The following is a 72089-nucleotide window of genomic DNA, read 5'->3' as shown; positions in this document are numbered from 1 at the left end:
ATTTGATTATCAGGCGAATTTATAATGTTTAATTTTAAAATATTCTTTAATTTGTTTGCACCACAAATCACTGCCGTCGGTTAAATACCAAGCAGTTGCCAAGCAATTCGCTATTGGAATATTCAATTATTTAGTAGAAAGAGATAAATATCTTAATCTCCAACTAATTGACTGGATAGAAAAATGGATTGCTTTGTTTTGTGGAAGATCCTCTCGAAAATATTTTTAATCTTTTGCTTGCTTCAGATTAATAAACTTCCATTCCGCCGTATTGTAGAAAATCTTGAGGGACCAACCTTTTCAGATAAAGGATGGTGGGGAGCATTTGGTAAGCTATTTTTGAAAGTTGATAATCTTTAAAGAATTACTTAACTTACGCCAATTACCCTCCTGAAGCCTCTAGTTAATATCAATGAGTATTTTGTTAAACATATAAGCAATGACAGTTTAGTCACACGAAAGTATTTTGATAGAATATTGGAAGGAAATTAATCCTGAAATAGTCGACGGCTTACTTGTGGAATGAGGCGCTTGCTTCTCTTAAGATATGAAAATTTTGCTGATGGTTGCAACTTTATTATTGCAACTTTATTAGCAAAGTTTGGCAATTTTAAAAGGATGCTTTATTTAATTTACGGATTACAAAATAAATTACGAAAAAGATAAATTCAGTTTTATCCGCATTCAGTAAAGTTTGATACTAACAAATCACTCATTAAATTTGTCTAATTGTTCATAAACAAATGTTTTTTAATATCATTGCGCAAATATGAAAAGATCGGAGTTATCTTTAAATAGAATAAAATGTAATGATAAATATAGTTTATTTATATATAGTAGGAACAACAATATAGATTATTGTATAAAGTGTGATAATAAATATAGATTATTTATGTATAGTATGAATATAGATGATTTATGTATAGTATGATTCATTTAAATACTTAACTTGTAAAGTCCCCCAGGGGACTTTACAAGTTAAGTATTTAAATGAATCATAACATATGTAAATTGTTTTCTATCAGCTTTTCTAAAATTATCTCGAGATAATGCATATTGAATATATATATATATATATATATATATATATATATATATATATATATATATATATATATATATATATATATATATATATATCTTATAATAGCTATTTCATGAGAATATTATACCTCATAATAGATTATTATATTATAACTTATAGTATAATAATCTATTACGAGATCGCTAAAAATCGATATAAATAAAAATATATAAGAAAAAATTTAAACATTTCGTACAATTTATTACACTAATGAAAAAACAACTATTTTTTAGATCTGCATTATTGGAAATTTTGTTTTAGCGTACATAAGTATAATGCAAAATAGATATATGCTTGCTAAACGAAGCCAAACACGTTAAACGAAACTTTATTGAAATGCATTTAACTTTAATTCATTGTTATCTAAATTATGCGTTGCTTGGAGTAGCACTAACGTAATTATGCGTTGCTTGAAGCAGCACTAACGTAATTATGCGTTGCTTGGAGCTGCACTAGCATAATTAATATAAATAAACTTCTAATTCTACAATATATGTTTAAAATTGAATTAGTGCAAATATAGATTCTTCTCATAGAATAAATTTCTATTTAATTAACTTAAAATACTCAACGTTTTTCAACTTAACTTTTATCACACTTTCGTTTTTATGTTCAAAGTTGATAAAAAAGGTATCCATCTTGTTTAACTTTAATAAAAAAGCTGTTGTAATCCTATTAACAAAAATATATTACCAGAACGAGAAGAAAAAAAAACGCAAAAGGAACATTACCAATTTTAGAAAAATCTATAATTTACATGAGCTGAAAGAACTAATGACGATAAAACAATAATTGATCAAGTATTTGAGGAAACGGCAATCAAAAACCAATTAAAATTGAATTTTTCAAAGCTGTTTACGATTCTTTTCTAAACCAATATATCTTCGAAGCAACGCACATTAAAAAAAAAAAAAAGTTTAACTACAGTATTGTGCAAATTAATTGCACTAAACATTTTTTTCTTTTTCTTTTTTGTTTTACTCTGTGTTTTCTATAATTTAACTGTGATTAAAAGGATAAATAAGTTTAAAAAAAGTAAATAAACAAAGGTGGACATTACACCAAGAAAAATATCTAAAATATTAACTTTACTTCAATATTCTGATAAATCTCAACGGGATATAGCTATATTATGTTCAGTAAACCAATCTACAGTTAGCCGGATTAAGAAGCGTTACATTACAACAGGCAGCGTATCACCATTAAAACAAGGAAAATGTGGTCGAAAACTATTGAATTGAAGAGACTTGATAACAGTTAACTTATTTATTTATTGATTGCAGGTTTTATTTTCGGATGACACAAGTGTTTTAGATGAATCATAAGTGCAAAGTTTTCACATGAATTATACGTGCAAAAATGAATCACAAGTCAAAGTTTTTACATGAATCACAAGTGCAAGGCCAGCAGTCACAGATTGTTCGTCGTTCTGATGGTGAGCCTTTACAACCCGGACACTTTGAACAATATGCCAAGCATCCAGAAAAGAAGATATTTTGGGGTTATTTCTCTGCTTTTGGACCAGGAAGACTCTACCCAGTTACTGGCATGATGAACTCTGACACTTACATTGAGGTTCTGCAAACACATTTAATTCCAGAGATGATAAAAGTGTTTCCAAATGGAAACAGAATATTACACCAGGATTTAGCCACATGCCATACATCCAAAAAAGTCAAGAAATTCATGGTAAAAAATAATGTTAAAACACTTAAATGGCCTGGCAACTCCCCAGATATTAATCCAATCGAGAATCTCTGGGCAATTGTAAAAAAAAGACTGCGAAAACATGACTGCTCAACTGAAACTAAGCTTGACTACTACCCTTTAGATTTGGATTGAAGACACAGAAATCCAAAACATTTGTAAAAATTTAGTGGATTCCATGCCAAATTGTATGCAGAAAGTCATAGCTTACATGTGCAAGTTTACGCTTTGAGTGGTAGCTTGTGCGGTTTTGCGCTTTAAGCGTTCTTCGGTAAAAAGTGTAAGCAAAACAATTTTAAATTCTGTAAGAAGACAGTTTCTCATTAAATTCCACTATTAAAAGCTACCAGAGTCAAAATACCGAACTCAGCAAAAACAAATGAAGACCGGAGGAGAACAGTTTTTATTCTCTGCATGAAAAAAGCAGACCAAGAACTGTCAGAGACTCAAATGAAATGAATTCAAAAAAACATTAACTTCAAAGATAAAGAATTGCTTCGGTAGTTTATGATAACTGTAAACTTTAACTTGAAAAGTTGGAAAAAGAACAAATAAAGACAATGCTTGTAGTACAATGTAGTGCAATACAAACATTACAAATACACTCAGCTTTTCAACTTTCAATCCATTTTGATAAAGCCATCAACAAGATTAACCGCAACTTGTGACTGCCTTATTTGTCAAATTAGCTAATGGCGAATGGAAAGTACCTATGTCTTACTCCAAATTTCTGCCCGTCAAAATTGATGAGTTAGTTAAAAAACGTCGATCATTTTAGGGATAAGCAAGTGTCATTATCAGTTATGGTGGGTAAAGATTTACCTCATAATGTAACCATTCTTTAAGTAAAAGAAAAACCTCTACGACTGAAATGAGCTAACTTTGTAATTTAGGAATGGGTTCTAAGTAACTTGTTTAATATTTGTACCTTCTAATACAAATATTTTTTCAACAATACTTTATAATGTGTTTAATTTTGTACATAAACAAGCATCTCGCGTTATTTATTATTAAAAAAACGCTGCAATTAGTATAGGATTTAAAACACCATTCTTCTGCATTTCAAGCTTGAAAATGCAGATATGATATCTTCTAGGTTGATAGAATCCAATACCCGGTTTTCTGTTTGAACACTAGATCTAAAAGACTTTCCAGACCTATTAAATAATGAATGAATAATAGATTATATGTAACTTTAACAATTGGAAAATATATAAATCTGCTATTAATTAAGATTGTTTTTTTTCAAGACATATTTAATAAAGAGTTCTTTATATTATAAGTATTTTTTATGTTGTATTTACACCTGTAGTTGAGCTGTGAACACTTTTCATCCTTTTTAATGTTGAGAATGAGCGTTCTCCAGAACAATTTGTTGCAGCAGTGGTCAAGAAGAATTGAAGGGCTAATTTATTGTTAAAGAAAGTTAGTTCAAGATTCTTATATCTAATTAGTTTTAAAAGATCCAACATTGCAGGTTTTTGTTTGCGGTTTTCATCACTTATCACAGTCGGAACAAAAGCTCCAAAATGAAGACATTCGTTCAATAAGTGAGAGTTAAGATCAATAGGATATCGGTCAACAAGTTTTTGTGAACTGCAAGTGATCTCCAAGATATCCATACTGCAAAGATTCTCAAGAAAAGCAAACTGCAAAGGCCTCTGCTCTTGTTTTTTGCTTTCTGAGTAGGATCGTTGTTAAGATCAAGAAAAGGCGCTTATATAGAAAATATATGTTATTAAGTATGCACAATCACAAATGAAATTCATTTTTATTTGATTTTCTAAGAAGTTCTTAATCACCTCGTAAATGATTTTCTTAATCACCTCGTAAATAAAATAAACCTTTTCAATGACTAAACAAGCATCAGCGCGAGCTGACTAACTAAATAATTAAAGCTGACTGGGACTCTTTCCGTGGTTTTCTTCGTGATATCTCTTGGGTAGAAATCTTTCGTCTTCCTGCTGAAAAATGTGCTTCTTTCAACTTCGTGGATACAGGCTGCATAGAATCTTTCATTCCCTCTCAAAGATTCCAGGTCAAGCCTTGCTCGTCTCCATGGTTATCCTCACATTGTGCTGCTAAAATTTGAAATCAAAACCGTTACTTAATATCAATCAGCAAAACAATTCTCCAGAAAACAGACGTCTGTTTATTACTGCTAGAAACAGTTGTAAAAAGGTTTTGTCTAACGACAAAGCCCGCTATTCTCAGGCCATGAAATTTCGTATTTCATCTCAAAAGTTAGGCTTTCGTGACTTCTGGAGAATCTTTAAAAGTGTCAATGATAAGGACAAATCTGTTAATCCACCTCTCTTGTATGGTTCAGACTTGGTCATTGCACCTAAAGACAAAGCTTAATTATTTGCTAAAAACTTTTTATCAATATCATCTCCTAAGTCCACTAGTTGCATTCTACCTGATTTAGCCGTCAAACAGGTTGATCAATTACTTGATATTCATATCACAACAGTTTCTGTATCTAAAGCGATTTTCTGCTTAGACTTTTCTACAGCTTGTGATCCGGAAACTATACCTGTTATAGTCTTGCAGAAGTGTTCTCCGGAGCTGTCGTCTATACTTTTAAAACTATTTAATAAGTGCTTATCAGAGTCTTGTTTTCCAGCCTGCTAGAAAGCAGGACATGCTATCCCTATTTTCAAAAATTCTGGAGAGCGATCTGACTCGTCTAACTACCGTCCCATTAGTCTTCTTCCTATTATTAGCAAGGTTTTTAAATCTTTAATTAACAAACGCTTAATCTCTCATTTTGAATCTAATAAATTACTTTCAGATCATTAATATGGATTTCGATCTTCTCGTTCTACAACTGATTTGATAATAGTAATAACCAATAGATTTTATCGTGCATTAGATAAAGGTGGAGAGATTAAGGCTCTTGACGTTTCTAAAGCTTTTTTATAAAGTTTGGCATGTTGGTCTTCTCCATAAACTTTCTTCTTACAGAGTATCTGGCAACATCATTAAGTTTATTGAATTCTTCCTTTCTAAATGTAGTATAAAAGTTTTCCTTGATGGACAACACTCTTCTTCATATTCTATAACTTCAGGGGTTCCTCAAGGTTTTATCCTTTGTCCTATATTCTTTTTAATTTACATTAACAATCTTCCACGTATTTTGACATCCATGGTGGCATTGTTTGCTTATGATACTACCATTTATTCTTGTTATTGCAATAATTTAGATCTTCCTATATTTACGAACGATAATGTATTCAATGAGTCATCCACTCTTCATCTTCTCTGATTAACTCTTACTTCTGATCTTTCTTGGAAGCCAAATATCAAATCTGTTGCAAAATTAGCATCTGCTAAGATTGCATCTCTTTATCGAGCTCGACACTTTCTTATTTCGGATTTTATTCTCTAACTCTATAAATCTCAAATCTTGCCTTGTATGGAATACTGTTGCCATATCTGGGGCGGTTCTTCTAATGATGCCCTTTATCTTTTAGACAAGGTGCAAAAACGTATTGTAAACATAGTTGGACCTGATCTTGCAGCCAACATCCAACCATTATCACATCGTCGTAATATTGCTTCTCTTTCTCTTTTCTACAAATACTTTAATGGGCACTGCCCATTATAGTATTTGTAGAAAAAAAAAAGAGATTTTAGTAGATGGCACAAGAGACGCTAGCTCTAAAGAACTAGCGTCTCTTGTGCCATCTACTAAAATTTATTCTCGTGTTACCCTTCATTCAATTAAGTCTCATCCTTTTTCTGTGACTGTTCTTAAGTGCTCCAAAAACTTTTATTTGTCTAGTTTATTTCCTCAACCATCAGTTCTTTAGAATTCGCTTCCTTTATCTTGCTTTCCTGATTTATACAATTTGCAATCCTTTAAGTTGTCTGTCAATCGCTATCTTGCGCTACAATCTTCTTCTTTTCTCTTCTAGTAACTTCCAACTCTAATAGTGGTTGCTTGCAGCCTTGTTGGAAGCGAAAATGTTAAAACAAAAAAAAGTTTTTGAGAGAGTCTTGGGAACCTTAACACGTATTCCAGCTGGGAACTTTGATTATAAGACATTCCATCACTGCGTTGATGCAAAAAATAAGTTATAAATTTCTTGATGAAAGCTAAAGAAATTAACAGTAATTCCGTTGAATTTTGCGGCACTCCTGCAAGGTTCAATTTTGAATATTGATCTCATACAAATCTGACTCATTAAAAACGATTTCAAGCATGGAAACTGCAAACTGATTATGCATGGGAATAAATGCTAAGAACCGCTTAACTGTTTCTCTGTTTTGTAAAACATAACGCAGAAAGCTGAGTTGATCGATATGTTACACAACAGAAGTAGAATCAATGATGACTTAAAAATATTTCGCAAATTTTATTTCGCTAACTAAGAGACTATGTTTGAAGTAAATAAAAAAGGTATGCTACAACATGTTACTTAAGGACAATCATATTACCTATAAACTCCAAAACCTTGGCGAATATCAAGTGTATGAGTTCACAAATAATTAAATTAATTAAAAATAAAAATAATAATAAAAATTAAATAAAAATATTCTTAAAAAAATAAATGAGGTACTTCCTTTTCTTTTGTTTCCATGAGTTATCAAGTGTTGGGAGAGGATCAAATTTTGCTAATAGCTCAATACATCCAATAAAATTTCCGCTGCGTATCGATTCTAGTTTTTCGTCTGATTCGTGGAATAATAATCCTCTGAGAATGAACAATTAACAAAATATCTAATTATTTTCAATTTATAAAAAAAGAATTTAGGCAGCATTATTACTTGATAAATGATATCACGTGGTAAGTGTGATTCAATTAAAGTATTTATAACTATTAATTTAAATTTATGTATTTAAATTTTCTGTATATTACGCACAAATCTAGAAGAGAGATGCTTGATAACTTTGGTTGTTCGTCGTAGAACTTGGGTTCAATGCTCTTTTTCAGTCTGGCATTGCTTGGTGAACTTTAAACTTATCCTTTCCATGACTACTTCACTTCGAGATAAGAATGCGGCAATGGCATAGCTCGTTCGAAAGGAAAATAAAGAATCAAAAAAAGTATTACGCAATCGGCTTCAGTTTTCAATAGAAAACGGAAGCATGTACTAAGTACCAAGCTACTTTTTGGAAAATTAAAGAGTAGCTTATGTGAAAAAAGAAGATTCCGGAACTGGTAACATGCCAAAATTTCCCCTAGTGAATAAGAATAAGAGCAGACAAAATTGCTCTATCATCTACTCTTGTTCACTAGAGGTGGTTTTAGCATGTCGTCAGTTCCGGAATCCTCTTTTCACATAAGCTGCTCTTAGATTTTCCAAAAAAATAGCAAGGTACACAGTACATGCTTTTTTTTTCTTTTGAAAAGTGAAGCCAATTGCGTAATACTTTTCTTCATTCTTCATTTTCCTTTCGAACGAGCTTGTTCAGACTTAAAGTCCGAATGAGCTCAACGAAGTCTCTGGATTTCTCCAGAATCACGGTACTCTAAGGATGAGAAGACAGTTTTTTCTATATTTATTTTGGGCGGATTTGACAAGATATGGATGATCAACTCCAAGTTGTCACGGTTCCAATCAGCAGGATTGTTGTTGCTTTTATTATTATTTGATCTAGGCTCAGCGTTGTCATCGCGAAAGTCATTTGAACTATGCAGACAATCAACGCGCTCTTGCATCTGCACTTCCTGTGATTCGTGGACCAAAGTGTTGGCATTTTTATCTTGAATTTCATTAAGAACAGGAGAAGGGACTAATTTACATAAAGAAAGAGATTTTTTCTGACCTATTAAAATTTAAAAATTTTATAGATTTATTTGCCTTCTAGTAATTTAAAAATTAAAATTTTAAAATATAGATAATAAAAATTAAAAACTATTTATATCTTTTCATTGAATAGGAGAGAAAAAGCTCATTATTTTTGGTAATTTGAAATGATTTCATCTCCTTTTTTTTTCTTCTGCTTCAATGCGACGAGCTCCTCCAGATCTTCTTTTTCCTGGACATGTATCTAGACTTTCTCGCTTGATGATTTTATTTATTTTATTCTTAATCATTTATAATAATATATTATAAACTATAATATTATAACTTATAATTTATAAATAAATAATTAATTTGTACACTAAATCTCAACATCACATAAGACAAATACCACTTTTAGAAGCGGATACTTATATTGAACGGATATTTATAATGAATGTTTCATTAATAAAAAAAGGGAATTATAATATAATAAACGGGAATTTAAGTTTTGCAATTAAGTAAGTTTAAGTTCATCATGGTTTAAGATGAAGCTGAATTTCACAGCTCACTTCATAATAACTATGGCATAACCGAATCTTGATTCGGAAATAGTAAAAATAAAGAAAATAAGTAATTAAGTATATGACCAAGACAGACGATACATGATTGCAGAATTGTTTATAAAATTACTCAATAAAAATGTAATAATAATGTTGGCAGTTCTGTAATCATGCCACGATTGTCTCCGAATTAAAAACTTTTAAATCGTTGTTAAAACTACTTCTTTAAGCAACTCATTCTTGATACAATATCTTGTTTCAATTAGTGCTGTAAAAAAAATATTATATTTTATAATATTATATTACTACATTTATACTTTAATATATTGTATAATTTTAATGATATTTGCCTAACACTCTTCAAGTAAAAAATTTTTTAACTATGAAGATTTTAACTATGAAACTTCATTTAAACAGTTTCTCAGAAAATTGAATTTAACGTTTAAATTACGAGATTTATTGGTAACATTATTAAATTTAATCAGAATAAATAAATCAATAGCATTTTCTTCCCCATCGTGTTGTGTTTCATTACCCATAAGAGATGCTTCTTTTTCATGGCGTCTTTAGGTAATTACTTTTTATAAAGTCTTTGAGAAAACTCTTAATAGATATCAATCTTTTCTGCAGAGGGCCCTAAAAAGTTAGAGCATGGTTCTGAAACCTATTTTGCTATACACAAACAAAATATATTTATATGATACCAAAATGCAGGTGACGCATATAAATGAACTAATTTTGTGAAAACATTTCATAATACTTTATATTTAGATCTGATAGTGGGTAAACTTTATATTTTTACATAGTCATTTTGCTTGCATAAAATAATTATATAAGAAAATGGCATTATGAAAACTTTTTTAAACAAAGTATGGAATAAAAAAAGTTAAACAAAAAAAAAGAACAACAAAAAAACACATATATTTGATTTATAATGTTAAACACTTGAAATACTTGAACAATGTCTACAGAAGTCTGACTAATCAAGAAATACAAACATTACTACTCTTATTTTTGTAAATATTACTAACATTAAATAAATTTAATTAGGGTAACTCAATAAAAAAATATCTATCATACCGTATGTTAAATTAAATGAACTTTGTTTACCTTGTTTAGTCAACATTTGCTGTATCTTCTGCACTGAATTTGTTTACCTTGTTTAGTCAACATTTGCTGTATCTTTTGCACTGAAAAAATAAAAAAAATGCATTTCTTTTATAAGCACTTTGAAAGATCTGTAGCATTAGGAAGCAGCTGATTAACAAATTCCATCACAGTTTGTTTGTAATTTGGCTTTAGTTTTTATGTGATTTTGAGCGCTATTTATAAATTGATTGGATACTAGTGATGTTTACTTTTTCAGCTGATTTTGCTAATTGAACAATATTTATAAACTTAGCTTTCTTGATTCAGTTAATTGCTCTTCGAGAATTCATCAGATGTTTAATTTTAATTTCCTTTAGAAGATCAATTTTAAACTCTCTTTTTTTGAAGATCAATTTTAAATCTTCTTCTGCACTCTGTTTGTAAAATACACTAACATAATTTATATATATTTGTATATATATGTATATATATATATATATAAATATATATATATATATATATATATATATATATATATATATATACATATATATAAATATATAAATTATGTTAGTGTATTTTACAAACAGAGTGCTCAATGTTCTAAAAGAACAGAGCAATAATAAATTAAAAACACTTATCTAATTTTGTAAATCTAAAAATGTAAAAACACTTATCTAATTTTTGATTACTTCAACACTGTGATTCACCATCAGTAGGTTCATCAGGAAGAATCTCTTCTTCCTGATGAACCTACTGATGGTGAAACACAGTGTTGAAGTAATCAAAAATTAGATAAGTGTTTTTACTAAATTATGTATATATATATACATATATATAGTATAGTATAGTATAGTATAGTATACATATATATACAGTTGAATATTCATATGAACTTACACTGTAATTTACAGTTCATATACATTTGCTTTACTTACAGTTATAACTTTTTATTGTTATAACTTACTTTATAACTGTTTAACTGTAGTTAAACAGTTATAGTATACAGTTATAACTGCTACAACTTATAAAGTAAGTTGTTCATAAATTTATAACTGCTATAGCTTACATTTATAACTTAAAACAGTTACAGTAATAACTTACAGTTCATAAACATATACTTTTAATTATATGAACTAACAGTTTATATAAAATACAATTTATATATATTTATGTAAATTGTATTTTATATGAACTGTAAGTTTATATAAAAATTATTTCCTTTATGAGGCCAAAATGTTATTGAATTACCTTTATAATACTAAAAGCCATTCACATTGCAAAGAATTTATGTTCAAGGGAACAATAAAAACAAGTAAAACAACAATAAAAATCAAGATATCAACTTTTTATTGTGTGGATTTCCTCCTTTCATAAAACTTAATAAGCGTGAATGCTATTGATACAATTCTATGAAAAAATAATAATTCTTAAATATAAAATAAAAACCAAATAAAAGAAAAACTTTTTTAAAGTAAAAAAATTAACTTTTCTTTAATTATAACTATAATTATACTCGTTGTATTGTTTATATTTATACAAGTTTTCCACGAAAAGTTTGAATTTTAAATGGCAACCACTTAACGCATTTTATTGAAGTTTTGTTTTATCCCAAATGGGCCCCAAACGGAAAACCCGTCAAAATCCCAGATTTTGTAGCGCATTTCATTACCAGATGCAAAGTTTAAAGTGATTTTTAAACCGTTCGGGACCCATCTAGAAACCAGAACTCGCGCCTATCTAAATTCCGTTTCAGATAAAAACAATACGGTGCCCGTTTGCTGTTGCTGGCTGGGTATATACTTTTCCTTAAAAAAGTATTCGAAAAAGTAAATTATTAACTCCATTTATTTTGAAAGACAAGAAAAAATTAATTTGGTTCTCGACTATCAGGCTACCTAACTTAATAATAGTAAACTCACCTTTTAGTTTTTGAAGAAAATTTCATTGAAAATAAAATTGTGTTTCTGAGCTTACCTTGACTTTGTAATTATAACACTAGATATTTAAAATTAATGTTATCTTAAAATTTTTTATGGTTCTCTGCTTAGTTTGTCTTAATCACATTCATTGTTTATAACCATTTTTATCGAATTGAAACGTTTATAAATATTTTAATAAAATATTTATAAACGTTTTATAAACAAAATTACAACTTCCAAAAAAAAAAACGCTAAAGCAAATTTACTAAACTTTAATTTTTATATTTAAACATGAAAGTTTGCTAGAAAAGATTACTGGAAGTTCACTGGAAAAGTTAACTGGAAGTTCACTTGGTTCTGGAACATTTTTTCACTGGAAGTTCACTGGATTTTTTTATTAAAGAAAACACTTTGATGTAGAACTTTCTGAAAACGTCTTACTTGCTAAAAAAGCTAACGACCAATTAAAAATTTTACAAAAATAAAATAATAAAAAATTTTATATAAACGTATAATATTATATAATAAAATATTAAATGGTTTTAAATACGGTTTATCATCCATAAAATTGAGTGAGCAATTTTAGTTTTATTACAAACTTTGATTTACCACTGCACCCCCTAAAAAGATAAAACTATATAAGTCGATAACTAAAAGGATTTTAAACGTTAAAAAAAAAATCACTCAAAAGTTTATAAATATTAAATATTATTCGTTACTTAACTGCTAGTTTTATCGCAATGTATAAAATATTTTCATTGCTACAAAAGCCACTGATATATTAAAATAAGATTGAGTGGGGGTAAAATAGTATTAGTAGGTCTCTTGACAAAACATTTTTAACTAGCTGCTAGCAACATAGATTTACTAATAATATGTTTTTTAGAAAGTTCAATCTATACTCTATATTACAGCATTCTATATTGCATCCATATATATAATGACGTCGTTATTAAAAATATGGTTTATATTAAGCGAGATTTAATGTTAAATCAAACTTATATCTTTTTAAACCTCGTTTATATGATTTAAGAAATTTTGGAATTAAATTTTTGCTTTAGCAATGCATATTGGATTAACGAATGTAATTCTTCCATATTGAAAAAAACATCTGCAACAAAATGTATTGCATTCGCTATATTGATCCAGTAGTGGATCTCACAAGGAGAAAGAGTCCAAGCACCAAACTACAAACTAATGTCCGCCTGCGCTGCGCTAAGGAATAAGATAACAACAAACCACCACTGAAAATATTTTAGACAAAACGTACTTTATACGTTTTGTCTAAAATTACATTTACCTCTTCCGAACTTTACGTTCGGAAGAGGTAAGTGTAACTGATGATGTAGAACTATTTGAAATGCATACTGCTGAGGGCAATGTAGATAACAAATGCCAAGCCAAAAATCATTTTCAGGACAGAGACAAGGGTAGAATGCAAGAAGAGATTGTCAGAAATTACTAATATTATTGATGTAAGAGTAAACTATTGTGATATTGGCCAAAGTTAGTTAGTTCTGAGTTGGTCGATTTTTGCCTAAACTTTGTTTTTCCAAAATAAAAAAGATACTGATTCATATGTAGAATCTAATCAAAATTATAAAGAAGTTGTTTTAGTAAATTTACGAAAAACGGCTCTAAGATCCTGGCTTAGTTATTAAATAAAAGTTTTATCTGAAATAGGTTTGCCACTACAAGGTCATCAAAAAAGTGGGCTCTCCACAAAATAGAAATTTCATGGGCCTCATGGAACTGATTTCAGAATCCGATCCTTTCTTAAAAGAACATCTAACAAAGTGTAAAAATGGGGCGATTAAATCTACTCCTTACGTATCCATAACTGTATGTGAAGAGATAGTACAGCTCATGGGAAAAAATAATTTAAAACGAATTATTGAGCAGGTAAACGATATTGATGCAAAATATTATACCCTTATAGTAGATTCCACGCCAAACGCTTATACAGGTCAGCTGGCAATAATATTAATATACTTTTATAAACGAAAATAATTTGAACGATTTACAGCCTTTCTACAGATCGATTACGATAACAGCCTTTCAACAGATCAAAAATCTCTCGAGCGAGACTCTATTTACAGAAGTGTTTAAGTTTTTAAATAACGCAGGTCTTTCTATTGAAAACATTCGTAGGGAATCATGCGGTAACACATCAAACATGTGTGGAAAATATACAGGCTTACAAGCACGAATAAAAAGAATGAATGCATTAGCGGAGTTTGCGTTGTAATAGATATAACATAATATTTCTCAACTTTTCAACACATTTAAACTAATTTCTCTGCATTCCCACACTGTTGGAAAATTTTAAGTAAAGGAGCATCACTGGCATTTTTATTTAAAAATTTAAGCTCCACTAGATGGTCTTCTCATTATGAGTCAGTTCATGTGATTAAACTTAGCCATCAAAAAATACTCGCAACCCTTAAATATATATTTGATGAAAATTCTTAAAAAGTAGATTGTAAATTAGAGGCAAAAAGTTTATATAAAAAGTTACAAAGCGGGAAACAGCAGTTTTAACTGTAATATGAGAAATAATCTTATAGCAACTTAATAAAACTAACAAAATACTACAAACTCCTGGTTTAGATATATGTAGGATAGATATGAAGGATACACTTTGCTTCATTCACTGAAGTTATACATAAAATTTTTACGCGAAGATTCCGAGTCGAAATTAAAAGACTTTGAGAATAAAGCAGCCAAAATGTGTCCAGAAGTCGAAGAAAATTTTAGTGATACGCATAAAAGTGTAAGAACAATAATATATATTCAGATGGAGAAAAAAAAAGAGATATTTTTACTGGAAAGGAAGTTTTGTATAGAGATATTGTGTATAAGGATATTGGAGATAAATTCAAATTTTTAATGAACAGGGCAAAAGAGGTTCAGTTATTGAACTTAAATTAATGAAGTCCGGTATGTCATTATATAAAAATGATACCGGATAAGAACAATACGGTGAATGCACTCAATTTCAGCATAATTTAAATATGATACGCTTTAAACAAAATGATTGTATCACTGCTTCCAAAATGTTGACACTAAATTTTGAAAAAAACCTTATTAATATATTTCCAAATCTTTATACATTTCTAAAAATTACCTAACTATACATATAAAGAGCTGCGAGGCAGAACGGTCTTTTTCAAAATGGCTTTAATAAAAAATAAATATAGAACAATTGTTATTTATAAAGAACAATAAATTTTGTTTATTTAAATAAATTTATAACGAATAATAAATTTTGTTTACTTAGATAAATTTGTAACGAATAATAAATTTTGTTTATTTAGATAAATAAATTTATAACGAATAATAAATTTTGTTTACCTAGATAAGTAAATTTAAAAATAATAATAAACTTTGTTTAGTATAAGTATGATGAATACAAAATTTATGAATAACTTAAAAATTTATTTTAAAATTCCTCTTAATTAATGCAAAAGTATAATTAGTGCAATTACATATGGTAATTAGTAATTAAAACAAGTTTTGCTTTTGTTTCAATATTTTTTACAAATCTTGTACGCAACGTGCAATAGAAGCGTAAATGTTTAAAAAAATATTGGTTGATAAAACGTCAGTTATAAGTCTGTCTTTCGGTGTTATTTATAAAGAACTAACTTTTTTTCTGACGATTGAATAGTTTATTTGAATGTTAATTTACTGTTTATCAAACTATCAGTTATAATACTTTAAACGTTCGATAAAATTCCTTTTGATAAAGTAATTGAGAAGTTATAAACGCATTACAACAATTTAATTGGTTTAAAGAAAACGGGAGATTAATATATAAATAGACAGTAATCTTATTTATAATTTCTTTTTTAAGTATTACTACCTTAAATCTACTATTATAAATCTCGTATGTAAGCTGCATGTTGCAAGAAACAGACAAGCGGAATATGTTTTTTTAAGTCTAGACAGCACAGTTCTACAAACCTATATCTTTATCTAAACAGATAAAGATAGAGATATGAAAAATGATATTAACGAAATAAAAAAAATGATGTCAAATCTCGCCTCTAAAGCTTTACTTTAAATGCCATACTCAAATATCTTATTATAAAATATTTTATACTGTACCTGTCTAGTCATCTTACTAGAGTAATGAGGTTTTTATTGTGATCTCTATTTAAATATCTCCTTTGGTCTCTGACAATGACACTACGAAGTTGTCATTTAACAATATCATCATATTATTGAATTTTAAAACTTTTTATATTGAGAGCTATTTACATGTTAGACCAGAATTTATGTTGAGAAGAAGTGTGGTATGCAAAAAATTAAAACTCGGAAAGTTCAGTTGTTGCCAACCTATTTGGAATTTCAACCATTGAGAATTATCAAGAAAAATGATTTTTCATTATTTCTACGTTTAATGTACTGGCTAAAATTAAACATAAAGGCTTTCGTGAAATTAATTTATATTAAACTAAGATATTAAACTTCTTTTTTTTTGCAGATGACATAATTTTATGAAACTAATATATAGACCGCAATCCGTTCATGAACTATTAGCTTCCTAGCCGGCACTTGGTCCTAAAAAGACTTCTTATGAACGTTTAAAAGACGTTCAGAATGACTTTTGAACGTTCATAAAACGTCTTTTTAGAACCAAATGCCCATTGGGTTATATTATGTAATAACAGTATCGAAAAAGTTTCAAAGTTTTTTTTTGCAGTTTTTAGGAAATAAGTGTTAGAACTCCTTACAAAAATCAATTTACATAACTATCGTTTCGTTTTGTTTAATATTATTAATAAAAAACAGAATATTTTTTTTTGTATAGATTTTTGCAAATAATATGGAAATAAATCTGTGTGGCAAATTACACGTCTTCTTGATAATCAAAGCAGAATAAAATATTACCACGACCGAGTCTTTAAAACACTCGTGTCTAATTCATTTTTTGAATTGGGAAGTTTAACAATTAAGAAATTTCACTAGTATAATATACTTTATCGTGAAATGAATTAATTTTTATAAGTGACGAAAAGGCATTATCTAGTAGGGTATAGCACAAAGCTTTGTAAATTGCTAGGATATTTTGTCGAAAACTCTCATTTGGTATACCTTCATAAATTAGATGTGTGCGTACGTGTGTTTTGCGCTACCAATTTCTTCAATTGGATTCCGTGCCGCGTTTTTGAAACTTCACTTGGTGTTCGTTTTGTAAGGACTTATTTTAAAGTCTTAGTTATTTTTGATAATTTGTTATCAGTATATATGTTTTTTAAAAAGTCAAATGATTTTAATTTATTGTAGTATATTTTTTTTAATTCAATTTTGTAAGTTTTCTTTGAAATTTTTTTTTTGAAAACCTTTGTTAGTTTTTTGACATTTCATTTTTTATCGAAGTTATGGATATTTATTTTTAAACTTATTCTTCTCAATTTTTATATGTATTTTCTAAATACCTACCATATTTCATTTAAAAAAATTTGTATTGCAAACACAATTATAATCGCAAAATAGGTATACAATCATCGACTTTTTTCACCATTTAAAATGTCACGCGCCTCTAACTTTCAAACGCAATTGGTATTATGTGAATGTAATTATTAACTATTACTACCAAAATGCCGTCGACCGAATATGTAATACATACATGCATATATATATATATATTTATAATATATAAAAATAGTCTCCTTCACAAGAATAACTTTCGCCCATTGTAAAACAAGCTGGTATATTCCATTTTTATAAAAGTCTTGAGTTTGGTAGCTAAAAAATTGAATTAACTCATTTTCAAGATCTTCTCTATTTCGAAACTGTCGATTCTTCATATGATTATCCAGGGCCAAAAACAGGCGATAGTCGCTTGGCGCAAGATCTGGTGAATACGGAGGGTGAGGTAGAATCTCCTATTGTAAACGTGCTAGAGTTTCCCGCGTGATTTTTGCGGTGTGCGGTCTGGCGTTGTCCTGCTGGAATACAACACCTTTTCTGTTTGCCAAAGTTGCTTGTTTTTGTTAAAGAGCAACCGAAACTCTGTCCGATTGGGCTGAGTATATCTCAGCAGTAATGGTTTGTCCACTTGGTAGCAACTCATAGTGAACAATACCTGCTGTAGTCCACCATACACACAGTAAAACCTTTTGTTTATGAATGCTTGGTTTAGGAATCATCGGTACTGGATCGTTACTGGCTAGCCAATGATATGTTCGTTTTTTGTTACAGTACATAATCCATTTTTCGTCGCACGTCAACATCCGGTCAAAAAATGGCACTAAACTGTGGCGGGAAAGCAACGAAGAACAAATGGTTAAGTGCTTAGCTTGTTTGTTTCACTCAACTCATAAGGTACCCATTTTCTCAACTTCCAACGTTTTCCAAGTTGGTGCAAATGTAAACGAATAGTTTCATCACTCACATAAAATCTTAAGCAAGGTCCTGACATGTTTGACTGGAGTCCTGCTCGATTGCCAGCTTGATTTGAAACTTATTTTGAACTTTTTATTTTGAAGCTTGATTTGTAACTTAATTTGAAACTTATTTTAAAGACCATAAATATGCTACAAGATTTTCCACTAACAACTTTGTTATACCAAAATCTTATTCTAAACAAGTTTCTTATTCCATTCAGATTCGCGGACCACTTTGGTGGAAAAGATTTCCAAACATTGTTTCCGGAAAAAAAAAATCTCTTCATTTATATTATTATAAGTCTTTCTTTTAAAAATAGATCAGATATATAATTTAAAAACTGAAAAACAAGTTAATTATTCGTATTTTCGTAATTATTCGAAAGAAAAAAAAAAAAAAAAAAGGTTAAAATTTTTTGACAATAATCATTATCAAAAATCACATTTTCTCGCTTTTTATTTTATTTTTTGTGCGTATTTATATATATAAAGTTATTATATATTCACTTTTACTTTTACCTCATCTAGTTATGATATTTTACTTTATCTTTTATATATTTACTTAAAATATATATAAAGTTTTATATATTAACTCTTACTTTTACTCAATCTATTTATGATATTATGTATTAAACGATATTTTACTTTATTTATTATATATCTTTTGTAAACATTCATTTAATTTTTCTTTTATGTTATATATTCTTGAAGCAACTTTGTAAAAATTATAAATTGTAACACGGTGCTTGGCGATAAGGCAAATTATGCCTTCAAATTTGTTAAACGGCAAAATAAAATAAAATAAAATAATAATAATTGATATCCTCGTTGTTTACGATGGATGGTCTTCCAGATCTTTGTTCATCTTCAAAGTTTTCATTTCCAGAAGAAAATTTTTTAACCACTTTTGACCCGTCCGTTCTGCTATAGTACCTTGCCCAAAAGCAGTGCATATCTTACGACAAACTTCTGCAGCTTTGATTCCAAGTTTGAACTCATAAAGTAAACAGGCGCGAATTATCGTATCTGACACAGCAATACTCCACTTAAGACTTTTAAATTTAAAATGCACTAATAAAACTAATGAAACACACTGATTGATTCTCCTTAAAACAAGCTTTAATTTATATGCAAAATCATCCCCCCCCCCCCCACCACCACCACCACCACAACCAGTTTTCTTAATACATTTCTTAGAAATAGGCAATTAGGATTAACCGCAATAACTTTTTTGGTTGCCTGATATATATATATATATATATATATATATATAGTTTTTTCTTTTTAATATTATTTCAATTTACCTTCTTAAGGCCATAAACCCCACTACAGTCAAGGGGGCTACTTTAATTGCGGTTATTCTATCAAACATTTTACTATTAAGGTATTAATTGCTACTGGTAATCAAAACAAAAGACGTAAAATTAAATGAGAAAAGTAGCTGATTATTGGGGCCTTTTGTAACTGCTGTTGTCGGTTTTCATTTATTCACAGGTTTTCACGGGTGAATTGATTAAGTTTATCAGTTTTTTATGCATTTTCTTTTTTAAAAGTTTCTTAACTAAAATAAAAGCATTAAAAACACTGCAAAATTGTATTTATTTTTTTTATACATATTTTAAATAATTAATAAATATATGGCGATGAACCGATGATAAAATAGCTGCCAAATAAAGTGACTCTAGATGCGTATTAAATTCTATTAATTATAAATGTGCAACAAGTTGCAATAAAAAGGATGCTCTTGTCGGGATGCAGAGCTGACGTGTGACAATTTATGATCATACATTGACTGTGGCAATTAGATTAAACTATCCTAAAGAAAGTAATGATACTTACAAAGTATTTATTTCAAGCGGTTCTGATTCTAGTATAGGGGAGAGTGGAGTAATGGCGAACGTGGGGTTCGCCATTACTTTTCTCTCCCCTATAACTCCGAACATGGTCAAAACAACATTTTAGAAAAATAAATTTAACAATTTCTATCTGAGCAGGGATCCTATGCTCAGTTCCAGACGTGCAGTAGTGTAATGAAGCTGCGGATGTTGTTTACTGTAATTTGATTTTAACTTTTTATGATAATTTTATGCAACTTTTTTCTTGAGTAACACTCTGTAGCTTCTATGGAAATAATACCACTTCTTTTTTTTGTTGTTCGTGCATAATATAATTTTTAGACTTAGTTATTACAATTAGCATTTTATTTGTTATTACACAACAGCGTTTGTGATTGCCCCTCCCTCCCCGATGTGTTCGGAATTACCCCACGTAAGTTGGGTAATTCCGAACTCTAATGGTTTTATTTGTGCCAAAAATTTTTATTTTATAAAAAGATTTTTAAAAATTGTTTTTGAGTGTTTGTGACTGAATAGTTAAGCTAATTGATAAGCAATAAATATGATCAATTTTGTATAACTGGTGTCTTTAATTCGCATTCCCGCTTAGGTGTTCGCCAATACCCCACTCTCCCCTAGATAATTGACCATTGTTAATTGTTATGTTTAAAATATAATAAAAATTAGTTCAAAAAATTAAACAAATAAAGCATTATTATCAAATGTTCATATATTTGCATATGCATCTAAAATGATAAAAATCGATTTGCTCGATAGTATAAAATTCCACCATAAATTTCTCGAAAACTGCAGGAGAAAATTTTGGGAACTTTTAATATTCCGAATCAGTCTACCTTAAAACGCAAATTCGGAAAAAATAAAGTAGTTCTAAGAGGTAGATTGCGAAAATTGTTTTCCGAAGACATTTTTAGATCGCAGATCGTGGTCTAATAGTTAAAAACTCTTATCCAATCTCTTTACAAACATATTCAATAAAACTGTTTTTAAAAGGATCTTTTAACTTTTTAAAAGTAATTGTCAATTAATGTCAATTTTCTGTTTATATATTTTTTATATAAACAGGATATAACAAAATGAATATTCAATATTTTAATATTTGCGTAAAAATATTTTAACCTTTGCGTATAATATAATTAACAAAGGTAAACATAATAAAATTCTTAATAAATACACAATGCATTTGTTTTAAAGAAAGAAGATTGATCGTTCACAAACTCCCTTAAAAATTTAAACTAACTCGTAGTGCAACTTTTTGAATATTTATGTAAAACAAGTATGTTTTGCAATTATGGATTTTGGAAACAAACTTCTTTGATAAATTTTAAGTTTTATAAAAAAAATCTTAGATTTAGAAGTTAGAATAAATTGGTTGTTCATTAGCCCCTTGAAAGTTTCATATTAACTCTTGTTATAAAACTATATCTGTGTAAAACTTACATCTTCCTAAAACTTTTGGGGATGCGTATGCGTCAAACCAGGTAAACTAAAGTAGCCATAATTTCAATTATTTACTATGAAAAGCCTTAAAAGTTGTCTTATGGAAAACGGTCTAGTGGGCACGGGACTTAAAAAAACGTCTTTTAAACATTCAAAAGACGTCCAAAACGTTCAAAAGACGTTCAAAAAACGTCTAATTTATGCAAACAACTACAATCATTTACTGTAAAGAAGTCTTAAAGCTTTAAACATCATTTGAATGACCCTTAACTTTAAAAGCAAAAATAAGAATTTTTATATTATGCTTAGCTATACTCTTAGGCAGAATAATATAGCTTTATTTAATGTGGGATATCGCAAATATTCAGTTGCGTCGAAAAAAAAATGTTTTCATTGTAAACAAAATGCATGCGTCGCAGTTTTTGAATTTCAAAGAAAAGTTACATATTTCTTTGGTATAGATGTTTGACAGAACCCAACTTTGCATTTTAAGGGTGGAATATAAGAAGCGAACTTGAGTCAAGTTCGACTTGAACTTTACATTCAACCAATAGCGGCAGAGTGTTTTTTGAGGGGAAAACCCATACTCTGCCATTATTGGTTACAATGTAAAGTTCAAGTCGAACTTGACTCAAGTTCTCTTCTTGAATTCCACCCTAAATTCGCAATTATAAACTCAATTTTTTGAATTGGCCCTGATTTTTGAACTTGCCCTTTACCATTCACTTTTAGAGACTTTTTGAAGCCTAAAATATTACATTAAATTGACTAAAACAATCCATTACTTTTTAGACTTGACTTAGTTTACTATTTTTTTTATTTTTGCTGTTGCTGTTGTTTTTGTTAGAATCACTGTTGTTTTAATTAAACCTTTAAGATTTATTTGCTGCTCATCATTAAAATAAGGCATTGATTGTTTTCTATTGTCTGTTACCTTCATTTGGTGCTTTTTTGCCGTTATCATCTTTCGATTTCTCGAGTATTTCAAGTTTATTGAGACACTCCACTTTGAATTTTGGTAGATCTACTCTTTTTAATTTTGTGCTAACGTGTTGGATGCAAAACTTTTGTTGCAAAGCTGCGGCAAGCAATTGGGTCGATTCCATCCCTGCATCAAATTGGAATTGCAATTGGGTCGATTGCATCCCTGCACCTTCTTCTACTAAAACAGTTTAGTTTCCAAATTAATGAAAATATAATGTTGATATTTAATAACAAGTTTTACATTATCATTTTTAATTGATATTACAATAATTATTTTACTAAAATCCAATCAAATAAGGGAAAAATTATTTTAAGTTCGAAATTATTTTTTTTTAACTCAAAGTCATTCACGTCCATTAAAATTTATTTGAGCATGATTATTCTGAGTAAACTGATTAATTTTTAAAGGTTTATAACAATGAAATAAAATCATTATCATTAAGAACAATTTAAATTTTTTTATTAAAAATAAATTTAAAAAAAAATTTAGTTTAACTATAATTAATTAATTTAAAAATAAAGAATCGCAAATAAAATATGCAAAAAAAATCAATTTTTTGGTAAAAGATTTGGTAGCTGCATTGAAAGTTAGTGATATACTTAAAATCGTTGCTATAATATAAGGTAAAAAATTTGGTAGCTGCATTGAAAGTTAGTGATATTTTTAAAATCGTTGCTATAATATAAGGTAAAAGATTTGGTAGCTGCATTGAAAGTTGATGATATCTTTAAAATCGTTAAAATAATATAAGGTGTTATAAAAACAATAAGAGTGGTTGATGTTAGAGTTATTAGAACTTTTAGGTGTTGAGTGATGCTAGTGAGAATGTTGTTATTTGATGATAGCTCATTCATCGCCGATGACTCACTTATTACTGATGGCTTATTTTATTTGGTTTGTTGTTGGTTGCTTAAAAAAGCAAATTACGTTATTGCTGGTCTTGTATTCAGTATATTTTTAAAAGCTGCTCTTATATTCAGATATTCCCATGTAAAGACTATATTTTCATTCCCGTAAAAATATTATATGTTTATGATCTACAAAATCAGGCCCGTAGCAACCAGGGACAGAAGGGGCGTTTACCCCCCCTCTCCCAATAATATTTCTAAAAAAATAAATTTGAAGAAAGTGACTAAAAGAATGACTAAAAAATAAAAAATGGTCCTTAAAACTATTTCGGGATAGTACTGCCCCCCCCCCAAATATAATTTTCGCTACTACGAGAAACAAGCTTTATTCAATACCAACACTGTTACAGGATTTGGAAGTGTTATTTGTGGGGCCCCACAATAATAGATTTATGGTCTCGTAATTTCTTGTTTATATTAACAATATCTACTCATTTTCAAACATACTTAAAATTGTTCTTCATGCTGATGATACGCGATTATTTTTTTTAGCCACACAAGTATTATCTTTAGCCACAAAAACATCAGACTATTGTTTTAATATGGTTAATCAAGAACATGAGTTCTTAGGCCAGGTGAATAAAAATGAGCAATTGCTTTTACTCAGTAATTGATCAGCTTTACGTGAATAAAAACTAAGGAGTTTTGCTTAAATTTTTGTTACGTAAAACTAAGCAATTTACTCAGTAATTGTTCAGCTTTACGTAAATAAAAAGTTAAGAAAAATTTCACAAGTTTTTATTCACGTAAAGCTGAACAATTACTGAGTAAAAGCAATTGCTCATTTTTATTCACCAAGCCTCTTAAACGAATGATTTAAGCCCAACAAACTACCCCTAAATGTCGAAATAAGCAAATATACTCTTTACACAAAATCTTCCGAATCAGACACGGAGGGTGCCTTAAACTTCCTGATCTACTAATTGATAAAACAAAACTTAAACGAGAATACTCAATCAAGTTTTTCGGCATAACTTTTATTTTTACCTCTTTTTTTTTTTTTCTTTCTCTGTTCACAATATAAATATTTTACAAGTGTTTCAATTATATACGCTTATAATATTTATATTTATATACTAAATATACAAATTTATAAAGTATCATCAATATAATACTGTCAATCATTAAAATATTACCGTTTTTACTGAAAAAAAAAAATGCAGAAATAGGGATGGCGTTATATATATAATATTTATCGTTAAACATAGCTATAAATATTATATATTAAATATATAATTATAAAATATATTAAATATATAAAAATAATATAATAAACTATAACATATGGTTTCTTTAAAATGTAATAAATAAAAATAAATTAAGTTAATTACATATGTTAGATTTAAAATTGCTGTCACTTCGCAAAATAAAGAAAAAAAATGTTTTAAAATTTCTCTTTTTAATAGAAATCTAAATAAATTGTTTGATTTTACTATTACAAAATTGTTATTTTTAAAACTCTTCCATATCATGGTCCTTAATACGTTATACTGTACTCCTTATACTTTGTTAATTTCCGTGGCATTTTATAAGTGAATAATTCATCAGATCTTAAAGAATATATATCTTAATTTAGAAAATTAATAGATAATTAATTTTTTATGTAAATTTTAGCTGAGGTATTCATATCAAAGAAGTAGAAAAAATCTCCTGAACACAAAATGTTTAAAAAATATTTACCTCTGAGGATTGAATTCTTTCAACAACCCCTGCTTTATCTGATTACAATCGTGATCAATCAATTCATTTTAAATGCCCAAAGATGCGTAAGTATCATTACTTTTTGCTGAAAGAAAGTGATTTTTTAAAATTTCATCAGTTCCACTTCTGAATTTTACAAATACCCTAAAAACATCAGATTCATTGTCTTGCAAAGAACCATGACCTCTATAGACACGTGGAGAAAAATTATTTTTTCCGCAGAAGATCAGATATTTTATCAATTAAGTTAGAATAAGTGTGCATATTTTTTTATGTTCTTTGGCCTGTTTATCAAGAATAATTGAAACGCACCTATTTGGATTTTTCATTGCTGTCTGAAAAAGGACTTATTTTTTAAGTGCTTTGACGTGGTATTTAGTTTTTTTATGTGATTCAAGGAGGCTATCTTTTTTTTTATCATGATGTAACAGTTAGGATGGTTGTGTAATCAATGTCTTAGCTATTTTAAAACAGGGGTCACTTAGTCGGATAAATAAAAGTCATGTACGACAGCAACCACCACGAGTAGAAGAACTGTAGTTAAACCATGAATATTCTTGTAACCAATTTTTTTTTAATGTAAGAATTTTGTTGTATCAGAGTTTTTTAGAGTCTTTGTTATTCATTACATCATGAAGCCTCTAACTATTGTAGTAGTTCATTATCAGATAACTCTTTTTCATCTGATGATACTCTTGTCAATTTTACTGTCAAACATTTCAAGCTCTGACGCAACAGACACTTCCTCCACATTCCCACAGTTTGGGTTATAAATAGAAGACGAATAGCAGAAATTTGAAGTAATATTTTCTAAAACTTCAAAGAGCTTACACAGCTAATACACATATTAGTTCATAAAGAAATTTCCAGAGCATTGGATGACCCAACCAAATTAATTAATAAAATAGGAGAGATTGATGTTGAACAAGTCGAATCTTTATGTACTGTCATGACAGGCAAGTCAACTTAATCCAATTATCCAACAACATTTGAGACAAAGCTTTGCAATAACAGAAATTAAAAAACGTATCAAAAAATGAGAAGACAATGAAATAACATTTTGATTAAATAAATCTCTATTGAACTACAATCAATGAAGGGCGGGGGTTTCAAAACTAAATCACTTCTTTTTTTTTTACTTAAATCTAAAAACTTCAAATTTAGATTTTCTTATTATTACAATTCAAAAAGGAATAAAACATACGGAAAGTCGAAGCGGTTAAAAATCGCTTAAAAATCTTAGGTTTTAATGCAAAATGTTCTTTATTCTGTTAAATCTTATGTCACCTGCTATAGTTCCTATTTTATATTTAATATATTATAAATCAAATATAATCAATGCTTCAAAATTGAAAGAATCCTAAACCATTTTAACTTTTCAAAGTGGAAATGTACACAAAGTTTGTAATATAACCGTGTGAAATTGTTGTTTTTCCGGACTGCTGTGCATTGATTTGAAATCGAAATTCAGAAACGCATTTAGACCTTGAGTTTTTTTAAATATATAGGTACATTTAAAAACCATCTTTATAATAACTTATTATTAATGTTATTATTTCCATGATAAATATATTGATAATAATTGGAATATTTATTTTTTTCTAATTGCAAAATTTTTACTAATACAAATGTCTATTTGGTTTGGTTAGGGTGATGTTGGAAAAATTTGAGATGGAAGGGGAAGGGGTATTCATTCCTTCCCTGGTTGCACCACTGCCTTCCAGGAACTATATTAAACATAATCAGTTCCGAACTTTTTTCAGAACTCCCAAGACCTGAATGTTGTAATGATATCTAATATTTTTTCAAAATAAAACCATACGATGTTTAATAAAAGTTAAGAAAAGAGTGACCTCTGAAATGCAGTGATCCATCATTTCAGTACTAACTTGAGATTTCATTTCTTCTGCAGCTGTCATTTTTTTCAGCAATGCGTTTTTGTAATAATATTATAAAAGACAATGTTTCATAAAACTTTAGTTTATCATTTTTATAGTAGTGTTAAAGCGGCGAGACAAACATGGTTAAATATTCTTTTTTTTTAATGAATGAAACTCTCATTTTGAGAGAAAGCTACTAATATTTTAATTTTGAGTTGTGTAAATTCGGAATTAACGTTTAATTGTGATTTTGAAACAACCTATTTATTTTTTTTAATAAAATAAATATGAGAGGGAAGAAAGGGGGGGGGGGGGGGAGGGGAGAAAAAGGAGGTAGATACAGATGATATTTAATATTTTGTTAAATTAATAAAGTTAAACACAATATTAAATTTCCATGGATTTGCGTAATGTCAATGATTGTAAACAATAATATGTGCAAAACTGTCATCATATTGCGTTTATGGGAGGTGGTTATACTATCTTTTTTTTTTTTAACTTTAAAACTTGCTGGTCTACCTAAAAACGCTTCAGTGTATATAATGAGGACCTTCAGTACACAAGATGAGTTATGGTTTTAGGCATGTAGCATTCTTGCCTGAAGGTAATCTACTACGGCAAAAAAAAAAAAAAATATATATATATATATAAAAGACATTTGTCAAAAACATGGCTATTAGAAATGTTACTAAAATTTAACATTAATAATAAAATGTTTATAACATAAATATTTTATAAGTTTTAATTCATTGTATACAATGTTTCATATCGATAGAAAATGTAAAAATATTCTAACCTAATTCAATGTTTTTAAATCAATAGTAAATTGATTTCAAATACAAAATTAAAGCTATAGAAAAATATATAAATAAATAATATTTACAGTATATTAAACATTTGAGAACAAAAAACTGCAAGAATTGCAATTGTCACAGTTTGAGTATGTATAAATATCATTTTTAAACGAATTAAAATAAAAAAAATTAAACCCAATGTATCTCAGGTTTCTCCATCGGTAATGTTTTCACAGTGTTGAGCTTTATATTGGTATCGTTATAAATTGGAATCATACGAACCTTTTCGTAATCTCTTTCTATTTCATTAAAATGTTGTGTTTGGTCGAACTGAAAACTGAAATGATTTGAAAGATTTGATGATACCTAAAATTAGAACGAAAATAAATTTATAAATCGTCTTTGCATAACTTTCTATATCAAATCGAACTAAGCATAATACAATAAACTCAAAAAAGTTAGGAAAAAAAAACCTCTTTTCGTGCTTCGTCTAACAAAACATCGAAATTTTCCCCGTTTTCTACAAGCCATTGAGGCAGTTCATCTCGGCCTTCTAATTTATTTTCTGCTATTAGATTATGGATTTCTTTTAAACGGGTTATTTCTTCATTCAGTTTTTCCTAAATAAAAAAATAATTTTAATTTTGAACACAATAAAACAAACTTTAACTATGGTATTTCAAAAGTTTATATAAAATTTATAAACCTGTTTTAAATAAGCCTCTTGTATTTCTAATTCAAGATCAATAGATGTCATAAAAGGTTTATCGCACAGAACGTTTCGTGAAGAATTTGGCGCGTTAACCTTAAATGATAAACTTTTTTGAGGCAATCTATTATGTCTTACACTGCAACGACCTATACCCATTCGTTCAAAAGGAAGTTTACAACGAGCATCAGTACAATCAGATACGCTACTACGAAAGCTTGGTTCTTGAGCAAGGCGCTCCTGTTCTTCTGAAAGAGAACGCGAATGAATGAGAAGACGAGAAAGAGGCAATCTATTAACTGAATCTTGTGAAGACTTTTTATTAAGTAAACTTTCTTGCCAAGAGTTTGACCTAGTTAAGTAACGATTATAATCAATAAAACTAGTATCGGTCGCTCTACGAGGTAACCCGTTTAAACGATGCTGAACACTTTCCAATGATACAGATGAAACGGAACGATCCAAATTTGTTTCTTCTTTCATAAACGAAGAGCTAAGTAAATTATACCATTTCATTACAATGCATTCGTTAGAATCAAAATCTGCCAAACTAATTTGTACTCCACCCTATATATTAAAGAAAAAAATGAATATATATATATATATATATAAATGTATATATATATATATATATATATATATATATATATATATATATATATATATATATATATATATATATATATATATATATATATATATATATATATATATATATAAATGTATATATATATATATATATATATATATATATAAATGTATATATATATATATATATATATATATATATATATATATATATATATATATATAAATATATACACACACACACACACATATATATATATATATATATATATATACACATGGGAAAAAAAACTATATACAAAGCATTCTTCGGTGGCAATGTCGTCTAAATTTCCGCATAAGTCCAACTGCAATGTCTTATTTGATAACTTTGTTCGATCAATTTTAAAAGAGAATTGTTCGTGAAAATTCTGTTCGTCGGAGACATTTGATCTGATCGTACGAAATTGTAACAGATTATTACTTGGTAGTAAACGACCTCGAACAAAAATATATTTATAGTTTTTAAAATAAAGTGCTCGAAAATTTCTTCCTTTTTCGACAGAAATAATCAGTTTATTGTTTTCGTACTCTAATCCAACGCAAACTTGTGCTGTTTCCATATGCTCATCGCTACAAAAAACCCCACTAGAATGGTCACTATTTTGACGCGAAACTGTATTGCGTTCAATTGGTAGGTCAAACACGCCGCTATCAGCTGCAACAGATTCGTCGGAAACAGCATTTGACACGATCGCTGTTCCCATTGTGTATTGGTAACTATTTATTGGTAAATTTGAATAACTCATGTATGACGTACTATTTGAAACTCTAATATCATCCTGCTAAAACAAAGCAAAATATTTATAAATAATTTTTTATATACTTTTACACACGGCTGAGTGTAAAAACATATAAAAAGTTTTAATTTTCATTAAAATTTTTAACATTTAAAATATAAAAAGTATTTCAAATAAAACTATTTTAGTTAAAGAGACATACACTGTTATGAATTTCATTAAAGTGAGGATATGGTAAAGCAGATGAATGAAAAATCCTTGAGCTACTGCAAGGAGAGCAGCACGTATTATTTAAACCCTCGCTAGTCTCAGCCTGACTAGCTAACACACGAGATTCATAAATCGGCGGACATGAGGTCGAAGTCAAGTGATATAAATTAGCAGAATTATCACTAGCTAACTCAACTTGGTGACCCAATGAGTTTAATGAGCCTCGAGAACTTCTAGTTTCTGTTGACGCAGATCCTCGACTTGATGTAGATGAAACGGATAAAGTACTGGCTGAGAGACTAAATTAAGAATGATATTACTTCGAATATTTTGAAAAAAAGTGTAAAAAAAACAAAACTGTATTGAATATGCATAAAATAGTTTACACAATTCGTTCACAAGAATAAAAATAAAATAACAAACACTATTGCATTTTGATGAAATTCCTAACCTTTTGAGCTTTAGTTCCAAAAGATTTGTTTGTCTGGTTTTTTCAGCTAATTGCCTCTTCAGTAATTTCCGCTCTTTTTCCAACTGCATTCTATCATCAATGACTTTAGAAGAGAACTCCCTGGCAGAGATCAGATCGCGCATTAGTAACTCCTTCTCCTCTTCTAATTGAATCTTAAAAAATGAAAGAAAAAAACATTCTGAAAAAATAGGTTACAATTAATTGAGAAAATCGAAAGTAGGATCAATTGAGTTTCAAAGTTAATTAAATATTTTTAAAAGTTGTAAATTTTATGTAATTATAAAGTTTTAACATTTAAATTTGAATTATTGCAAATAATTAATATAATAATTAAATAAGACAGCCGGCAAAAACAAATTCATAGATCACGTGATTTGACGTTGTTTAAATATTTTAAACAATTGTTTAGTTTTTTTAAATTAAATCTTTTTTATTTTTTCTTATTTGACGTCACCGGTAATTCCTACAATCTGATTCGACAAAAGACGTTGACGCTACTATTAACTTTAGTATTCGTATGTTTAGACAAAAGTTATTAAATAAACTGTTAGCTGTTCAGTAAAAATTCGAAGCATTAATTAGCAAAGCAAAAACAAAAAAAACAAAAAAAAAATCCTCACTCTATCTTCCTCAGTGCGAATATAAATTTCAAAGCGTTTGATCTCTAAAAGTAGCGCCTCTTTCTCAGCACATAGCATAAATCTCCTTTGTTGTGGTCCATTTTCAGACAGCTGCAGACTGTAATCGATGATTTCCAGTTGAGCATAAAGTTCACTCATCCGTTGTAATGCTCGCTGATAGTCTTTTCTAAGGCGTTGTTTATTGGTAGAAATGTTTTCGTCCATTCCAGAATACAAAGGAAGGTTCCCACTACCAACGCTGTTTAAGCTTGTGGCAGATCCAAACTTTTTCTATTAAGTAAAAAAGTGCAAATATAAATATTTAATTAATTGATAGGCTACAAAAAACTATGTTTTAGAAAACATTCTTTATAGTCGTCTAATGCTATATGCCAAATAAAAAAAACATCGCGCATATAATATAATATATTGCGCATATAAAACAAGATATTCCACTAAAGATATATTGATTTACGTAAATGAAAAGTTGAAACAACGAAGAGAAGTATTTTAATCAGAATAAATATTTGTGAACACAATTGCAAAAAACAGAGAATTAGAACTTAAAATATACCTGACCACTAGAATTTGAGTGTTCGCTCATCTGATACTCGTCCCTTTGTTGAAGCAATTCCTGCAGAATTTTAATTTTTTCTTGCTGCCCAATCAAAAGTTTTTCGCGCATATCTTTCATTTCGTTTAATTTCTCTTTAATAGCATGTATTTGAAGCGGGCTGTTTGAAGGCATTTTTTTGTGAATCTCTTCAAAATTATTTAGGTCATTTTGTCCAGCGGTTTCGTGTAATTCCTTTTTAAGATCATTGACCTGCGTAAATAAACAAAGCAAAATTAAAAACAACAACTAGCCAATATACGACATTACGGTTGAAATAACCCTTGTTACTTACTCTTTCTCTTGCTGTTTGTATATCTTCTTTAAGCTGTGTCGAATTATACTTCAAAAATGGCTCCATTCCGTCAACGTTTTTAAACGTTTCAAACTTTCTTAAATATTTGATCTAATGTTAAAAATGAGCAAATAAAAAAACATGTTTATCTCAAAAATATCATAGAACATAATAAAACGTCTAAAATTTAGATATAAATAGAGCATATAAATTCCTGCATATTAAATATTCTTTTTTTCACATAAAAGTATACAGAAAAAATAAATAGATTTTTCATCGAATAGAAAGAGCAAAAAAAAAAAAATTTAACTCATTAAAATTATTTACACGCAAAATAGGTAGTAATTAGTAATTGCCTTAGGATTTCTAAGAAATTTTATTTACTTCTTTCTGCAACACAAATAACTTTAAAAAATTGCAAAAACTATAATGTTGATTTTATTTTACAAACTAATTTTACATAAAACAACGCTATCATTTCCATCTTAAGTTGACAAATTCTATTCCTACCACATTAACATTCCTAACATATTTAGGAGTATTTTAAAATATCGCGTTAATAACAATAAAAATGAAAGAATTTTAGAAAACGGGGGTTCAAAAAAAGGTTATTTTATAAAGCTCGCTTATGTTGTAAGGCTTTATAAAATATAAAAAAAAACTTCCTGAATTATATCAATAAAAAAAAAAGCTCCCAAATGTTAGAATAAAAAAAATTCAAGAAGATAGATCTTAAGATCAAATAAGGAAAATATAAATAACCTAGTATGCAAATAAACAAAAAAAAATTAATCGTGTAAAGCTTAAAATTACTAATAAAAATTGACTAAAAATACATTTTCACGGATAGTTTAACGGAACTATTCGGAAAAGAAAAAAATGTTAGTGTAGATAAATAGCGGCAAGATAACAAAATCATATATAATTAGTCAAGTGTAACTAAAAAACTTAAGATCAACAATTTCTACGACAGCAGCTGCGCCATCAACATTTTTGAAATACACTAGACTTTAAGAACTCGCAAAACATAGCTAAAAGACAATTATAGGCCAATCTCCAACCAATCAAAAGTTGTATTGAAGCGTATAGCTATAAATATAATGCTTAATAAAACGCGTCGAAACTTTTTTTAATTGGTTAATTATTTCGAAATAGTTGGGTTTTTTAAAAGTTAACGCATAAAGCATTCCAAAATGGTACCCTACATTCATCAGGCGCTGTACTTTCAGCTGGGGGTCTTCTTAAATAAAGAGTGAAATATAATCTTTATAAAAAAATAACTAGGTGAACACGTAAATAGAACCAAAAACTTATATAACTCCATCGTAGAAGAAAAAGAAAAACTCATTACAAGTTTTATGACTTAGTCCAATATATATATATATATATATTTGAAGTAATGCAGAGAAGACTAGCTTTATCGTACAAATACCGTATTTTTGCAATATACTTCTTGCCTAGTCAAGAACTTTGTTGGAAGATTGAGATTTATAAAACGAAATTGTTAAAATTAGCGATTACTTAGAGTTCATAAATTAAAAAAAAAAAAATTACAATTATTAGAATACCTAATTTTAAAATGAGACAAAATATTATTTTAAAGTTTATATTGCTTATTTGGAAGTAAAAAAAGTTAGAAAATGAGAAGAATTTTTAGAACAGGATATACTGTCATTCATTTTAAATGTTTTATTCTTAAGCGATTACTTAAGGAAATATTGTCATAATTAAAGATGTCATAATTAAACTTGTTAAAGCAGCACTTTAACTGTAACTGGGTGGCAATATAGTTATAATTAATAATAAATATATATAATTTAATTTAAATATGATATTAATATTTAAGTTACTATGATAAAAATTACCATATTCTTTTAAACCCCTAAAAATTCTTTAAAAATCTAAACTTTTGTTTATTAAAAAATTTACTTCCTTTAAATAAATACACTAAAAGTTATCTGCTATGTGTTTTCTATTATAGCTACCTCATCTTCGGGCGTAATCAAGTGTTAAAAAAATGCTTGTGATGCTTTCGTATTTAAATAACGTAGTTATTTAAATATCAAACACAGCCTGATAAACGTCAATTTCAAAGTAAACATAAACGTACAATTTTATATATTTTAAGAAAGTCGGTCTAAAATACATCATGCAAACTAAATAAAACTAAAAATAATTATTTTTTGTAGTAATTAAATGTTTATTCAGCAACTTGTTTTGCTCTTAAAATAATTATCGATGCTCTTAAAATTATTATCGATGTAACGAACGTCAGTTTTGCCGAATAATATCTACCGAACACCGAATATAAAAGAATCAACAAATAAAGCTTTCAAAAATTTTAACCCTTTGGATATCAAAGGCAAATCCTAAAAAATTTATGATACTATTATAAACATAGTAGCGAAACAATTCTTTCGGATACAATAAAAAAATAAATAAAGCTTTTATTTTCATTTTATTTTTCAAAAACCTATGAATTACGGTAACAAATAAACTTTGTGCAGCATCGCTGCTCACTTTTTGTGGGTTGAGCTTCAAGTTTTGTACTTCGCTTAATTTTAAAGTCTTTATTGTTTAATGTTCTTATTTCAGTCATTTTAATGAAACAACGAATTTCTTTGTCTGCATTTTTCCAACAAACATTTCAAAAGATTCTTAAGCGTCTTGTCTCCATTGATTTATTTTTATTTCTATTTTCTTTTGTTTCTCCTCGTAGTCAAAAATAAAAATGTGCGGGGAGAACGAAGGAATGATAAGTTAAAACACTCAGAAGGAGGTTTGAGTCTATTCTCTACATAGAGGTCTAATTTAATTCAGCAATTATTTAGTGTTCAAAAAATATTGAACATAAAAATAATTTTATTTTTTTAGCAAGTGCTACTTTTTTATTAACAGTCTTGTAGTTCCTTGAAGTTACAATTTATTTTAGCTTTGTTTTCGTCGTATTAATCTTAAACACAAAATCAAATTTACAGATGAAACGCGCGCGTGCAATTATTATTTTGTAAAAATTCATTTTATTTAAATACGACAAAAAAATTAAACAATTATTTACTCACCAGATAATAAAACCACAAAAAAATTGTGTTATCAAAATATTCAAATTTATAAACTTAAGTTGCCAAGAGATTTTAAATAGGCCGATAAACTATTTTTCCTATAAATTCAGGCATTGCATAATATAGCTACTTACGGAATTACGGCAAAATTATGAAAAGAATTTCTATTGTAAGACTTCAATAAACATTCTTTATAGTGGTATTGAAACAATGCATAAGTATTGACATAACTGGCTGCCTTTTAAAAGTGCCTATTGACATAACTGGTTGCTTAAAAAACCTCAATCGAGATATGCTTGATATTTTTTGTTGTTTTTTATTTGAAATTTTTAAAAAATGATACGGCTTTTAAAAAGCATATTATAGATCCATATAACGAAAAAATTTTTAATAGGACAAACATGGTAATACAAAAATGATAGTACTAATGAGGCACACAATATTTCATACACAAAGTCTTCAAAGGAATTTTAGGAAGAAAAAGATTAAAATAATAGAAAATAAAGAATTTTTTTTTTATTATTCTATAATTAAAATTTTTCATTGTTAGATCAACGTCTATATTCTAGACTATAAGAATTATCTATATAAAAAATTCGAATGGAAATTAAAGGTCTTCATATGACGATTACTGAGACCAGTAACTCATTTTCAGTGTATCAACAATGATATAATAATTAAATTCGCGTAATATTTATACAAGTAGCAGTAGCCTCATAGTGAGACTCTGATTTGAGTTTTATTCCAAGTAGAAAATCTTAAATCGAGGCTCACCTTTTGATCATTTCTGAAAAGGTCTGTTCTTCATCAAAACATTGCATAAGTTAAGCCTGATTGATTCCACAATTAATATACACGAACTTCAAGCTAATTCTACAGTCTAAGGATAAAAACGGGGAAATTTTGATATCCAGGTAAAGGAAATGCACTTTTATTCCAGAATACTTCTACCTAGATTACAAACTTTCTAATTAACAACTAAGAAGACTACTTCTATTATACTGTTTGTGTTAGCTTTTTTTTGTCTGTGATTTAGTTCTCGTATTCATTTTTTTTCTTTTCAATCTTTGATTTTTTAAAATCACTTTATAAACTATTTTTAGTTTAATAAAGTTTTTAATTTTTATTTTTATTTCTGTTCTCTTATTCTTCTCTTATTCTACTCTGCTCTCTTATCAAAGGATAATCCTCATTATCTCTTATCAAAGGATAATCCTCATTATCTCTTATCAAAGGATAAGAGATAATGAGGACTGGTTTTACTCTCATCGGGACTGGTTTTACTCATATGTGCGCACCAGTCAATACCTGAAGCAAATTTAAAATGTGAGAACCCTGGATGTTGATCTTTGATAAGGAGCTCTTATTTCCATGTTATTTCTGGCCAATATTTGCACCCATTCCAATCTGCCATTCAGAAAATGGCTTGAAAAGTGAAGCTTTTTTATGTCGCCATCAAGAATCGTTTCCCTTCTGTATTTTTCTTTATCATCTTTAATATTAAGAGCACCATTCTTTGATCAATGAAATCATTCAAACTTCCTCCTAATGATCTGTTTTATCCTCTGTGCAATTGATTTTTGTTTCAGAGAACCTGTTAGCATTGTAACTTGTACTTTGCCTCTCAATCCCTGCTCAAAAAGCATGTTAGCTCTACTTATTCCATTGTTATTAACAAATAGCATTTATTCTTTAGTGTGTCAGACCTGTTCACATTGCTGCCAAGCGTGAAAGAGAGATTAAATTTAATATACAGAATAAGACTAAAATAATATTATTTTTATTTCAGTCCTAAAAGAACAAACTACATGATTCAAAAGTGGAAGTTCACACAAAACACAGAAAACTGTAATTTACATGTGAAAAACGCCAACAAACATGCTTAAATTAAGAACGGATTTTAATTAAAAAAAAAAAAATAAAGTGAGGGGAAGGGGGGGGGGATGAGGGAGGGGGGAGAGAACTAAACTTTATGACGTTCTTTTTAAGAAAAGCAAAATATATGTAAAATATATAGACAAAAAGGACAACCGGTAACAAAGGGGGTCAAAATTTGCCTTAAAAATCATGATGACCTTTATGGACAGCTTGAAAAAAATCATGGCTTTGAAAAAAAGTTAAATAGCATTTAATAGTCTTTGAAAAAAAGTTAAATAAGTTTTGAAAAAAAGTTCATTTATTTTATGATGAAGTGCATTTAATTAAAAATGTAAGATATTACTTATGATAATATAATATACTTAATTAAAAAAGATTTTGTTTCCCCCATTTAAGAGTATTAGAGTTAAAGATGATATTACAGCAGTGGATTTTTACACTATAAGTACACTGGATTTTTAGATGTTTGAGTTTTGATACTTACAGGCATTGTGCAAACTCCAAACTTTTGTATGTTTTTGCTTATATCAAAAAAAAAAAAATGTTTTGCAAAGAATTGGGGTGATTGGAGCTTGGGAACAAAAAAACCCTAATTTTTGGGCCCACCCAGCCCTTAACATGGGAGCAACAAGTTTATAAAATATTTTCTTTACTATTTTTATCTAAATTTATGTTCATCAACAAATTTCAAATTTTATGCAATAACCTCTTATTTTTCAAAAACTATGAACATATAAAGTTTTAACCCCTCTCAATTTGAGGGGACTGTAATTAATGCAAGGTCATAAATAACTGAACACTAAGAGATTATTGCATGAAACTTGATATTTGTTGATGAATATGAATTTAGATAAAAATAAAGAAAATATTTTATAAACTCGTTGCTCCCATGTTAAGGGCTGGGTGGGCCCAAAATTAGGATTTTTTGTTCTCAAGCTCCAATCACCCCAATTCTTTGCAAAACATTCTTTTCTGATATAAGCATAAACATACAAAAGTTTAGAGTTTGCACAATGCCTGTAAGTGTCAAAACTCAAACATCTAAAAATCCAGTGTACACCACTGTAAGGTAAAGAAATAAAGTGCAACACCCAGTAAAATTTAAACAAAATATTTAAGCTGTTTTTGACTTGTTTAAAATTGTTCATTTCTGTAAGCTGAATTGCTTTTTTAAACTTGTTTAACAAATGTCATATAGTAAAGATCAGTTTTGCAACAATAAAATAAATCGTTTTAATTTTTTTTGCTTCATTTTCACAAGCAATGATATTATAGATCAATAATTAAAAAAAACAAAACTTAAAACTATGAGAAATTCATTATGCTTGTTTAAACTTTATTTGAACATATACTTAATTGTCATATGACTTTAATTAGAGGTCTTTAAATGTCATCTGAATTTAGTTAGAGGTCTATCAACAAATAAGTCTTAGTTCATAAAGACATTGATATCAGCAATAGCGATGCCAAAACTAAGAATCGAAAAAACATCATAAACAAAGTATTAGACAAACTCCAATGCTCTACTTTAGATTAATGTCATAAGTATATTGCATAAAAAATAATAAATAATAATAATAAAAAAAATCACAAGCCATTCCAATTAACTTATTATGCCTAAGAGTTATTGATTTATATACTAAAAATTAAAAAATGTTACTAATACTGACATTTCTATTGTAGGGTTTACTTTAAAACATAGTTCAAATTATTAAATTTTTTTTTTATAAAAAATTTAATAAATTCAATCTTTTTATTAAATTTTTATTTAAATTTTATTAAATATAAAAATTTTTTAGGTTAGTTCATGTTGAACAAATTGAGTGGTTTCAAATTTTCAAATTTAAATAAAACTTTAAAATAAATTTTAATTTTGGCAAAACGCTGTCAAATGCTTAAGGTTTAAAAATGAAATTAAAAAACAAAGTGAATAAATGAAACTATTTAAATTATAAAAATAAGAAATACTCTGAAGAGCAAAAATTAAACTTAAACTGAAATAAATCTCAAATCAATCCTAAATAATAAGAAAATAATTTATTTAATTAGTTATTTGACATGTGGCATTTTCAAAATAAAAATTAAACAAAATAAATATTTCTTAAAACAAACTAACAAAAAAACATATTTGTTAACTTTAAAGTATTTTTAAAAATAAAAGTGTTTTTATTTGTTTATTTTTCTTACTTTTATAGTCTATTTGCATACAAATTTTACTCAAAACCTAATAGTTAACCTGAAGATCTTTTTTAATGTACTTCAGATACTTTTTTAGCATTTTTTCTTGCTTTTTCTGCCATTGATGGCGAGGATCTTCATATTGATTTATTTCTATAAAAAAAAGATTTTCAGAAGTTAAAAATTTTATTTTTAGTCTTAGCGATTAAAGTACAATTATTATTTTTTGCTTAAATTAGTGATATTTTTTCAACCAATTATCTAACACTATTTTAACCCTTTTACATAATTTTCAATTTGAACGGCTCATTTCAGAAAAACCATAAGCCATGTTTAGACAAAAATGAGTCAAGCACGTTATCATGTTATTTGAGTATAGAAACATGTTTCTTTAAGAAATCACATTAGTCAGACCTTTCAGTCACTATTGACTGAAAGGTCTGACAAGTATACAACATGTATATACACACTAAAAATTAAAGGTAGAAATTTTTAGTTAAGGTAGGATATGTGATATACCCTTAGTAAGGTATAATTTTCTACCTTATAAGGTAGAAAATTATACCTTTAAGTTAGAAAAATGTATGAGAAAAAATTGTTTTTAATATAATTTTCTACCTTTTAGGATAGAAAATTATAAATTATATACCTTAGGGTAGGATATGCGATATACCCTTACTAAGGGTATATCACATATCCTACCCTAAGGTAGGCATTTCTACCTTCTTTTTTTTAGTGTGTACCCTCATATAACATAATTCCATGCCTCATCATTTTTTCCAATAAAGACTTAACGTGTTTCTGAAATGACCTGTTAATTTAACTTAATATTCAGAACTTTTCAAAGTTTAATTGTTTTAAAATGCAATTAAATTGGTTGTCATTTGCAACTTTAGACAACTTTTTATTAAAAAGTATCAAACATTAAAAAGATAAAAGTTACAAATGCACCATAACATGAAACTAACAAATTAATTAAAATCTTAGAAAACTATGTATTTTTATTTAATCAAAAACTTTTATTATGGAAGCACAAAATATAGACATTCAAAAGTTTGATTAGATGTAATTGATAAACACAGTTTAAGGAAGAAAAATTTTTTTTTACTTTAAAATCTTTTTTAAAAAAAACCCATGTAGAAAAGACTTCCTAAATATAGAATATTCCAACAATTCTTAAGAAAATTGTGCACAATCCAGTATGGAGAGCAATATTAGAACATTAAACAAATCTTTTGTTCTGCTTTTTTTTTTCCATATTTAAATTCTTATTACTAGTAGAAACTTTTTGTTATGATTCTCTTGACATCTTTCTTTTTTACTTTCAACTTTTACTATTCCTAAAATATAGGCTAAAATCTTACTTGCTTTAATACATTAGTAGGCTAATAGCTACGGTGATTTGGTTTAATTGCTAAATTGGTTAAAGGTTATGTATTACTTGATTATTAATAAAATGAATGAAAATAGTTATGCGGAACATGTTTTGAAACGCATATTTGAAACACCTAGATGAATTTGTTTCAATGCATTTATCATTGCTATTATTATTTTGTTAAAATTATAATTATTATTTAAAATATTAATTATTATAAAATTTTTAATACGATAAGGTGATTTTAATACTTGTGCATTTTGATTGTTGCCTTTAGTCTTTTTTTTCTTTTTTAGCCTTCATAGATATTGTTTATATTCTTAGATACCTCACTGTAACAGACTTCTTGTTAACTCAATTCAAATCCAACTGCTGAATTTTGCTAATAAAAAGGTTTTTCAAAAAAATTGTGAGTTCAATATATCTAATAAACTAGTTTTTTATTTTATTTTACTTACAGTATTAATTATTATAATTTGTATGATTGTGGTTCACCTATATATTTGTATGTATGTGGTCCACCTGTTTGTTTGTATGATTATAGTCCACCTCTAATTTACATGGGCATATAGGCACATATTGGCATATTTTGCCAGTGAGTACAAAAAAATTGAGTAAAAAAATAATTATTTATATATCTTATTTTAATATATTTTTCATCATATAAATCTGAAATAAGTATCAGCTTAAAGGATAATGTATTATTTTAATTTTAAAAAACTTAATTTTTTTGTAATAAACATTTTAACAGTGCAGATATTTTTGAGCGCATATTCAATATCTTAATTTTGCAAATGATCTTACATGATTTTATCACCGTCTTAGATGCAGTACTAAATTATTTGACATAAGTTAAATAAGGCAAAACTTGAATTCAAGCTTTTATAACATAACTAACATAACACTTTAATTTAAGTTAAAGTTTATAAAAATTCAATTCAACTTTTAAATCCAGGAACAAAAGCCTTTTTTTTTTTAAATTAAGATTTGGTTCAAAAAAACAATTCACATATAAAATTTTTATTTAAAACTCAAAAGATTCAAATGATTGTAATATCAATTTTTAAAAACCTGAACAATGGTTAACATAGTAAGTTCCAATGATTTCATCTTTGTATTCTTCCCATCCCAATGGTAACTCTAAATTTAATTTAGTTGAAATTAATTCATTGCCATTTTGACTCCAAATAACCAAAAAATAAACTGCAAATATAATATTCTTATAACTTATTAAACTAACATGTTATGGCAAAAAAATATTTAATAGAAAGTAAATAAAGCATTATGCTCACCAGAACCAATGCAATCAGCAAAGGTGATTGGTTTGGTTAGCCTAAAAATAATTATCAGAACCATTGCAGAAAAGATAAAAAACAAATTGAGACATTTTAACTAATATTTCAATGAAAGAAAATAGCACAGAATAATTTTTACTTGAAACATAAAAATAGGCACAAAAAAAAAAAACAACACAAGATTTTATATTTTAATTTTAATTAATAATTTAAATTTTATAATGACAATGTAAAGAAAATTTTTATTTTTTATTTTATCCTAACAAAGTTTTGTGACTGCTTTTCAAACTCCAATGTTGACATAGATTATTACAGCTCTTCAGACATTCAGCTGGATGAAAACAATGTAAAAAAGTAAAAACATTTACTTTTAGGCATTGCAATATTTTATGATTTTTTTTATCATTTTTATCATTGCAAAAATTTTATGATTTAAATATATTTTCATATTATAATCATAAATTTTTTATAAATGCTCAAGTTATTAAAAGCTATTTACTTTGCCACAAACAATTAAAACAAAAAATTGAACAAAAAAGATAAAAAACAAACAAAATATTTATTTAATAAATTGGTTTCTAAATTGTTATTATAGATGTTTTATTATTAATAATCTATAAGAATATATTTTTACGTAATAAATAAAGTTCTTAAACATTTAATCGTACTTGTCTCGTGGATCAATCCAAGTTGTGCATTTGTTTAGATGATCTATATAATATGGTTTTCCATCATGTGTGTATGCTTCTTCCCAATGAATTGGTAATGGCATAACTCTTTGTAATATAGCATTTGTATTTAATTTTTCTTTTGTATTTTTTCCACTTTCTGTTACAAAAAGCAATGTTTATTAAATGCTTTTAAAAATTATAAAGTACATATTTGTATTAAGGATTTAGCCATTAGCAAAAATATTTTACATTTCAGAAAAAAATTTATAAAAATATATTTTACAACAAATCATCATTTATTGGAATCACTACTTTAAAGATTTTATAAATCATCAACTACATCATTTACTGAAGCTAATAAAATATTTTCAAACTTACTATTGTCTTATGAATATAAATAAAACAAATTTTTAAAAAATTTATGAAACCAACTTTATCATATTATGAAAAACTGATATACACATAGATGATAGTTAAACTATTGGCATAATCAGTAAGACGTGTGAAAAACCTTTAAATATTCAACACAGACATGACAATCAAGTATTTAGATTAAAGCTTTTTTAACTTTAATATTTAAAGGCACCCTCTTTAAGTAAATTTGTTAAAAACCAGTCAGGCTTTACACATTTATTGAAATCTACACTCTTACCCTAAACCCAACAATAAAGTTTATTTTATCGAAAGCCATACCCTAACTAAACCCTGAGCCTAACCCTAAGGGTCAGGGTTAGGGTTTGGTTAGCATATGGTTTTCGACAATATTCATTTTGTAAAAAACTTTTTTATGGACTTACTAAAGGGGATGCCATAAACTTTTTATTCATCATGAATGACTAACTTCTGAAGCTTAATTTTAATATAAAAAAATTATTTCTTTTTAATTATGGCACACAGAAATTTCTTAAACTAAATTATTTTAATGCATGTTCAAAATAAATTAATAAATATTACTAAACATACATTTTTGAACTTAAGTAAATTTTTAATATTTTTGTCTACTTTAATATGATTTTCAACTTTATATTATAACTTTTATTTGATATTTGGATTTCATAATAACAGTTAACTACTATGTACATAGTTGTTGGAATATTTTCATAGAAGGCAATAAATTTAATTTATTATCAAATTGCGCTGAGGTAAACTATATACACATTTCACACAAATAGACTTATTCTTTCTCTTTCTCTTTTTCTTACATATATACATACAACCAATACAAACCGTATATACAACCAATACAAACCGTATAACAATCAAAATAATATATGATATTTAATATAGTTAACATTCCTTATCAAACTTAATCATAATATTTTGTCGGAGGATCAAATGATAAAGACAATCAATATTTACCTCGAAACGATGTTTCCATTATAAATCATTAGCTATTTGACAAAAGTCTCATTAGTTTTAGGTCTTCAAGGTATTAATATGTTTTGTAAAACCTTTGTTGATGAACTCATTAAAAGGAAATTCAAGTTATGCATAAATTAGTTTTATATACGTATAATTAAAGAGTAGCGTCTACAAAATTACCCCCTCGTTACGATACGGACCTTTATGTAGTTTTAAATGTAGTTATAATTAGTAACCAGACTAGTCTATGGATAGACTTACAACACAGACATAGACAATTCTGTATGTTGTAATGGACACAACAAATGTTTAATTTTTTGTCCTTGTTGTGTCTATCAAATTTTTGATGGTGTCCTAAGATTGCTCAGTTAAAAAATAATTTTCACTTCATAAGTCTACAAAGCATAATTTTTTGTCTATTTGGTGTCTATGATTTTGTCTAAATTTACTTGATTTCATAAAACCAGAAATCTTTCATTACCGTATTATTTGAAGATTGTTATGTAGTAAATTTATAATATTAAAAAAATATTGAAATGACATCAAAACTCCAAATGACGATCATTGCCCATGATTAATTATTCTTTAAAACTTGCGTACATATTCATCAATAAAATGAAAGTAAAAAACATTTTTCTTTTTCACTATTGTTTTATTCACAAACCTAAATAAATTTTAACACCTATTGGAATCTTCTACTTACTAATCCACATTTTATAAAGGACAACTCCTTGATCACATATTTTTAAAATAATTTTATTGAAGGTGATAAAGATTTTAGTGACTAAGGAAAATTTTTTAAATGATAAACTTACCTTCAACTTTTTGAAGTAATCCCAAACTGGAGAGGGCATTTTAAAAATAAATTTTTACGCACATTCACTGAGAATTGAAAAGCCTACGGAACAATCTATTCCCAGACCACAATGATTTATGAACCGCCTTAAATACTTGCTATATATCAAATAGTCAGTACAATCATATTTACAATATGATTGTATAGATTATTGAAATTTAGATTTTAGAGCTTCACAACTTAATTTTGCCCCTGGGCCCTGAGACAGCTTGGAGCAGCACTGTATGAAAGTATTTATGAAAATCACAAGTATTGAGTAAACAAAAGAAAGGAAAAAAAATGAAATACACAATCGAAAGTTTAATGAGGTATAAATAATGCTGACATGCTACAAATTAGATAAAACTTTAGGAGATTAAACAAAAAACTCGGCAAAAGTTATAATAGTACATACTATCGTTATTAAATGAACAAACAAAAATTAAAAATTGAAAAGTTAATTTGAATGAAAAGATATAAAAGTTATAATAATTTTACTGGATTAATTCGATTTTTAGTCGGAAGTAGGAACTCCATTGTTGATTAAATCGACTATTCGATTTTTCTAAGTCGATTTGCCTAACCCTAACCTTGTTCACTCACTTTGATAATAAAAATTTATATTCCAATTTTTATTATTGCTAAAAATAATAATAGTTGTATTGATAATAGTAATAGTTGTGGTGTTCTGACGCGATTGCTTTTTAAACAAGAAAATCCTAGATACCCAAAACGTCCCTTAAAGTACCGTGCTTAAAGTACCGTTGTTTGTCAGGGTTGGTGTTTGAGTGTTCAATTAAAAGCTAAAAGTGGAATAAAGGTATTATTTAGCGAGAATAGAAGAAAAGGAAAAGATAAATTTACAAGCACTCCTTATTATAAATGCGTAAAAGATGAACATTGAATGCGAGTATGTAGCTATCGCATGTTATATAAGACTGGAATATTTTTTGTTAACAGTAAATAGCAGAATGTGAAACAGTAGTACATTGCTAATTTTCTCCTATTCATTATTTACAAATATATTTGAGGTCATTTTTTATGTTAGTTTAGTTTTTTTTATGTATGACTTTCCAAAACAAATAACAAGTATTTTAATACAAATTTTTATTGTGAAATGATTTTTTTTTCCACAAGGCCTAAATTTAATTTACACGTATTTGGGAATTCAACAAGTGTGGCGTTAGAATAATAAAATTATTCTAAGATTTTGTTAATTGATAAGACTATATATATATATATATATCTTTAAGTTTGTTGAGTTTTTGGAAATCAAATTCAAAAGCAAAGCTTCTGTACATTGCTTTTGAATTTAATTTTTTTTTTTTTTTTAAAACATGCGCAACGATTGACAGACAATTTTGTGATAAATATTTTTTCTTTAGATAATATTTTTCGTGGCAAAATTGGATTTAAAATAAAGTAAAATCGAGTGTGCAATTGACGACGTATTAACGCGAGCCAAAAAATAATGTTTTCGCGAGATTGTATTTATATATTAATATCGTCAAAATGTTATTCTTTTTATTTTTTTGTAATGATTTGTTTGAATTCTGGGATTTAATTTTTTAACTTATAAGATAATATTGTGTAATAATATTATTATTCTTACACCACACGTGTTGAATTGCCAAATACGTGTAAATTAAATTTAGGCCTTGTGGGAAAAAAATCATTTCTTAAATCAAGACTCAATTTCTTATAGATGTTAGAAATGGAGTTGGTATGAGAATAAGCTGAATAAAATTAAACGTTAAATAAACGAAAAAATTTTAGATATCCGTTGGATAGCGGAGATCCACAATAGACGTCAAATAGCGTCTATTGTGGACCTCCGAACGAACTGTTTTGGACGTCCTTGGACGTACTTTAGAGGTTCGAATTAGACGGACGAAATTTGTTTCATTTGGTACGTCCAATGTACCTCTGTTGACGTCCATTTTGGACGTCCGAACGGACCATTTTGGACGTACTATGGACGTATTATGGATATTTTTTTTTACTTTAGATAATTCTTTATTGAAAATTTAAAGAATAATTTCTAAATCATTGTGTGAATAAAACAGATTGATATCGTCTGCAAACAATATAAGGTTTAATATTTTAGATGGAAATAATTTATTTACACTAGAAATAATAATAATTGTTTTCTGTTAGTCAAGTAGCCTTTAAACCAAAGTAATTTTAGGTTGTTTATTCTATAGAGTTCTAGTTTTTTATAAGGACCTAATGATTAACGGTGTCAAATGCTTTAGACAAATCAATGAAAACTCCTGATGTCTAATAATCTTTAATCAATTAGAAATTCAAGAACCTGGTCTTATCTTATTTTTAAACGGTTACTAAACGAACAGTTCCCTCGGGACAAATTTAGGAATTAATATAATTCTTTTTAGATGTATCAATGTTTGGAATTCAAATAAGTATTTTTGGTTATTAACATTGCACAAAGGAACTTGTATGAAAAAGCCCGTAAAATCCGTTACGCTAAACGTAAAAGCAGATAATAGAAACAACAAATAGTATAGAAGCCATTTGTACACTGAGGCATATTCGTTTAGACGCATCAATTTTTTTCTCTTTATCTTAATTTTTTTCTATGTATTGTCAACTGATATGCATGCAAGTTATTATCAAAATAATTATTGTGTTGTGGGCTAATAAAAACCACAAAAAAATTTTTTTTATGTGTCTTTATTAACATGAGAGTATGTTTGATATACAAAAGCACATTTTTTAATTGGAATATATCTATAGACGCAATCAGGTTAATAACGGTAATTATTGATTTTTAATTACTTTTACACAAATAAATTGATAAATTTTAGTGTAATTTGATCTTTTGCTCTGCCAGTATCATTTTTATTGCATTTTACGAATTGCCTAAAGGAAAGTATTTAACAAATGCTGAAAAAATACAAATTAATTTATATCGTGGCTCAGAAATCTCACCAGCACTTTCTATACAAGAAATAGGAAGAAAAATTGGAAGATCTGACCATGTTGTACGAAACTACATTGCAAAAGGTGACAATTACGGTGTAAAAAAAGCAACCAACTGCAACAAAGTATTAATAAATCGGCAAATTAATCGAATTCGCTTCGAAGCAACCAAAAATAAATTGAATGCAACACAAATAAAGGATAAATTGTTATTGTCTGTCACCAATAAACATGTTGCACATATTCTACGTACAACACCAAACGTAAAATGGAAGAAACCACACCAAAAACCAATGTTAAAAAAACACCATAAAATTGCTAGATTACAGTTTGCTAAAAACCATATGCATTGGATTCATGAGTGGCAAAACGTAATATTTTCAGATGAAAAAAAGTTCAATTTAGATGGTCCGGACTCTTACAATTGTTATTGGCATTATCTCAGGGCCGTATTTAAGGGGTGGTTCGGAGGGGCAATAGCCCCCCCTGGAGTATGTCAAGGGGGCGTCAAAATTTTTACAGAGACTATAAAAAGTTTTCGGAAAAATTATTAATTATAATAATATTAAAATATAATATTATAATACAAAATACTAAATATTAGGTAATTGACAATTGTAAAATATTGTAAATTGTTATTTGTTTTCCAATCTGCGGAATATTATTTCGGCCTCCGTCATAGATGAGTACAGCGGCGAGCGCGGTCACGGTAAAATATATTATACTTATATAGTTATAATTAATATATTTATTATTGATATGTAATGAATCAAAAAAAAAACTTAGCGGAGCTGCAAACAAAAAAAGAAAATTGCATATTGAAAATAATATTTCAAAACTTCCAAAAATATTTGATTTTTTTTAAAACAAGAAATAAAAGGTAAGTGTTTTTAGCAACTGTCGGTTATTAGTTTTATGTTTTACAATCTAGCTCTCTAGTTACATTTAATACATTTTAAAAATAATTAATATTAATTTAGCTAAAATTACATTAATACAATAACTTCATTATACACTTTGTTGGTTTAAAAAAAAATTAAGAAAATGAAGGATCACCAAGTGAAATTGAGTCTGTTGTATTGTCTAAGAAAACAAGTAGTCAAGTATCACACAACAACACTAGAAATATTAATGATTTACATAAAGCAGGCTCCAGTGATGTTCCATTGTAAGTAATTTCCTATGTTTTAAAATATTCCTTTATAATAATAAGTTACATATTTATAAATAATGTTGGCATTTTATAATTGCTGACTGGAACCAACCTTGTATGAAAAATAAATTAAAATTCCAGTATTTTTAATTGTGCCTAATTGTTTTAAAAACTAGCCTGAGGTCTATTAAAAGAATATGTTTTAGTATTTTATTAATTTAAATTTTTATTGTCGTTTTAGAAGTAACAATGAAGAAAATGAAGAGGCACTTAGTGAAATTGAGTCCAAGAAAACAAGTAGTCAAGTATCATTCAATAAGACTGGAAATATTAATCTGGATATCGATGTTTTACATAAACCAGATTCCAGTGATATTCCAGGGTGAGTAATTTCACAATATTTTAAAATATTTCTTTATAATATATACAATTTGTATAAAAATGTTAGTCATTTATCTTTTATGACTTGTGTAAATCTCCTATGTAAAATTAGTAAAATTTAAAATTAAACCTAACCAAAAAAGAGTATCTCATTGTACATATATCCGGAGGTCATCGGATTTTTAATAGGTATTTAAATAAAGATTGGTTTAAAACTGTATTAGTCAATGGAGAGACATGCCAACGAGATTATTTATCCTACTCAGAAACAAATGGATCAGTGTATTGTATCCTTTGTTATTTGTTTGAAAACCAGACTGTTTTTTCTAAAAAAGGATTCTCAAATTGGAAATACCCAGAAAAATTGATAAAACATGAAAACTCAGAAGGACATAAAATTTGTGTATACATAATGAAACAACGGGCAACTGATTTAGGCCGAACAGACACTATAATTACTCGTCAATTAAAAATAGAGACAAATTATTGGATTAATGTGCTAACTCGAGTATGTTCTGTAGTGAAGTCATTAGCTAGTCATGGATTACCATTTAGAGGAACTGAAGAAAAGTATGGATCTTCTGTTGCTAATAGTGGTAATTTTATTATGGCAATGGAATTAGTTGCAGAATATGATCCTATTTTGTCTCAGCATATAAGTAAATATGGGAATCCTGGTAAAGGAAATACATCATATTTATCTTTTTATACTTATGAGCAGTTCATAAGTATAATGTCAGAAAAAGTCCTAGAAACAATAATTAAAGAAGTCAAAGCGGCAACATACTTTTCAATTAGTATTGATTCAACCCCAGATATAACTCACATTGACCAACTTTCTTTTATTATAAGGTATGTATTACCAAACGGAGAACCAGCGGAACGTTTTATTGGGTTCATTGACGATGCTGGGCATAAGGCTGAGTCGTTAACTGACGCTATATTTTCGATATTGAAGAAATATGACTTAAATGTTTGTTTTCTTAGGGGCCAGTCTTATGATAACGCCAAAAATATGTCTGGCATATATTCCGGTGTCCAAGCAAGAATTAAAGATGTTATTTCCTTAGCTGATTTTGTTCCCATTTCCGCTTATTCGCTAAATCTCATTGGAATGTGTGCTGCTGATTGTTGCGAAGAAGGAAACAATTTTTTTTCCTTTATCCAAAACCTATATGTTTATTTCTCATCTTCAACTTATCGCTGGAGCTTATTTAAAAAATACAATAATTCCACTCTTAAGAGTTTATCAGATACTCGTTGGTCTGCTCGAGATGATGCTTGCCATAGTTTGAAAACAAATTGGGCTGGCGTGAAAAAAGCATTATTAGATTTAAAACATGATAAACTACAAAAACCACTTACAAGGTCAGAAGCTGAGGGACTACTTCGACAACTTAATAGACTAGAAACATCATTTATGACCGAGTTTTGGAATGATGTACTTCATACATTTAATAAAACTAGTAAACTATTACAGTCTGTTCAAATAGATTTGAGTACTGTAGTAGAGTTATATAATTCATTAGTTGCTTATGTTAAATCTGTACGAGAAATGTTTAAATCCTATGAAGACGCAGCAAAAGAAAAATTTATAGATTGTAATAAAATTCCGGAATTTGAAAATAAACAAAGAAAACGAAAAAAACATTTTGATGAATCCAATGATCCTGGTCATGCATTTGATAGCCAAAACAATTTTAAAATTAATACATTTTATGTCATATGTGACAATTTAACAGTCGAACTCAACAAAAAAAAAATCTGCTTATGACAGTATAATATCTAAATACAGCTTTATTTTAAAAATATATGAACTAGACCCTTCAAAAACACGCGAAGATGTAAAAAAATTAAAAACTTTCTACAAACAAGATCTAGATAAATCCTTTGAAAATGAATGTGTTCATTTTCAAAGTGTATTAAAATTAACCACCAACCCTCCTAAAACCCTATTAGACATGAGTAAATTTATAAAAGAAAAACAATTAGTTACAATTTTTCCTGATCTAGCTTTAAGAATGTTCCTTTGTAATTTGGCCTCCAACTGTTCAACCGAAAGGTCTTTTTCTACACTCCGTAGAATAAAAAATTATTTAAGATGTCTATGTCTTCAAAAAGACTTAATAGTCTTGCAGTTCTTAACATAGAAGCTACTCTTACAAAGAGCTTAAATTACTCAGATGTGATAAAAACATTTGGGGCAAAACAAGGAAGAAAAAAAAAACTGAAGTAATGATTTTTTATATTATAATGTATTTGATAGGATGTTATATATTTTATGTTTATTTTATATTTTATTAGTATATTACCTATATTATTATGTTATTTTTTACATTTTTAAATATATTAATAATATTTACCAGGCCACTGCATTAGCTTTTTCTTTATTTTTTATTTTATTTACATACTAAATACAGACACCACAAATCCCTATAATTAGTATTAGTAGTATTACTTACCAAATAGTTTTAAATTTAATTATAAGCAAAGTGGTGGAGGGGCGCTAAAATTTTGTTGCCACGGGCGCCAAAATCTTAAATACGGCCCTGCATGATCTAAGAGGAATAAATGACCCACAAACAAAACGAAATTATGGAGGAGGAAGTTTAATGGTTTGGGTTGGATTTTCTTATTCAGGAAAATTGACTCTGTGTTGTGGTTTACCTAAAATGAACTCGATAAAGTATACAGAAATGTTGGATGATGTTCTCATAACTTATATGGATGAAAACATGGACGATAATGCCAAATTTCAGCAAGATAATGCTGCAATTCACACATCTAGGCATTCTATGAAATGGTTTAAAGACCACAACATCCCGGTTCTCGAATGGCCAGCTTGTAGCCTGGACTTAAATCCAATTGAAAACGTGTGGGGAATGCTATCAAGAGTTTATGACGCTAAAGCAGCCGGACACCAATTTAAAACTGTTACTGAGTTAAAGTGTAAAATCCTTGAAGCATGGTCCGAGTTGGATCAAACTACACTTCAACGACTAGTGGAGTCAATCAAAGGCAGAATTTTTGAGGTGATCCAGTGTAGTGGAGGACATACGCATTACTAATTTCCATCTTTTAATGTCAAGAATATGACTGCGTCTATAGATATATTCCAATTAAAAAATGTACTTTTGTATATCAAACATACTCTCATGTTAATAAAGACACATAGAAAATTTTTTTTTGTGATTTTTATTAGCCCACAACACAACAATTTTTTTGATAATAACTTGCATGCATATCAGTTGACAATACATAGAAAAAAATTAAGATAAAGAGAAAAAAATTGATGCGTCTAAACGAATATGCCTCAGTGTATTAGTTTTTTTCAACAAATAGTATATAGGTGATATGTATTAGTTTTTTTTTTGTTGTTTTTATACTATTCTATTATTTATAAAAATTTGGTGTCCCTCCTTTGCTCGTAATTTTGTTTAAATGACATATTAATCACTTGCTTATAATTATGATTATAACTATTTTTATTTACTTTTTATTTTTAAATATTACTTTTTATTATTATTATTACTATTTACAATTTACGCTGTTATTATTGGGTTTTCTTGATTGTTTTTTAGCATTGTTTTTTAATAACTTGTTACACCTTATTATAGGTAATAAAATAATGGTGAAACACCCCTCAAGTGATAGTCTGTTTTTTTACGAATTTAGTCGGCTAGTCGGGTATTTGACACTATTCAGAAAAATTCGTTACGGCAAAAGAGGTACCAAATGATTTTAAACATAAAAATTCATAGAACTATGCAACTGTGAATGTTTTATATTTTACATATTGAATAAATGTTTATTTAAATATAAATGGGTTGTTTTCACAGAATCAGATTAGAAAATGTATGTTGATGAGGTTTTTGAACTTAAATATTATTGATGAGTTTATCAGGTGTCATTTTTTATGTTTTCAAACTAGACCTTTAATTCCGTGTGTTCTTGAATATTGATAATTTTCATAGTGGCTTATTTCATTTCCTGTGATTTCAAATGAATTGATAAACAAAACTATGTTCATTTTTTCAACGTAAAAACTATGAAAGCCATAATTAAAGGACTCTTCAGAAAGAGAGGACCGAAATCCATATTGATGATCTGAAAGTAAATAATTAAATTCAAAATAAGAGATTAATTGTTTGTTAATTAAAGATTCAAATAAGTTGCTTATGGTAAAAAGAAGACTAATGAGACGGTAGTTGAACGAGTCATACCGCTCCCCAGAATTTTTGAAAATGGGGATAACAGATGCAGCTTTTCAGCAGGCTGGAAAACACGACTCTGATAAGCACTTGTTAAATAGTTTTGAAAGTATAGACGACAGCTCCAGAGGGCACTCCTACAAGACTATAAAGGTATGTTATCCGGATCACAAGCTGTAGAATAGTGTAAGCAGTAAATCACTTTAGATACAGAAGCTAGAGTGATACGAATGTCAAACAATAGATCAACCTGTTTGTCGGCTATATCAGAAAGGGCGTGATTAGTGAATCAAAGATGAGATTGATGAAAAGTTCTTTGTAAACAGTTCAGCTTTGTCTTTAGGTAAGGTGACCATTTAGTGAGGATATAGATAAATATATAGATAAACAGTTCATATAATTTATGTAGGTATAATTCAAGTATATATGAATCGATGAATGTTAAAAGGGCGGAAGTCCAACTATGTAAACTTTCGAAAAACTAAAAAAAACTGCATTTTCCTCCGTAGTAAGTTTTTGTTAATGGTTTTATATTTTTCACCTTCAAAAAAAAAAATTATTGAACTATTAACAAAAGTTTACCACGGGGGAAAATGCAGTTTTTTTTAGTTTTCCAAAATAAGGCCTTGAAAATGTACATTATAAAAACAAACAGGGACACTATCCATGCGCATCATGTATACTTTACAACTGCTGATGAAATCAGCCTCTTAGAAAGCTACCACAGAGTTCGGGAAACCTGACTTCTAGCCAGCCTCAGAACCATAAAACTGAGTTTTAAAGCTCAAGCAAAACACAGGCATTGAGTTTAAAAAGTTCAGCATTAATCATTCTAAACCAGAAAAAATGTATTTTAAATACATTTACGCTAGCCTAATAGATGAAGAAGGAGTGCGAGATTGGTCAACAGATAGAATCTGTTTACTCCTTAAGTCTTTTTGTCCAGGCCTTTGGCAAGACACTAGGCAAATGCGTTTAACGTCTGCCTAATATAAGTATTTTTATCGAGACACCATCTCTAGCTTTTAATCAACCAAAAGCTCCAAGACAGGGGGTGTTTTAAGTTGGAGTTGGCATCTCTTAGCCTTTGCCTAGAAAAGTGTATCCTAAAAGGCAGCAGGACATGAAGCACGTTTTACTGGGTTTCGTGTAACCACTAACAGGATAACCTGACCTGACGTTATGACATTGACGGCTGTGCTCCATGTGTCTCGGCAATATTATTTCATAAATGCCCAATTTATTCCTTCAAATACATATTTTGATCTTTTTGTTACGAATTTATCTACGCTCATGCTTACAAAGATTAGATGCTTGAAAATTACTATGCTTAAAAATTACATACTTGTAGCTGAAAACCCTGTGGCTTGTCTTTGCGGAAGCAAACACTTTTACCCCACTCCAGAGTTTAATTCAAGCTTTAAATATGAGCCATTGATTCACTCCTAAACATATCTCTAACGATAGACGATTTTAAACAAATAATAACCCATCTATAGCCACAAATGGTATATTACGTTGTCCGATAACAATTATAGACTTGGAAACTCCAATAATAAGTGAATCGGTGAATGTTAAAAGGACGGAAGTCTAATAATGTAAATTTTCGTGAAACTAAAAAAAACTGCATTTTCCCTCGTAGTACATTTTTGTAAATGATTCACTAATTTTTTTTTTAAAGATGAAAAACATTATCCTCTTCAAAAAAAAATTATTAAACTTTTTTTAGTTTTCCGAAAGTTTACATTGTTGGACTTTATATGTTAATGCAATTTTTTTATTTCGCACTAGGTACATAAACATTTTTCTTACTTATTTATATCTAGAAGTAATGCATCCATCCAGGGCCGGTTTAACCACTAGGAGAACAAGGCGGCAAGTTTTCTAGGGCGGCACTAAAACTAGCTACATTAAAAAATAAATATATTAAAAACATTGCTAAAATCTTTTTCAAATCTCTTTGAATTAAATTTAGGAGATTTGAAAAGGTACTCTTTTAAATCGCGTCAAATAAAACAAAAGAACCAACTTTGATACTTTTGTTTCATTTGACGCGATTTCCTTTTTCTTTTTATACTTTTTACGCTTAATGAATTTTGAAGCAATTAATACAATCCAAAGTTTTCATTACTCATTTATAGAAAATTTAAGCGTGTTTAACTTTATTGAGAAAATTGTTTTTGCTGGCGTGTTAATTCAGAAATAGTAAGAAACTAATTTTAATTTAATATTCTATGATAGCAAGTTGTGATAGCAAATTCTATGATAGCAAATTCTATGATAGCAAGTCTATGATAAAAAGTTACGAAGTAGTATAGTAGCAAATTAACTGATATATATTGTGTCTTTATATTAATAGGGTGTTATTATATATATTTATGGAGCTTTAAAAATTTTAATATGTATTTTTAAAACTTTTATAAAGAAGTAAAAATAATATTTTAATTTAGAGATATTAAAGATGCACAAGGTGATCATTTTTTATCATTTTTAGGAGTTTGCTTTGTTATTTCAATCCACAATGGCAGAAAAAAAATGTTTAGTGCGCAATATCGTAAACGATGGGCTACAAATGAAGAGTTTATAACAAAACAGGCTGGTTCTTTGTTAAAGTATCTATGTTCACCGCAGAGAAATTAAAATGGCACAGGTGAGTTAAAAAATCAAGTTAAAGCAGACAGGAAGCCGATGAGATGACAGTATCAGAAGATTTTGAATTACATAATGTAATACACGTAGCACACAAAATGTACTACGTATATGTACTATGTATTACATCTGAAGTGCATAAAATTGATAAATTCTCTTCTATATGCTAACTATAGCGATCCGGCTGCTTGGGTCGTATTTGATGATGAAATGCGACAACTTTTAATGAAAAGAACATGGACCAAAACAAGTCGATCAGTTTGACTTTCCTAAAGACAGTATGCAAAGAACATTTTCAAAAAACCATTGCAACCGCCGGCTTGTCAATGGAGATGAAGTTCGCAGACATTGGCGGCAGTATTCTGTAAGTAATGACTCTGTGTAGTGCTTCTGCTGCAAACTGTTTACCAGTAGCACAACAGCTGCGTCATCTCTTTCTTCCAATGGTTCACATGATTGGAAAAACATGTCCGCAATTCTGTCAGGGTATGAGAAAAGCAGTGAGCATCTAGCGAATTCTCAGTCATGGAAAGAGTTTGAGCCACAACTGTGAAACAATAAAACAATTGATGCCAAACATTTGCGTCTTGTTAAAAAAGAAGAACAGTATTAGCAGCAAATCTTGAAACGGCTGATAGGTTTAATTAGAGTTCTCGGTATGGAAAATCTTGCTTTTCGTGGAACACATGATAACCTGAACACTGCTGATAACGGAAAATTTCTGAAATTTGTGGAGTTTTTAGCTTTGTTTGACCCACTTATGGATGAGCATCTTCGAAAGATTAAAGACAATGAAGCACATGTACATTACCTAGGCAAAGACATACAAAATGAATTGATTCATCTTTTATCTAATGCAATCAAACAAAAAATTCTAACATTTGCTTGTGATGCTAAGTACTTTTCAATAATTATAAATTGCACACCTGATGCCGGTCATATTGAACTATAATTATTCGCTTTTTGGATGTGATTTCAAATCCAGAAAATATCAATGCAGCAACAGCATCTATAAATGAACATTTCTTAGATATTGTGCCTCCAAAGGAAAAAACTGGTGCTGGTATGGCTGAAACTTTCATTAAGCAGTTAGGCAAGATGTCTTTATCTATTGAAAACTTATGCGGTCAAGGATATGACAATGGCATAAATATGAGGGGAAAAAATAACGGTGTCCAACGAAGAATTTTAGATGTCAATCCCCGAGCATTGTTTATTCCTTGCTGTGCACATTCATTGAATTTGGCTGTTAATGATGCTGTTAAATGTTGCTTAGAAGCAACAGCCTTCTTTGATCTGGTGCGACGTGTATGTGTATTCTTTTCTGCATCAACTCGTAGCTGGGAAGTTTTAACACGACATGTTTCTAATTTCACTGTTAAACCACTGAGTGAAACAAGGTGGGAAAGCTGAATTGGTGATTTAAAACCTCTTTGTTATCAACTTGGTGATATCTACGATGCTCTGGCAGAGATTTCGAACGACACAAATTTAACAGGAGCATCTAGTAATTCAACACGGGTAGATGCAGGGTTAATTGCAAACGCTATTTCTAGTTTTAAGTTTGTTGTTTCTCTGGTTGTGTGGTACGACGTGTTGTTTGAGATTAATATAACTAGTAATTAACTTCAGGCAAAAGAATTAGATATGCACGGCGCCATAAACTTAAAAAAATTAAAAAGTTTCTTGTAAACCGCAGTAATGAAATGGATTTTAAGAAAATACTAGTAGACGCAGTTGAAATCGCAGTCAGTTTAGAGATACCTTAAAGTATTTAAAGTTTAAAGTATCTTTACGTACTTTTTTAACAAAAGTTAATAAAAAACAAAAGCATGTTTACTTAATCGGTGACCTGAATATTAATCTTTTGAATCATGCGTCAAATAATAGTGTTAAAAATTTTGTAAATACTCTTCTACAAAATAACCTCATTCCAACAATAACTAAGTCAACAAGAATTACAAAAAGATCCTCTACCCTACTAGATAACATAATTACTAATAATTTTTCTAATAGCTGCTTTAGCACCGGTATAATAATGACTGAGTTGACAGACCATTTTCCCACATTTCTTATAACAAAAAACATAACCCATGATAATATTTCCACAAAACACATTATTTACAAGCGACAGATCAATGAAAACTCCCTACAACAATTTCGCAACCTTCTAATTAATTTCGTTGATTGGAAGCTTGTTCTCCAAACACGTGATGCTAACAATGCTTATGAACTTTTTCTAGCGCAATTTTGTAAACAATACGATAAAGCGTTTCCTGTAAAAAAGTTTTATGCGAATTCAAAATCACTTCTATCGCCTTGGATGACAAAAGGCTTACTAAAATCGTCAAGAAAAAAACAAAAACTTTATGAAAAATTTCTTAAAAAAAAAACATATTCAAACGAAGCAAAATATAAAAACTATAAAAATATATTTGAAAAAATCAAAAAATACTCTAAAAAAGTATATTATTCGAAATTACTAGAAAATGCAAATGGAAATACTAAACAAACTTGGAATGCTATTAAAGAAATAATTGGACAAAACAAATATAAAAATAATGTTCTGCCAAAAAAACTTTTAATTGACGGTGAAACAATATACGATAAAGCACTCATAGCTGAAGAACTAAACAGTTTCTTCATAAATGTTGGTTCTAATTTAGTGCAAAGTATTCCTTTAATTTCTTCAACATTTGATTCTTATCTAACAAATTCTAATAAAAAAATGAATGAGTCAAAGCTAGATATACGCGAGTTGCGGACTGCATTACTAAGCTTAAAAAGTAACAAAAGTGCAGGATCGGATAAAGTTAGCGTTAATATATTAAAATTAGTCTATGATATAGTTGAGCGATCTTTGTTTCATTTATTCAATCAGTCCCTTAAATCAGGTGAAGTTCCGGATAAATTAAAAATTGCTAGAGTAACTCCAGTATTTAAGTCTGGAGATAAGTCAGAACCCTCTAATTACAGGCCTATATCTGTTTTATCTTGTTTATCGAAATTGCTTGAACGTATAGTGTACAATAGGCTGTATAATCATTTAACTGAAAACAACATGTTATACAGTAAGCAATTTGGTTTCAAAAAGCAACACTCAACAGATCATGCAATAGTAGAGTTAGTTAATCACTTATCTAATGCTTTTAAAGAAGACTATTATACGTTAGGAGTTTTTATTGATCTGTCGAAAGCTTTTGATACGGTGAATCAAAGGAAATACCATTTATTCTTCCCAATCTTTTGATGAATAAAACTAACATCAAAAGGCAATTATCTGTAAATTTTTTAGGTGTGAACTTTGATGAAAAGCTATTTTGGAAAGTGCATATAAATTCTATAGAAAAATAAAATTTCAAAAAGCATTGGCATGATCTATAGATTTAAGCCACTTTTAAATTTTAAGTCCCTGAAAAGTTTATATTTTTCCTTTATACATAGTTACTTAACTTACGGCAACATCATGTGGGCAAGTACTAATTACACTAAGCTAAAAAAACTTTATAGCAAGCAAAAACATGCTGTTAGAATCATATTTGGATCTGGTAGAGCGGTTCCTTGTGAACCTCTTTTACGTGTAATTGGTGCTCTGAATATTTTCAAACTTAATATCTATCTTGTTCTACTGTTCGTGTATAAAACAAAATATGGATTGTCCCCCAAAATATTTGAAACTTATTTTAAAGTAATACACCATAAATATGCTACAAGATTTTCCACTAACAACTTTGTTATACCAAAATCTTATTCTAAACAAGTTTCTTATTCAATTCAGAATCGCGGACCACTTTTGTGGAAAAGATTTCCAAACATTGTTTCCGGAAAAAAAAAATCTCTTCATCAGTTTAAAACTGATTCAAAACAGTTTTTTTTAAACGCAGATTTTGATTTATATTATTATAAGTATTTATTTTAAAAATATATCATATATATAATTTAAAAACTGAAAAACAAGTTAATTATTCGTATTTTCGTAATTATTCGAAAGAAAAAAAAAAAAAAAAAGGGTAAAATTTTTTGACAATAATCATTATCAAAAATCACACTTTCTCGCTTTTTATTTACCAGAAAAAAGAATAAACAATTTACGTATGAAGGAGATGACGAATCTATTCAAGATCCAAAAGAAAAATTCAAAATAAACTTTTACTTTGCTATTCTTGACACAACAATACAATCGGTTGAAGAAAGATTTACTCTTACACAAACAAAAAGTTCGTTTGGTTTTCTCTATGATTTTCAGAGTTTACAGAGTGTAACTAGCAAAGAAGTTATGGAACATTGCTTGAATCTTTGAAAGCTTTGCAACATGGAGACGCAAAGATATTGATGCAGTTGATCAATGTAGTGAATTGAAATCAATTTCAAGACGAGTTGCAAGGTGTACATTGCCACTAGATTTACTTAATTTTATATTAAAAAATAATCTAACAGATTGTCCCCAACACTGTTATAGCTTAAAGAATCCTCTTGACACTTCCAGTTTCCGTGACTAGCGGTGAGCCAAGCTTCTCAAAACTCAAACTGATAAAAACATTTTTGAGAACGTCTATGCAGCAAGAAAGACTTGCTGGATTAGCTACTCTGTTAAGTGAACATGATATTACTAGAAACATTGACCTGACATGATATTGCTAGAAACATTGAACTCGTTTTTAAGCGCAAATAGTGAAGTTTTGAAATTATTTATTGATATATAATAAAGTTACACGAATATACGCTTCTCTATGCACGTATGTATTCTTCCGAATGTAAGTACAAAATGTAATAACATGTAATAAGCATTCCTTTGTGAAAGTAAGTTGGGTAAGGGGTAGGGGCGCAATATGTCAGATTCGCCTAAGGTGCCAAATCCTCTGGCGCCGGCCCTGCATCCATCTTTTAAATTTTGCTGTATCACTAGCAACTGCGTGTTGCGGAGTATCAAAAAAATGTTTTATTGTGCTGACCCATATATGCGTATTTATAGATTTCACGTTTATTATACCGAATTTTTTGGCGTTTAGGTGTTAATTTACCATCTCAAAAAAATTTTGATTCATAGAAAACTGATATCAACAAAAGTCAACTTGAGGAGATAAAAATGAATTTAACATTTTTGAAATGAGACTACAACTATGGGTATATCATTTTAATGACAGATGTTTTGTTCACGATGGAAAAATAGGAGCTAATCAAATAAAAAATTTATCTTCAGAACAAATACTAGAAACTTCGGATGGATTCACCCCTACAGGGTTTGCAGCTTTATCAGATAGTATACGAGCTTACACTATTTGCGCTTTTATCAACTCAGCAAGCTGTTAGATCGTCTATAACTGGTACAAGTTCAGCAGCTATAGAAGCGCAGAAAGAGTTTTCCAATGCTCTTGAAAATTATATTAAACGCCTAAAAAACATTAACAATGATATTAACAGGTATTAAAATATTCTTTCTAACGCAAACTTAACACTTAATTTTAGTTTTGCTCCAAATTTATACCTTTCCCCATCGTATTTTTCATTAAAGATACAGTAGAATATAATAATAGGCTTTTGCAGGCTCTAGTGTCAGCTTTTGGTCTTAAACGGTCTTTTTCAAACTTAAACGGTGTAAAAATATTAAAACCAGCGGAAACAGGATCAAAACAACTGGCACTCGCGGATCAAAGACGGGCACAAGAACAAATCTAACTGAGACAAACCAACGGACAAAGGCACAAATCCATTTGTGACAAAATCAACGGACAAAAAAAAAAGGTACTAACAGCGATGAATCTTACACTGTCTAAGGTAAATCAAGATATAAAACTCCAAAAATGAATGAAGAGAAAATTTAAAATCAAGAAATTTTTATTGAGAAAGGATGTAGTATTGATGCAATTTTTAACTTTTGGTAATGTTTGTAGGGTAGGGTGAGGTAATCTGAGCCTATTTTTTACCTATTTCTGACTTTAGTGCAAAAAATATATATAGCAAAACAACTTTTTTTTTTGGAAATAAAATCATGATTAGACATCATTTTTAGTAAACTACATCAAAAAAAGTTTATATATAATTTTTAAAGATCTAAGGAGCACCAATTTGAGTTGTATTTTATAGACCCACATTACCCCGTTTAGTGGGGTAATGTGGGTCTCAGTTACATTTTAAGTTGGTAGCCCTATAAGAAAGGTGATTTTGATAAATAAAAAGAAATCTACCATATTTAAGTGTTTATAAAGTTTCTTGAAGAGAATTAGGTTGATTAAAAAAAAAAAAAAAAAAATTATATTTGGTTGATCCATAATGGGGGGAAAAGTGTCATAAAGTCAGCGAAATTGATTACATTTCAAAATGCTCCAAGTCAGTTTGACTTTATTTGTTTTCAAATAAATTTTAGAAAGTTCTACAGTGCACCTAGATACTCCATTTACCCGTCAGATTTTTCCTAAATCGAAATATTAAAAATGTTATTAACTTTTTTAGATGAACCTATAGATTTTCAATAGTTTTGTAGTATGTTTTGAAACGTTTAAATCTAAAAATCAATATTTAGAGTGATTCATAAAAATTCTGACGGTTAAATAGAGTGCATATATGTTGTGAACTTATCCTGAAAATTTGAAAGCAAATGCTTTATCCAATAATAAGTGATCATCTTTTGAGTTTTCAAAAAACATTCAAAACGCGAAGCTGAGAAAAATACAAAAGAAAGGATAAAGGTGTTTTAGTATTTTTATATGATTTCACAAGATTGCGCAAACAAGTTCGCTTCTGTATGTAACCAATACACTCGTGCTTGATTGGGGTTACATTATGATCTTTATATGGATTAGATTTTAGAACATCATTTAACAAACTGGTGTCTTTGTTTTTCCACATTTTGTAACCAAAGGAATGTCTTGACTTTATTTCCACATCTAGACACTTGTCACCTGAAATGGCTGTTACTACTCCATGTAGTGAAGAATGGCCGCTTTTCTGCTACGTCCCATCAAAAGAAATACGAGTGCATGGTATATCACTAACAGTGTCAATATCGACAACCTCTCCATTTTTGTAACAATCTTTAACAACTTTATTAAGTTGAATGAATGGGCCTTTAGTTAAACATTTTAAGTTCATTAAACAAAAGTTAGTTGTTGTTCCAGATCATATATATTATCTTAAACAATGTTAGTTTCTAAAAATGAAATAACAGTAGATATAAACAACAACAATATAAGAACGATTATAACAAGAAATGATTAGTGTCATATTTCTACATTCCCTTCCGTGTTTTTAATTGTCAATTGATATAAACATAGTTTTCAGGTTCATTTCTTGAAGTTGTTTAACGTCAAAGATTTACCGGATTCTGGTTGGTAAAATTTTCTCGGGATGCGTATCCTTGTTGAACGCTTTAATTGTTGATCTCCAACCTTGGTATTCAATAGGGGTGGTATTGCTAGTTGCGATGTGTTTGTCAATGGAGACGTTGACGTAGATGACAGCTGGGGTACTGATGCTATTGGTAGAGGTAATGGAGTTACTGTTAGTGCGGATGCCGGAGGCGGTGACAGTAATGCAGATGGTGCTGGTTTCGGTTCAGATGGTATAACTTTGTTAGATTCTGAGATATATTCTGTGATTTGTGGCGAATCGGCAGAATTTACTTGATTAAAGCTGGTTTTTAATGGAAAATTTTCGCAAAAACTTTCTGTTTCTTACAGTTGGTGTACCTGTTCCTTCAACTTTAATGACATATTGGTCATTTTCTTTACACTCGACAACTTTCCCACTGCAATCCCATTTTTTAGGGTGGTTCCCTACTTGATTTTGTATAAAAACACTATCTCCATCATGTAGTGGTGCAAGGAAATGTTCTTGAAGTGATTCAAGGGTCTTTGTTCTTGAAGTGATTCAAGGGTCTATGTTCTTGAAGTGATTCAATGGTCTTTGCATATCTTGTTCGTAATTCTTTTTCTTTTGCTGACCATGCGTGTCTCCATGTTTTCAGGAATTGATCAAACATAAGATTTTGTTTTTTATCCTGGGCATTACGTTGCAAATGGGATGGTTAAATAATAATTGAGCAGGGGACAACTGACATATAGGGTCTGGCGTGTTTCTAATTGTGAGCATTACCCTTACAAAAACGTTATTATTGAAATCACCATTCGGTCCCACATTGTTTTCCAGGAGACGTTTTGTTGACCTAACTGCAAGTTCCGCTCTTTCATTAGGTTGTGGGTGATGGGCTGATGAAATGCGATGAGTTATACCCCATTGTTGCTAAGACTCTTTTGTTTCACCAGAAGTAAATTGAAGACCGTCATCGGTAGATATTTCTTCTGGGACTCCAAATCTTGTAAATAGTTTATGAAGGCACATGATTAGACCTTTTGCGCTTATTTCTGATGTTCCTGATTTCATTCTGTAGGCTTCGGTCCACCCAGAGAGTCTATTTCCAATAACCAGATAATTCCAGCCACAAAATTCAAATTAGTCAGCAAATATGCATTCAAATGGCGTCGCGGGAATGTGAGGTTGGATAGATGGTAGTCGTGCATTAGACGGTGCATTTCAATTACAGCTGCAACAACCATTGCGCTTACTTTGTATGCTCTAAGTGATACCCGGCCAGAAAACGGTAGCTTGAGCTCCATGTATCATTCCTGACACTTCTTGGTGGGCTGAGTGCAGTACATCCAAAATATCATTTCGTAAAGCTGGTGGGATTACAATTCTTTCGTTGTATATTATAAATTGATTTGACACCATTAAGTCTTTGCGGTATTCCTAGAATGGTAAAGGGCTTGTTTCGAAATTCTTTTTATCATTTGGGAAACCATTTTCTATTGCTAATACTAATGCTTTAAAGTCAGTTTTCTTTTCTATCTCAATTCTGACGCTTTCCCAAGACACTGCAATCATTTTATCTATGTCGTTTCGTATTGAGGCTACTATTAGAGATTCCATGTTGTTAAAATTGGTATTTTGATTGCAGGTGGCTGAATAATTAAGTTCTTTTATGCTCTCTGTTGGGTAACGAGAAGTAGCATCCGTCATCAGATTTGTTTTTCCTGGTTGGTGCTGAATGATAAATTTCCACGGCAACGTTTTCTTTTTTAGTCGAAAGAGTCGTGTGTTAGCAATATCATCTAGGGTCCTGTTTCCTAATAATATGACAAGCGGTTTATGGTCAGTTACTACGATGAGGTTATCACATCCTTGTGTGAAATATTTAGTTTGCTCTAGACTCCAAGCCACGCCTAGCATTTCGCCTTCAACTGGTGCGTATCGTTTTTCCGTAAGTGACAAGAATCTGGACCCGGCATTAGTGATTTTCCATCCGTCTATACAGCAATCTGGGAAATCTGATTCACATTTACAATGTTTTTAGCTCAGGTAATACCCTATGCCCTATTTTGACCAGTCGCTTCTCAAGCAGGTCTTCTTGGTGATGTCAAATATTTGGACCCCATTTTTAATTGTGCTGATGATCTTTTCCTTTGATATACTGAATGAAGTGTTAAGATCATCCGACCAATAAAATTTTGATTTAGGGCTGAGCAGAGCTTTGAATATGGCCATAAATTCTCGAAGTTGGGCGTAATGTGATACTTGCTTAACTAAACCGAACCAAGATTGGATGTCAGTTATTAAGAATGGTGTTGGGAATGATCTGATTGCGTCAATAAATTTAGGCAGTGGTTCAACTCCATATTCAGATATTTTAAAACCTTCAAAGTCCACTACTCTTTGAGCAAATTTGGGGGTTTAAAATAATTCCAGCTTTACCTACAAGCTCAAGAAATTCAATTGTTTGCCACCAATGTTTAACTAGTTGATCGTCGTAGTGGAGGGTGTGATCTACACATATTTGTTTGCAACTAAATTCTGCTACAATTTCATCAAAATGCCTGTTGTAGCCGTTCCCACTGGAGACAAAACCTTGATGAGCTCAAATTTATCTATAGTGTCCAAAAGGTGTAAAGAAGGTGGGAAGATGTCTATCTTCAATACTTATCGAGACGCTATGATAACCATTATATGCATCGGTAACAATTTTCCGTAAATTTCTTGGTGAATGAGCTAGTTGGAATGGTGATTTCATTGCATGGGTTTCTCTGTGGGAATATTTATTTAATGGGGATAGATTAACAGTGCGACGAGGCCTGCCGATATGTTTTTTTAGCGTAATGACCATTCTGTGGCACCATGTTGGAGGTTCTTCTAGGGGTACCTTTTCAATGACACCAAGAGATTCATCACGAAGTGAATCTTTCTCAATTTGGTCTTCCCAATGAATTGGTATGGCGGCTGGAGTGAATTCTGCAACTAGTTTGACATTTTCCTGAATTAAAATACTAATTGGAGGCCCCTCCATGTCAGGTAAAATCTGGTGTGGACATGTGTTGAATGTTGAGGCAGATTATCTATGAAGAAGCCAAGTTTTCATCCGTTCGTTGTTTCCAGAAGAGCAAATAAAAGGAAGTTTAGTGAGTGCACTTGGTGTAAGACTTCTTTTGGGGTAATCACATACATGGATTATGTTGTTTTCGCTCAATGTTTTAGTCACTTTAGTCTGAGAGTCTGAGTAAATAGCTCCATGGAGGACATTGCCAATCTCTGGAAAGTCTTTAGAGATGATACCCAGTTGGGTCATTGCCTCTTTAGATAAGCAGAATCCATTTGCATCTGGACTGATGTAAGCCATTATAGCACATTCAACTTTGTTGCCATTAGATTTTTGTCCTTGAAGACGTACGAAAATTGCACCTTCAATACGAAATTGAGTTTTGTTAGCATCAGGCATGCTATATTTCACAGATATTAAATTTTATGCTTTAAAACCTGTACTCTCAAACCCTTTCCTGGACCATAAGCAAGACTGTGCACCGGCATCTGTGATGGCTTGTAGATATTTCGGTGTAATGGGAGGGAATGGGATCCCAAATGCATTATAGCCTGATTTGTTGGTAGTCATACGCAGCTGAATTGTAGGGCGAACCAGTGATTGAGCTGTGGATTCTGTTAATCATTTTAGAATTGTGAGATCTAAACTTCTTCCAGCAGTCTAGACAAAACTTGTGAGGTTTTGTGTTCTATCCTCTAGATAATTCGGTAAATATACTATAAGATTTTGAGCAATCTGGGTATTTAGCTGTAACATTGGTATCTTTAATACTATGTGTATTACTCTTTTTTTGTTTCCTGAAAGTTGATACACTTGCTGTTGTTGAACTATAGCCTAGTGCATTTCGTGCCATTTCCTTACCTTTGATAAAAGCAATGATATCCGCAATTGAGGCTGTGTCAAGTGAGACCCATCCAAGCACATCTTTATGGTTGTCAATATCTGATAGTCCAGCAACAATAATATCTCGTATGAAAGCATCGGTAAAATCAACGATTGTTTGTGGGTGGCAGTGGCATTGTATATTGTAGTTGAAAGTAGCAGCCTTGCCCTTTATTTTTGCGTAGAATGTGTCTCTGTCTCATTTGGAGGAGTTCTGCCCTTCTGACGCTAATGGCCACTGGGATAACCGCCAGTTTTTTCATTGCTTTCAGAAATGCCTCATCGTTTTTGTTGATTCTCTTAGGGTTTTCTTTCAAGAGTTGATTTCCGAGGTCGTCTTCACAGCACTCAAACAGCTGTGCTGTCATCTCCTCTTGTCTAATGTCTGTACATCTCTTGAACAATGTCCAGCGACTAATAAAATTTGCCCACTCTTGTTCAGATATATCCTGGTCAATGTGAGGACGATCCATTTTTGGTGCCTTGTGCTTTGAATGAATGTCAATTGAGTTTGGAGGATGGTGAAGTTGGTGGCTGATTAATAGTACTATAGCAATTGCTTCACTAGGGTCTTCGATGATGACTTTGCATCCTGGGGTCTGGCAAGGTAAGCTTATTTTGGACATATTGTGGAAGAGAAAAAGGTTAGCAAAATCCTACCTTTTTGTTCATACATTACCAATTCCAAACAAAATAATGTAAATGAATTACAATTTTGAACTTTTACAATAATACCAGTGTTTTGTAGTACCAGTGTTTCTTTGAAATTCCATTGGATACATGAAGTAACTAACATAAACAAAGGTTAGTTGTTGTTCCAGATCATAAATATTATCTTAAACAATGTTAGTTTCTAAAGATGAAATAACAGTAAATTTAAACAACAACAATAAAACAACGATTATTACAAGAAACGATTAATGTCATATTTCTACATTCATTATCGAAGGAAAGGTATACATAGCACTAAAACCACATCCAATTTCACGAAATGCAACAACAGCTCGTACATTTATGTCAAAGGCTCTGCGACCCTGAATCATTTTATTTTCCTTTGGTTATGTTTTAGGAGAAGTATACATGGCTTTAATCCAGTCACAATTGGAACATTTGACACTAATAAAGTGTGAATACCCTCGTGTTTTAAGTTTTCGTCATATATTATGATGTTACTACCACAATTCGGACACATCAATTCACAAAATATATTTTGAAGCATTGCAAAATGTACCATCATAAAAAAGTCATTATCAAGAGGATTTTTTACTACAAATGCAGACATTTCATTATTCATATTTAATTTACTTTGACTTAAACAAGTACCAAGAACAGATAAATCCCCAATGTTTTTTTTATATGCAATTGCACCATTCCACTTTCTCTTTTTTTTTAACTAAGGAATTTTGTTTATTTGGCATTCTATTATTATTTAAAATCTAAAAAATATTATATATATGTATAAAGACACACATGCATGTACTAATAAATACATAAAGGATGCACTAAATAAAATAGTAAACATATATGTGAAGCACGGCTTTCTTTATAGAAGGCCTCGACACCGTGCGCGATTTTTTTTGACTGAAGGCTGGTTTTTAAAAGCTTCTTATAAACGCAAATTTTGTTTGGATAAAGGTGTAAAATATTGATTACTATTTTTCAGAAATATTTAAAGTTATTCTTCAAGTGAATTTAAATTAAATAATTTAGAATGCCTTTAAAATGCTGTGTTCCAAAATGTTCATCAAATTAAAGTCTTCAGGTTGTAATGTATCTGTATATAAATTCCCTCGTGAAGAATCTGAAAAAAATAAATGGTTTATGAATATCCCTCGTTTAAATTGGACCGTTACAAAATTCACTGCTGTTTGTAAATTGCATTGGCCAGATGAAGCGGAGTTTACATTATGTCGTGGTAAAATGAGACCGATTCATGCTGCATCAGTGTTTCCAAATATCTCTAAAAGTTGTCTCTCCTCTCCACTACCAAAAATGAGAAAGACTTTATCTTCTTCTTCAAAAAGAGGTATCAAAAAAGATGAATTAGAAGAATATAAAATAATTGATAATTTAAACTTTGGAGAAATCGAAAAATACTTATCTAATGATAATGATTTGATTACATACAAGCAAAACAATTCAATTTTCATCCAAGTAGGTACGTGAGTAAAAAATTTCAAATTCTTTAAATACTTTAATGTTATATATCATTAGAAAGAGGATTATTACATTATTTTAAAGGTGAATTATCAAAATCGAACAATTGGTTCAAAAGTTATGACGGTTTAAGTAGCGATTTTTCTATATATGGATTTGTTGAAGAAACTGTGGTCAAAATAATGTTTTTTTTCACTTAAATTGTCATAACTTTGCCAATTCTTATCAAAATACAAATATCTTGGTGTCAAAAGATAGGTGTAAGAGTGGGTTACAACTCTATGTTAAACTCTAACCACCGGTTGTATCGGATGGACAGAGGGACACCAAACCACCACCTCGCCCGTATAAAACGGAACACTTTTTTTAGAAAAATTTTATTTTTTAAAGACATAAGCAATATAAATACACAAAAAAGTTGTTTTAAATTTGTAGTAAACCACCAAAATATACGAGAGGTGAATATTAGCAATAGAGGTGGGTGTGGTGACGATTGGTGTATCACACCCTACCCAGTGAAAAAGCGCACATGGGATACGCGTGGATTTTTTCCACATGTAACCCATGTGGGGATTATTATTTTGTCCCATGTGGGTTTCATATGGTAAATCCCACATGGATTCCATATGGTAAATCCCATATGGGATACGCGTGGGTTTTTACCATATGTAACCCATATGGGGATTATTATTTTGTCCCATGTGGGTTTCATATGGTAAATCCCACATGGGTTTTATGTGGTAAATCCTACATGGGATATAGGTGGAAAATACTACATGTTATAGATCTTAAATGCCACATATTTTAATCCAAATGATATAAAAGTAGCCAATACTAGACAAATGAAAGTCCGAATGCTTCTATGATAATTTTTAAAATTCTTTTAATTTAAAAATTACTTAAATAGTAATTTAAAATTAATCATCGAAGCTTTCAGAGAGGCTTAACTTAATCTGGTATTTGCTACTTTATCCCATTTGGTATTCAAAACGTGTAGCATTTTTGATCTTTTACATGTGATGTTTTCCACCTATAACCTAGGTGGGATTTACCTTAAACTATTATGACGAAATTTTATAAAATTAAAAAACGTGTTGCAAAATGAATTTATTTTAAAATAAATGCTATTAATCAATACATCCAAAACGAATATTAAAAATATTATTTTTTCTTTTGCGATTTACACGCCGTTTTTTGTCAATTGAATTAATTAAATCGCTTCGGCTTGTATAATACCAAGGTTTTTAGTATCTTCTAACTTTCTTCAAACATTTTCTAAAAAAAATAATATATAAATACAAATATATATATATATATAAAGAGAGAGAGAGAGAGAGAGAGAGAGAGAGAGAGAGAGAGAGAGAGAGAGAAAGAGAGAGAGAGCAATTTTAATTATTAGCCAGTTTGAAGTCATTAATGACTACAATATTTCACAAATAATTATTTCCTAATTTATTACTTACAATGACTAACGTATTATGCGTAATTAAACACATATTATGCGTAATGAGCTTGAACCCCTGAGGAGAATCCTGAAAAAAAGTGATCAATAAGGATAAGTAGTTAAACAAAAAAACAAAAACAAAAATGTAAAAACCTACTTTTTCAATGATGTAGACTTCTATAATCACAGGCCTTGACATCGCGCAAAATGCCGTAAAAACTGAAGGCCGATTAAACTTTCACTTTTACTTATATTGATATATTTTTATATTAGGTAGGGTGTAATGGCAGTCTATGTTTTCTAATAATAATCTCTAGAAAAGACGGAAATATAAAAAGGAAACCAAAAAATTGTTAAAAGATAATCATATTTTTCGTATTTCAAATTTCATTAAGAATATTTATGTAATATTAAATAGTATCAATAACAAGCAGAACCATAACAAAGTATATATCTATATATTAAAAAGGTAACTGTATTTTTAATTTTTTTTGCTAAAAATGGTAACAATAAAAATCACCAACAATAAAAAACACCAACAAAAGTTGATTCAAGCAAAAAAAAAGTTTTATCAATATATCTCAACAGGGTTAAAGTCCTTATACTTGGCAACTTGTAGTCAATACACAAACAATCATATAAACTTCGTCGCATAGCAAAATACTCATATGCTCTACATATAATATCTGAAGTATATAAAACTTTACCAACATTAACTTTTCTCATAGCATTAAGGTGTTCGAATAGAATATTTGACTGAAGCGAACTTTCTTTATTTTTCAAAAATCTAACTGCTTCTAATAAAGCTGATTTTGTTTTAATTAACTTTAATTTGTTTACAGCTAAATATGAAATATTACAAATTGTGCCATTATGGTTAGCTACAAATGAATAATCATTGAAAATT

The 72089-nt window shown here is 29.2% G+C and overlaps 2 protein-coding genes and 1 long non-coding RNA gene across 6 annotated transcripts in view; 1 reads left to right on the top strand and 2 right to left on the bottom strand.

Annotated features, from left to right (window-relative positions):
* Positions 1 to 27917: 27917 nt before the first annotated feature.
* Positions 27918 to 44339, bottom strand: LOC100215850 (protein KIBRA). 4 transcript variants are annotated; one of them, XM_065814543.1, is made up of 14 exons: positions 44159 to 44339; positions 42797 to 42956; positions 42126 to 42166; positions 41905 to 41973; positions 39517 to 39611; positions 32341 to 32451; positions 32007 to 32258; positions 31433 to 31723; positions 30792 to 30964; positions 30333 to 30639; positions 29651 to 30175; positions 28761 to 29330; positions 28528 to 28674; positions 27918 to 28420 (listed from the first exon to the last, which is right to left on the bottom strand). In XM_065814543.1, the coding sequence occupies exons 1-14, from the start codon at positions 44175 to 44177 to the stop codon at positions 28244 to 28246; spliced, it is 2937 nt and encodes a 978-aa protein (XP_065670615.1). In that variant the 5' UTR covers positions 44178 to 44339; the 3' UTR covers positions 27918 to 28243. The 4 variants fall into 4 exon arrangements, with proteins under 4 accessions (XP_065670615.1, XP_065670616.1, XP_065670618.1 ...); XM_065814544.1 differs by having other exon boundaries at positions 29651 to 30172; positions 44159 to 44335; XM_065814546.1 differs by lacking the exons at positions 39517 to 39611; positions 41905 to 41973; positions 42126 to 42166; positions 42797 to 42956; positions 44159 to 44339 and adding an exon at positions 35403 to 35557 and having other exon boundaries at positions 29651 to 30172.
* A 3359-nt stretch (positions 44340 to 47698) lies between these two features.
* LOC136088378 (zinc finger MYM-type protein 1-like) lies at positions 47699 to 51247 on the top strand. The gene is made up of 5 exons (XM_065812083.1): positions 47699 to 47704; positions 47825 to 48023; positions 48981 to 49107; positions 49334 to 49474; positions 49663 to 51247. Exons 1-5 carry the CDS (start codon positions 47699 to 47701, stop codon positions 51245 to 51247), a joined length of 2058 nt encoding a protein of 685 aa, XP_065668155.1.
* A 19583-nt stretch (positions 51248 to 70830) lies between these two features.
* Positions 70831 to 72089, bottom strand: part of LOC136089031 (uncharacterized) — a 4175-nt gene continuing 2916 nt past the window's right edge. Inside the window, exons 1-2 of the long non-coding RNA XR_010642726.1 lie at positions 71202 to 72089; positions 70831 to 71013 (exon numbers count right to left, since the gene is read on the bottom strand). The exon at positions 71202 to 72089 is cut by the window's right edge and continues 2916 nt beyond it. This is a non-coding gene — a long non-coding RNA (uncharacterized LOC136089031). The remainder of the gene's footprint in view (positions 71014 to 71201) is intronic.

The sequence above is a fragment of the Hydra vulgaris genome, chromosome 12 (assembly GCF_038396675.1).
Source record: "Hydra vulgaris chromosome 12, alternate assembly HydraT2T_AEP".
NCBI classification, from domain to species: Eukaryota; Metazoa; Cnidaria; class Hydrozoa; order Anthoathecata; family Hydridae; genus Hydra; species Hydra vulgaris.
This window is presented reverse-complemented; position numbering and strand designations above follow the sequence as displayed.

Coding starts and splice junctions, on each gene's coding strand:
- LOC100215850 (XM_065814543.1), bottom strand. Junction 30,176..30,332: donor TTAATGAAATTCATAACAGT/GTATGTCTCTTT, acceptor GCTTTGTTTTAG/CAGGATGATATTAGAGTTTC. Junction 28,675..28,760: donor AAGAGGCTTATTTAAAACAG/GTTTATAAATTT, acceptor TTTTTTATTTAG/GAAAAACTGAATGAAGAAAT.
- LOC136088378 (XM_065812083.1), top strand. Junction 48,024..48,980: donor ACGAAACTACATTGCAAAAG/GTGACAATTACG, acceptor AAAAAAATTAAG/AAAATGAAGGATCACCAAGT. Junction 49,475..49,662: donor GATTCCAGTGATATTCCAGG/GTGAGTAATTTC, acceptor GATTTTTAATAG/GTATTTAAATAAAGATTGGT.